General features: G+C 32.4%; 4 protein-coding genes across 20 annotated transcripts; 3 read left to right on the forward strand and 1 right to left on the reverse strand.

Moving 5' to 3' along the window:
* The first annotated feature begins 2,617 nt into the window (after positions 1-2,617).
* LOC117915786 (DNA repair protein RAD51 homolog 2-like) lies at positions 2,618-14,480 on the forward strand. Of its 14 annotated transcripts, none has more exons than XR_004651443.1 (14): positions 2,619-2,780; positions 2,857-2,970; positions 3,060-3,212; positions 3,783-3,886; positions 3,986-4,049; positions 4,146-4,201; positions 4,721-4,801; positions 6,259-6,318; positions 6,416-6,507; positions 6,666-6,785; positions 8,037-8,180; positions 8,509-8,588; positions 10,519-10,566; positions 14,393-14,480. XR_004651443.1 is itself a non-coding variant. In XM_034831468.1 (13 exons), the coding sequence occupies exons 1-12, from the start codon at positions 2,697-2,699 to the stop codon at positions 8,550-8,552; spliced, it is 1,116 nt and encodes a 371-aa protein (XP_034687359.1). In that variant the 5' UTR covers positions 2,619-2,696; the 3' UTR covers positions 8,553-8,588; positions 10,519-11,373. The 14 variants fall into 14 exon arrangements, 6 of the variants coding, with proteins under 6 accessions (XP_034687362.1, XP_034687359.1, XP_034687361.1 ...); XR_004651445.1 differs by lacking the exon at positions 14,393-14,480 and adding an exon at positions 11,119-11,373 and having other exon boundaries at positions 8,509-8,611; XR_004651446.1 differs by lacking the exon at positions 14,393-14,480 and adding an exon at positions 9,689-9,758 and having other exon boundaries at positions 10,519-11,373.
* Positions 14,481-20,924: 6,444 nt separating this feature from the next.
* Positions 20,925-23,239, forward strand: LOC117916360 (ethylene-responsive transcription factor RAP2-7). 2 transcript variants are annotated; one of them, XM_034832315.1, is made up of 7 exons: positions 20,925-21,990; positions 22,141-22,166; positions 22,273-22,303; positions 22,413-22,500; positions 22,583-22,728; positions 22,969-23,033; positions 23,148-23,239. In XM_034832315.1, exons 1-6 carry the CDS (start codon positions 21,458-21,460, stop codon positions 23,021-23,023), a joined length of 879 nt encoding a protein of 292 aa, XP_034688206.1. In that variant the 5' UTR covers positions 20,925-21,457; the 3' UTR covers positions 23,024-23,033; positions 23,148-23,239. The 2 variants fall into 2 exon arrangements, with proteins under 2 accessions (XP_034688206.1, XP_034688207.1); XM_034832316.1 differs by lacking the exons at positions 22,969-23,033; positions 23,148-23,239 and having other exon boundaries at positions 22,583-22,732.
* Positions 23,004-25,224, forward strand: LOC117916361 (APETALA2-like protein 1). The gene is made up of 4 exons (XM_034832317.1): positions 23,004-23,251; positions 23,396-23,529; positions 23,830-23,946; positions 24,687-25,224. The coding sequence occupies exons 1-4, from the start codon at positions 23,101-23,103 to the stop codon at positions 24,963-24,965; spliced, it is 681 nt and encodes a 226-aa protein (XP_034688208.1). The 5' UTR covers positions 23,004-23,100; the 3' UTR covers positions 24,966-25,224.
* Positions 25,225-39,349: 14,125 nt separating this feature from the next.
* Positions 39,350-48,619, reverse strand: LOC117915955 (general negative regulator of transcription subunit 4-like). 3 transcript variants are annotated; one of them, XM_034831727.1, is made up of 15 exons: positions 48,486-48,619; positions 47,345-47,444; positions 46,162-46,289; positions 45,922-46,075; positions 45,731-45,840; positions 45,261-45,344; positions 45,087-45,135; positions 44,878-44,969; positions 43,865-44,003; positions 43,496-43,575; positions 42,554-43,422; positions 41,957-42,448; positions 40,769-40,879; positions 39,929-40,675; positions 39,350-39,702 (listed from the first exon to the last, which is right to left on the reverse strand). In XM_034831727.1, the coding sequence occupies exons 2-14, from the start codon at positions 47,435-47,437 to the stop codon at positions 40,107-40,109; spliced, it is 2,970 nt and encodes a 989-aa protein (XP_034687618.1). In that variant the 5' UTR covers positions 47,438-47,444; positions 48,486-48,619; the 3' UTR covers positions 39,350-39,702; positions 39,929-40,106. The 3 variants fall into 3 exon arrangements, with proteins under 3 accessions (XP_034687618.1, XP_034687617.1, XP_034687616.1); XM_034831726.1 differs by having other exon boundaries at positions 41,957-43,422; positions 43,865-43,997; positions 48,486-48,618; XM_034831725.1 differs by having other exon boundaries at positions 41,957-43,422; positions 48,486-48,618.
* Between the last annotated feature and the right edge of the window lie 10,323 nt (positions 48,620-58,942).

Below are 58,942 nucleotides of genomic sequence, written 5' to 3' on the forward strand. Positions count from 1 at the left end.
TTCCAATTTTCCTTCAGTTTCTCTAGCATCGATCAAATCTAATGATCAAATCTAATGAGACTTGTACTAAGATTGTGAACACTCGACATAGTAGACTTAGTCATCCTCATGCACTCAAGTGTTAAATAAAGTACTTAGGAATTAATTTTATCTCTAAGAATTGAGTACCTTCAATTTTGTGATGCTTGTCAATATGGAAAAGCTTGTCAAACAAATTTTTCGAACTCATTGAATGAAACTTCTACTCCTTTAGAAATAGTATATTTTGATATTTGGGGACCTTTACTATTTTGTCTACAGAAGGCTATCGATATTACATTCACCTTGTGGATGATTTTACGCACTAGACGTGGATGTTTCCAATGAAGTTAAAATATAAAACCAAAGGTATTTTTCTGCAATTTCAAAGTTTGGTAGAAAGACAATTCAGAAATACAAGACACGACTTGTTGCTAAGGGTTTTCAGCAAACAACAAGGCTTGATTACTTTGATACTTTTAGTCTTGTTATCAAGTCATCAACCATTCGTGAGTACTTTTGTTGTTACAAAAAGTTGGGATATTCAATAGATTGATATCAACAATGTATTTTTAAATGGAGACCTACAAGAAATCATGCACATGGCTCAACCAATTGGTTTTATTGATCAACATATTCCACACAATGTTTACAAGCTACACAAAGCTCTACATGGTTTAAAGCAAGCGTTAAAGGCTTGGTTTGATAAGCTTAAAACTGCACTACTAAATTGGGGTTTTGAAAAATTCAAAATCTGACACTAGTCTTTTCATACATAAATCTGTAAGCAAATTAGTACTCTTGTTGGTCTATGTAGAAGACAATTTGACAACCGGTGATGATATTGATTTGGTTGAACAGGTAATTAAGGATTTAAATGAAAAGTTTGCATTAAAGACTTTAGGTTCCATAAATTATTTTCTTGGACATACAAAAATCAATTTGGTCTTTACGTAACCCAAACAAAGTATACTTTGGATATTTTGGAAAAGGCTAAGATGGCAGAGCTAATCCAAGTTCAACACCCCTTTCAGTTGGGGTTAAGTTACACCCAAATGACAACAAATTATTTGAACAACCCTTCTTGTATCAAAGTATCATTGGGAGTCTTCAATATTTGACTATGACTCAACTTGATATATCTCTTGTTGTAAACAAATTCAATCAATTTCTTCATGCATCTACAGTTCAACATTGGCAAGCCTGTAAAAAAGTATTGAGATATCTAAGAGGCATTATTGGATCTGCCTTGAAGTTTCAACTAGTAAAAGCTTTGTTCCTTAAAGGATTCACCAATGCAAATTGGGCTAATAACACTGACGACAAGAGGTCTACTAGTGGTTATTGTATTTTTCTTGGAAGAAATTTGATTCAATGGAGTTCTCGAAAGCAAAATGTTGTAGCAAGATCAAGTACTAAGAGTGAATATCGAGCTTTAGCTCAAGATGCTACTGAAATAGTTTGGCTACAAAGCTTGTTTTCTGAACTTGGACTCAAAACTATGTGTAGTCCTATATTATGGTGTGACAACATTGAAGCAGGATCCTTAGCTTCAAATCCCATGTTTCATGCAACTGGAAAAACAACTTACAAATCTATTGACTAAGCCCTTAACTACTACTCGGTTTGGACTACTTCATGACAAACTCATCTTTGCCAAGGCATAGCATTGCTCGAGGGGGCAAGTTGAATAAGTTGTTAACTAGTTTTAGTAAACTTTGTAATTAGTTAGTAAAGAAAACAACTTTCTAATACAAAAAGTCCCCCATGCTTCCAAAATCTCTCTACTTATATCTACATTTATGTATAACACTCAAAGTAGATCAAATTCAATACTACTGTTGAAACTCATAGAGAGAAAACTCAATAATTGTTTTTCTTGGTTCATCAATCAAACATTTAATACAAAAGATAAAAGTATAAGTAATTTAAAAAGAGAAACAATTATTAAACTTCCACAATATTTTCCATCACTTTTTATTTTCAATCCTTTTTCATTCTTTTATTCATTTTTATCAAACTTTCCAAGGTGTAGCCTATAAAAATAAGGCATCCCTTACATTGTATTTAGGTGTCAAAATTTCAAAATTTGTAAGCTCTTTAATCATATTTTCAGGAATAGTATCATTAAAAAACAATTCTTAAAAATAATTTAGAGGAATAAAATTTTACTTCACAACTCAAATATAAAAAATAATTTTGTCAACTTATTTTCCATAAAGATAGTACACACTTATGTTTCGGTACAATGTTTTTAAAGCATTTTTCATATTTTCAATTATTAATCAAAATAATTTTTGAAATTTTATTTTGGATTGAAATTTTTTTAAAAATAATAAAAAATTATTTTCAAGAACCGATCTTATTTTCATTATTACTTTCCTACATTTAATGCAACGGGAAAACTAATGGGTAAATGATGTGTTCTTCTCTGTTCCTATCCTTTATTTTCATTGAATTTTAAATTACACCTCCACAACTCATAACAGCTGCATGTCATAAATATTCACAGTGGTATATGGATTTTTTTTTTTGGTACCTTGGAAAAGCTAAACAAATAATTTCTTAATTGCAAAAAAAAAAAAAAAATCGCTCTGTATGCCCACATTTTTCCCTCAAAAAATGGAATTTAAGTGTAGAAACGCTCCGGAGAAGGGAGGGCAAAGGAAGAAGGAACGATGGCGAACAAGTTGATCAGTGAGATGGGTCTCCCCACATCAATAGCCAACATCTTCGCTGCTCGCAACATCACTACTGCCAAGGTAACCTCCCCACTAACCCTTTAATCTTTCGTAGAAAATTGGAATCATATTTTCCATAGGTATTGTGTGGTTTCAGGAAGCATTATCTCTAACCGAATTCGAATTGATGGAGTTATTGGATGTGGGTATGGCGCGAGTAACATCTGCAGTGGCACACATCAGCGAAATCGTCTCGCCACCGACGCAAACTGTAAGAATCATCGCTACTTGCAAAACCCATCATTCCATTTTCACAGAAACAGAATTGGAAATGTGGGTTACAGTCGTTGTGTTTTGTAGGCCCTGTCACTGATGGAGCAGAGGGTTCAGAATGAGTATATGGCTGGCCATCTTCCCACACGCCTCAAAGGGTTGGACGAGGCTTTAGGGGGTGGAATCCCATTTGGTGTTCTTACTGAGTTGGTTGGTCCTCCCGGAATTGGCAAAACCCAAGTATGTTTTTTGGTTTTGAGATTTTATTTTTCCCTAATTGTTGTGTTCCAATATTTATCAAGATATTTGATGGTTGGGATTACCAATTTGTTGCTGGAACTAACATACAAACATGAGAAATAAGAAGGAAACTTTCAGAATCGATATCACAAAAATTTGAAGAAAATGATATAGGTATTGGGTTTTGATTATGAGCTTTGCTACTATGGGCATTTCTTGTTTTTGTTTTTTTGTTTTTTTTTTTTGGTCAATTTGCTTTTCTTCTTAGTGTGTCTAGCTTCATAAAAAGTTTCACTCCCTTTATCAAAGATAACAATAATTCTCCATTGTTTGGTCCACTGGGAAAACAGGGAATGTGGGATTTGCAAGATACAAGACTACATTTTTTGGTGCCTATTTTGAAAAGATATACATATGAGAAGAGCTATTGCATGACTAATACTGAGAAGCAGGCATTTTATTTAATGAGTTCATATTGCAATCAAATATGACCTTGGAGTATGTGCATTCTTTTATGGGAAATATCTGCCTGAGACAGGTTGAATTGTTGTCTATTTGATGGAATTGCAGTTTTGCCTTAAACTCTCATTATTGGCTTCTCTGCCTGCAAGTTATGGAGGCTTAGATGGCCGTGTAATATATATTGATGCCGAATCCAAGTTTAGTTCAAGAAGGTATTTGCTTCTAGTAATTCAGGTTTGTGACATAATTTTCATTGCTATGTTTTAACAAGACATGACAACTGTTCATAATTTGAACATTTCTTTCTGCAGGATGATAGAAATTGGATCAAAGAGTTTCCCAGAAATATTCCATGTGGAAGGAATGGCAAAGGAGGCATGCCCACTGTTTATCCGGTTTTTATTGTTTTCATTTGTTAATTTTATAGCAGAGTTGAGGATCTCAAAAGGGCATTTTTAATTTATTTTGCAGATGGCCGGGAGGATCCTAGTTTTGAGGCCAACATCACTGTCTGAATTTACTGAGAGGTGTTTCCTAAAATATAACTTGAGTCCAATAGATGTTATTTTGTTGGTAAATCTGACTTATTTTCCATCAGTAGAGAATTTATGCAAATCTATCTGCTGATTGGAATATAACCCGAGTCTAATGAATATTATCTTGTTGATAAATTTGATTTTTGTCCCTAATGCATGAGTTAGCATAGCCAAGCATCTCCTTAGTCCACCTGTGGTTTCTGAAGTTCAGTATCAATCATGTTAAACCCACAATTTTTTTAATTATGCTCCAATGTTCCACCATGCTATCCATTTTTCAATCACATGTTTAATTTAGTTCATTTATTAAAAAATCCAAAATTGTCTATCTTTTGGATTAAGCTAAATGAAAGGTGCATCATGTTTCTAATGAATAATTAAAAGTACATGCGCTGCTGAGAAATTCCTTGAAGCTTTTCTTCCCTTTGTCTTTCTTACTTCTGTATATGAACAAGTCAAGAGGCTACTTAATTCCCTTTTTTGAGTTTTAATTGTGTAATTTATTTCCAGCTTACAGCACATTAAGATTTCACTTCTCCAAAATCATGTGAAGTTGCTTGTGATTGATAGCATGGCTGCTCTTGTTACAGGGTGAGTTTTAATATTGAAATGATATGTGTCTAGACCTTTTTATTTGGACTCAGATCAAGCTGCCACACTTCCACATCAGCTACTCTTGTTGCATGAAATAGTATAACTACCCTTACTTGAGATTGAGCGATATTTTATCTGCAGCTATTTGCTTTAGATCTCTAGTATAAATGTCTATTATATTCTATTATGTATTATAAAATATATATATTGTTATTGGGAACTAAAATTCTGGTTTTTTCTGAAAAGGATAACCTCAAATATCTGATCTGTGTAGAACCAGCCTTCAATACAATCGTTTACTTTTCCTCTCAAAGGTGAATTTATTATTGTATTGAGTTCTCTCATGCAATGGAATTCGTAATCTTGGTTCTGTTCACATTATACTTTGTCAGTCATTGGCTTGGGTATTTCCTTATCTTAAGAGGGAATGGTGAAAGAAATGTTGTAAATCTAAGAAATAAAATCTGCCAAATTGTTTTGAATCTAACACTGAGAGGAGAGGGAGGGATGTTTGAATGCTTTTATTTCTGCCAATTTTCACCCTATTTCTTTTTTCTTACTTGAGTATCAGAAACTTCAGCCTAGATGGCAGTGTCTGACACTGAATGTATTGAATTCAACTCAATTCAGCCTTAATCTGATTGATTGGGGTCAGCTACAAAAATCCTATTTGGCAATTTAACTTTATTTAAGTGTCATGTCCTCTATTAATTCCTCGCTAATCATATATTTCACCACCTTGACCAATGTTCCATTTGACCTTTGTCTTTTCATTTCACTGACTGCGACTTTAATCAAGTCATTCTTTTTTGCTTGTGCATTCATTAGTTTTTGTATATCGCCCAGCCATTTTAAATGACTTTCATTTCTTCCTTGTGTTGCCCATGATTGAAGCAATCTCTAACTTCTCATGAATGCATTCATTTTGCCCTCTAGCATTTGTATTGTAACTCTGCTTGGTGTGCTGATTTCAGCCTCATCCGTTTTCTGGGCATTTTTCATTAACTGCCTAACATTGTGTATCATAATGCCATCTGAATCTGTAGACTCTCTAGACAATATTTCAAACTTGTGTATCATAATGGCTGCATTGTGCATCCTTATTAAGTAATTTTTACCCTGTAATAGAAAATTGTAGTTCTAATGTTACCTACATTTATGTGTGGAACTTCTTGGAATTTTCAACTGTTGCTTGATGGAAACTTGTTTGGTCAATTTAATTCCTCAAAGTTAATCCCCCTTTCTTGTATTCTTCAGGTTTTCTGACACCATTGTTGCATGTTCTATCTCCATATGCTCTACGGCATGAATTGTAGTTTCCTTTTTTCTGGGCATAAATTTGGTCTGACCTTAGGAGTCCATACAAAATCCAAGCATAGATACTAGCTGGATGATGCACCTTGCCTTCTGGCTTTTGTGATATTTAGGCATTGTCCACCATTTTTGTTTTTCAGGGAATATGACCAGGGGCCTACCAGACAACATTCATTGGGTTGGCATATTTCTTTTATTAAGTGAGGATCATATCCCTTTAACTTTTGGTTTCTTGGAACTTCTTGGCTACATATTATTTTTTCTGGTCAAGTGATATTACATTTTTGACATCTCTAGGTCAGTTGCAGAATTTTCACGAATTCCTATTGTAGTGACAAACCAGGTGAGGTCTCAAAGCCATGACGGAACCTCGCAATATTCCTTCCAAGGTGCAGTGGCAAAATTAGATTGTGAAACCTTCTGCCCAAAATTATTAACACTATAATCTATTCTTTGCAGTGAATAACAGGGTGATTCTCAACATTAGATAATTTAGATTGTGAAAGCTTCTGGCCTGATTATTAATCCTATAATTTATCCCTTGCAGTGGAGAGCAGGGGTGAAACTGTAGATGACCACACGAGATTTGATTCTCATCTTGTTGCTGCTTTGGGGATTCATTGGGCTCATGCTGTAACCATTCGTCTTGTGCTTGAGGCTAAAGCAGGTTATTATAAGACTTACATTAACTTTAAATGATCCTAGGCTGTCATGATAGGTGAACCTGACAGCATCTATAATATCCATTTTTCTTTCAGTATGCCAAAAGGAAAAAAAAAAATCAAGTAGTTAATGTTCCCAGTAAGCATAAACCGCTGTTTTAGTTGGCCCTATCACAATACGACTGTTATTTGATTTATCCATTCAGTTTTTGGAGGAAAGTTTGTTTTTATGCTTGTGCTGTTATGGAATATCTGATGCACAAACACAACAAAACCTTTTTTTCTGAGCAAATTCTTGCTTTTCTTTTACCCTCTGCTCTGGGTCAATTCGTACCTCATTATGAAACCTAAATTTCATCACTACTTCTGCATGATTTGGACCCAAGGATGTGTTATTTTTCTGCAAAATACTTGTCTGAGGCCATTTTGACCCATTAGAATTTTTCTAGACCCATCATGTCTGGGTGTCATGGGCAGTAATTATAGTACTTGGGTTTCAGACACATCTGAGTTGGCAGTCTTCTCCATGATGTGATCTCCTTGCAATTGATGGTCTGGAAGATCTGTAAAAGATTCTATCCTCTGCCACTACTTTAGAGGCTTGGAACCTGGTACAACATCCAAACTTTTAATGTGCAAACCCAGGAAAAAAAATTCTTGAGTCGATACATGCCTTTAAAAGCTGTATCCCAAGAAGGCCATCATCTTCTCAAGGCCACAGTGCAGTTTTGAAGTCAAAACACAGCAGAATATTATGACTTTGAGAGCCAAGCCAACTCAAACTCCAACATGTTAAGGTAATCATAAGTGCTATCTCTGGATGGCTGAGTTGTGTGACCCATTACCAGCAAAGTTTGAACTTTATATCTTCATGTGGACTTAGATTGACAATAGATCAACCTTTTACAACCACAAGGATTTGTCTGAAAGTAAGCAAAGCTTATTAGGGATCTCATATTTTTCTTCAGAGGTAACAACTTTTTCCAAATTAGGGATTCTTTTGCCATCCTTTTTATATTTACAGTGCTTTAAATTTGAAATATTGAAACAATTTTTTTTTCTCTTCAAGTGTTTGAAAAAAGCCATAATCAATGGGCATATATTTTAAACAGGAATACTTTTATACAATGAATAAATTTCTTCGTGTCTAAGCCAACATTAATCATTATTTTAAATGAGAGGATTCATTTCTATTAACATCTGAAAATCTATAACATTTTTTATTAGTATGAAATATGCTTTTTCTTCTTTTGCAGGTCAGAGGTTTCTGAAAGTGGCAAAATCTCCAATATCTCCACCTCTGGCATTCCCTTTCAACATAACTCCATCAGGGATCTCCTTGCTAAATGATGAGGGAATAGAAATGAAAGGACCACAGATAAGCACAATTCACTATCAAGGTTTGTTATCAGAACTTCTGTAGGGTGAAATTTGCAGAACAAGTAATAGTGCAAACTGAAGAACCTACCAATGGCATTGTCCTACAGGGGAGCACATGTGAGGGTGGCACCCTTCATCTATTGATTTTTGCTTGCATGATTTTGATGAAAACAAATCCCCCAACAAATGATATCAGTACCATTACCTTGCCAAGATATTAGGGGGTCCACCTCTATGCCCATATGCATGAAAATGCTTTGAATGCCAGCTGTATTGTAGACTAAGCAAAACTTGCTTGAAGTATACAATTTGGGAAGCCTCATATTTTGCTTTAATGCTGAAATGCAGGCCACGAGGACATCATCAACTTTGACAGTGAAAGGTTGCAGTGATCAATCAGGACGCAAGCTGCATCAATCAATATGTAGGCATGTTGCAATTCTTATACCATGTACTGCTGACTCATTTGAACCGTGCTCCTATGTTACCTTTTACTTTTGAGGAAAATCCAATGAAGAACACATTCTTTATTCATTCACACATTTTTTTAAAAATGGTATCTTTTGTAGGTGAATGAACTTGGATAGAAACAGTGTAATTCCACTTTGCCGTATAAGATAGTTTAAACAGCTGTCATGAATTTGTCATGTGATAGATAAATTGGATTCCTCTTTGTAATAGACAGAACTGACTAGCATTATAACGAGATAAATTCTCAACTACCTGGGGTCGGCACTGAGTAGCTGGAATCCTGCTCTACCATTCTAAGCCTATTTAAAGCTGTGTGTCCTACTTCGGAATAGGTTTAAGTGTGTTAATATAGTTATCAACAAAATGTGGTGATGTGTACTTGCTTCAACTTGAGACAACCGTGTCAATTTACTTATTTTTAATTTCTATCAATGAAATTGTAATACATGCTTCAATTTGAATCATAATTAGTATTTTGAGATATCAAATTCTATTTTGTCTAATCTAATTATTCAAAAAATGAAAAAACCCTTGAGGATTCTTAAGGGTATATCAGCAGTGAACCCTTTTGATATGTGGAAAAGGTGGGTAGTGGAGAAGTTGGGAGTTTAGTTTGAGGGTAATGTTTTAGGGTTTGTGTTCATATGGAGGTAAATGTTGAGTTTTAGTGTTTATGGTCATGTGATATGTACAAGATCTTGCATCACATAGACCTGGAGTTGGTTTGACAAGTATAGATGGAGAAGAATTAGGCTGCTTATAAGTCCTGTTGATCCTGGCCAAACCTGTCATTTAAGTGTTAGATTGGCTAGAAGCCAGGGAAAAGTAAAAAAATAAGAGGGCATCCTTCAGTTATTTTTGCCTATGTCTTGGCATTCCTGAATAGAACAAAATGGTAGAAGTGGGTTGTCCATCTTATGGTAATGGTCTGAAGGGCGAAGCTACAAACAAAAATATCCCTGTGTTAGCTAGTGTTTTTTAATATATTTGCTCAGGTTCTCATTACATTCAGAGAGGAAGGACTTTCTTTTATGTTGTTTTGTCTTTTTTGGTGAAGTGGACAGAGGGGGAACATGATGATTAAGAATTAAGAAGTGATCAAGCAAATTGAGAAGCACACAAACCGGGTGATTGTGATATTTCTTTTTCATTATAGAATTCAAAATTTTAAGTGTATTGATGATTATGTTGAAGGAAACAAATACTCATTGATCTAATCCATTTTTCTTTCTTTTATATTGGAAGGGGAGGTCAGGATCAGCCAATGACAGTTTACTCATAATATAAAAAGGAATCGCCGCAACTTTTTGAGTCTCCGATGAAGGGTGGAAAGTAGAGAGCTATTGCTTGCTGCATGTGAGGGTGAAATTTGAACTGAATTGCTGAGAGAGTGAGAGAGTGAGAGAGTAAGAGAGAGAGGAAAAGAAGAATAGGAGTAGAGATGTTAAAGGAAAAATGTTCACAAGATGAAGACATTCTCAGTTTAGGCATAAGATTTGGTAAAAGGATTCAAAAAGGATACTGCCAGAGAGTTGGGGATTTTTATATTAGGAAGACTGTTCTTTATTGAGCTTGAACTTGAGTTTAGCATGCAGATTGTGACTGCCTTTGAGTATTTGTTTCTTTCTTTTTGGTTTCCTTCATTTCTTTTCTAACATAATTTAGATTTTGTCTGAGCATCTTTGGCACTTTTCCCATTGAACACACCCTCTTAACTCTGGTAATGCTATAGATCTTACTCTGCTAATAAACTTTCATTTAGCCAGCTGGTTAGAATTATTATTATAGTTTCTTTACTCTCTGAAGCTCCAGAAATCAGAGTTTAGACATTATACAAGGTTGTAAGCATTGTTTTTTCTTGCACTAACCAACCACTATTTGTTTCAGATGCAATGGATTCATGCAGACCAGCAGACAAGGAACACATAATTTAAGGTAATGACTTACACCTAAAAGATATAATCATACCTGCTATTTGTTCTATTATCATGAATCTCCAGTAAGGAGTAGAGAAGTGGCAACATTGAGTTTCCATAAATAGTCAGCATTCGGCTGTAGCCTGTCAAGGTGTCTAGCCGGTTAAGGCAAATGCTAGGATATCTGTGGTAGAGGTGTATGATCCTAGGTTTGATTTCTGTTGTTTGTTGAACCAGTGCTGGTTGTGACAGGCACTATCAGTACCCAGAGATTTTGGGTCCCTATGGAGCGTCCAAGGGGCTCGGCCATAGGAAGTTTCTTGGTTATTTAAAAAGAAAAAAGGCTGCAATATCCCCATGAAAGTCCAAAGGGCTTGGTCATGGGAGGTTCATCGACGAAAAAAAAAAAAATTAGGCGGCAAAGATCATGATGGCATGATGAGGGTGATACCATGTGATCATGTACCAAAGCAAAATCTTATTAGTTTATGAGTCAGATCTTTGGAACAAGAATACCTTAGCATGCACTCCATCAAGATTCAAAAGATTTATTCTTGTTTATTATTTGTAGGAACCGAGGAAAAAGAGCTTTTAAACTATACAAGGAACTGGGTTGGGTTGTTTGTTTGTTTGCTCTCGCCTAAAGAAGACATAAAAGTACTCCACAGTCCACACCCTTCAAGAATGGTTTCTCAAGACAAAAGGAAAAATATTATATGCACCCAAAGCACACAAAGATTGACTGGTTTTTAAGGTTTCTTTCCTTTCTTCTCTTAGGCTTTTCCATTTTATATCATTTCTCTCCACACACCAGGATTGCTTTGAATCTTCTTTTCCTTAGGTCTCTCAGTTGTGTTATGTGAATCATCCACTTAGCCACCATTCTCACTTTGGGTATCAATGGTTTCCAAACCCCTGTTGATTTTAAGTTCCGCTTCCTCTCCGATTTTAAAGGATAATATCGGTATTATAAAAATTTTATCAAACACGGAAATATTTATTAATAAATGCTCAAAAAGAGCTTTTAATTCGTCAAAAATCGATCCAAACAAGGTCTAAGCTCAAAAGCAAATCTTCATTAAATTAAACGAATCTCGGATTATGTGAATTGGCATGCCTTTTTTTTTTATTGTATGTTTTGGCATCTTAATCTCCTCGAAATTTTTTTATGCTTAGTATATGGTATACTACATAATAAAAGATCATATATTAATTAGTGGCATGGTGCATATTATATTAATTAGTGGCATTGTATTTGTTGGCCATGATGGACCACCTTGATGTATAATCTTCTTTCTTTCTTAATTCTGATTTGTTTAATGTGCATTGCCTCTTGTGGCAACTGGCCTTAACCCCCTCAAAAAAAAAAAAAGGGAAAAAATAATCTCTTTCCTTAAAATAGTCGATGGTCGATGGAGATAGAATGATACCGAAAATTGTCGCGTTTAAATGTGGCCCTTGTGGAAAAGCCCAAAGGTTGAATCAACTTTTTGCAATAGTGCTTTTAAAGCCATCAGGTCCTATCATTTTCCTTAAAAAAAATAAAAAGAAAATACTCGTTTAGGCCTCCTTTTCTTTTTTCCCTTTTTTTTTTTTCTTTTTTGTCGGTTTAATCACTGTAGATTTAATGGCTTTGATGGTACGTGTTCGGTGTGATATTCGTGAGTTTTTAATTATATAATAATAATATAAAAAAATGGTTAGCATCGTTTTCACACCTCATTTTCTTTGCTACCAAACAAAAGAAAAAAAAGGTATTTTGGTATGCTTTTAAGTCAATTAATTAATAGGTAAGTGACAGAATCAATCATCTTGCAAAGTAAATAGTATATTCAGTTTAAGAAATATTATTTTTATCAAAATAATATTTAAAATCTAATAATTTATAATTATTAAAAAAAAGTGATGTTTGGTAAAATTTAATAGTAATTATTTAAGTTGATTTTAAATTAAATTATATTTATTGTTGACTTAAAATTTATTATTTAATTTTTACTTTTAAGTATTAAGATTATTTGATAAAATTAATTTAAAATTTATTCTAAATTATCAAATTAACATATTTATCCTCATAAATTATAATTAAAGAAAATTGGTTAACAATGGAGGTCTTAATGTAAAGGTAATTAGAGTAATTATGGATAAAAAAAATAAAATAAAGATTTAAAACTTAAGAATAAGTTAATTATTTTTATTTATTAGTTAAAGTTATTTTTTATTTTAAATCGTATCATTAAGTTATTTTATTAAATATAAATAATTTATTTAAGGACTTAAATTAAATTATTAAGTCACTTTAAGTTATTAAACAATCATCTACTAAAATTCAAAATATAAAAAAATATTAATAGAGATTTAATTATGAATTAAAAAAGTTTTATAATTGTAATATTTAAAAAGAAAAATACATATGGATCTAATTTTAGTCCAAAAGGGCATTGAGTTAGAGTGAACAAAATCAAACTATAGACCTATAGGTTGTCCATAAAATAAAGATTGAATCAAAGTACGAACTAATGGTGTTGAGACCTTGAAGATTGAGTGTGTCTCACGTTGTGAGGAGTGATTATTGAATATAAAATAATTATTTGTACTTATTTTATTTTTTTACCTCTTATATTTAATAATCATATGTGACATGTGAAGGAAAAAGAAATTATATAAAGTCTCATAGGATTGACCGGTTTGATTCGGTGGATAATACACCCCGGTTATCAGCTATAATTGAGTTGTATGTCTGCCTTGGCGTTGTGATGAATGATGATGAGCATGGGAAAGGGAAACAACTTAGGATTCAACAGTTCGGGGAGCCTTTTGATGGTCCTGATTTGTCAGAAAAGTTTGGGAGATCTCCTTTTGTCACGTTGAATGCGTGATGTCGACCGCACAGGAGCCGGTCTCTTCACGCCAATTATAAATAAATAAATAAATAAATATGGGGTTGGATAAGGGCATTTAGGTGATTACACATATGAAAAAGTAGTGGTACGATACCAGCATTTTTCTTTTTCTTTTTCTTTATTTTATTTTATATTTTTTTTCGTTTCCCATTGATTCAGACTTGGCAATAATGGCGGGTTGAGGAGAGAGAATAGAATAAAATATTTTAAAATTTTAAATTTTAAAAAAAGAAAAGGAAAAATATAAGAGTTTGACTAAGGATAATGATAGAAAAGGTAATTTCCATGAATGGAGAGGAAGCGTCCACGTCCCCCTAGGCACAAACCTCGTACACAACCTTGCCGACAATATACCCACCAAAAAAGGAAACCCCATTTCTACTTTCCCATTTTACACTTTTTTTTTTTTTTTTTCTTTAATATTATACATGCCCATACCTTCTTTTATATATATATATATTATCTCATTGCATTGATACCCTCGAAAATTGTCATATCTACAAGACTTCCACACAAAGCAAAAGGTCGTTTGGCCACGAAGCTATGTGTATTTTTTAAATGCAATTGACTTGCTTTTCCTAGGTTTAATATTTTAAATTAAGGTTGAATAATAAAATAAATCAATATCATTAATTAATCACTGCTTTTTTTTCTTTTTTCTTTTTTTTTTTTGAAGTTTTTATAGCCGAAAAAAAAAGGATTTGGAATAAGTATAGTGGTAGAACACAGCATATCGGCAGCCGTTTTTTTTTAATTATTAATTTTTACTATTATAGTATTTTATATTTTCATCTTGAGCCATACAAGACTTCTACGTAAAAAAATATTATCAGTATTTGAAAAAAAAGGATTTTTATAATGATGGTGGACCTTTGGCTTTTAATTTTTAAGTACTTTTGTTTTTATAAATTATTAATTTATTGTTATTATTAAATTATTTTTTAGGGAAAAAATCTTCTCCGTCCATGAACCATTTGGAAACTTATAAGCAAGAGGGCGGGTTGGGCAAAGTCTAGAATCAAGTACGTGGAGGAGGGTGATTGGTCGAGGGAGGGACCCAAGATAGCGTTGTTGATACGAATACGATTGTGGGGATGAGGTGACTTGTGGAACCGGATATTGCCGGTGGAAGAGTCATAATCAAGGTGGTGGGGATGGTTGGTTGAAGTTACTAGAATTAGCAAAGAAGCTTAGTAAAAGGTTTTAAGGTAGGAGGATTACCCTAAGAGGAAGGTACTAATTGTTCGTGACTATGAAAAAAAATATCGTATATGCCTGTCCCTTTCTCTCTCCCACAATTCTGCCTTTCCACTGCCACGTGTCGGTTGAGAAAAAGACGCTCGCATATAATTAGTTTGTCTTGCCATTATTTTGTTCACGACTTTGAAGCCCCACTCGGGACCCCAATTTTTATGCTTAATTTTCTCTTTAATCTTTTTCTCCCCCAAAATTAATAAATTTATGGAACTTAATATATAAATATTTTTTATTGCAATTTTGAATCCAAAATTGAGCGAGTTCAACCATCTAATCCTTTGTTCCGTTTGACTAATGACATGGACAAAATTTGAACGGCTAGGATAAGTTTGAATTATAAAAATATTAAAATATATATCTTTTATTAAAATATAAAAACATAAAAATTATAAAAAAATATTTAACTTACGTTTTAATTATATTTTATATAAATATAAAATAATTTACACAAAAGTCCTTGAGATTCTTATGTAATTCAATTAACTAATTATGTGTACCTCTGTAAATTAAAGAGTTTATTATATCATTGAGAATATTGTTTTTGATATAAAATTTGAGTTTGTGGATAATAAATTATATTAAATAATAACTAATAATGTTAAATATATTGGACGCAATATCAACCATGGCATCAAGTAATGGAGGAAAAATGAAAATGGTGAGATTGGTGTTGATGTGACGAGTGGGATAAAGAGTCAACCCACCAAATAGTGACCCCTCATTCTCATCCATCATTCATAAATAGAAAAATTGGGCAAACCCATTTCAATTGGTTGACTATTTAAAGATATTTTCAAATTCAAACCAATTCAAATTGACTTTTGAATCATAAACCTTACAAAGAGATGTGTTAATGTTAGTGTTAGAATCAAGCAAAGCTTGAAGCACTCTTCGCCTTTAAAAAGATGCAAGCAAAGTGAACTCCAATTGATTGCATTGCCCTTTCTAAAGCCATTATAAATATTATACGTATTTATTCAAAAATGGGACTAGTGAAAAAAAAAAAAAAAAAACATGTACTATATATGTCATTTGCACCAAAAATACATTTTTCTAAAAAGTAATAACTAAAATTTTTTTCCCATATATAGTGCCGAGAATGATACATGCCCATGATATCTTAAGGTGGTCATAGATTACGAGAGGTTTTGAGGTCAATGACTTAAAGCTGAAAAGTTGAGTTAGGGTTTTTTTTTCTCTACTTTTGGAATTGTAAAATGGGGATTTGATCGATTTTGTGTCATAAGGTGTAATCGGTTTAAAGTAAATGATAAATTTTCTTTGAGAACATTTTTACTTGATATGTTTTTAATAATAGTGTTTTTTCTATAAGTGTTTTTAAAATAATCATTAATCAAGTATTTATTTAGAAAACATTATAAATGGTTTTTCAATATTATAAATGATTTTTTAGATTTTTAAAAATATTTTTTAAATTTTACCAAACATTTAAGAGTTCGTTTGGGAGTGATTTTAAAAAGCATTTCTAATATTTTTAATACTTGAATGATAAAAAATTTCAAGTATTAAAAATATTGAAAGCGTTTTCTAGAATCACTGTCAAATAGGTTCTAATTTTTCTCAAAAGCATTTTTAGGCTAAAAACACTTTTTTAAATTACTACCAAATGAACTCTTAGAATACGTTTGGCAATGATGTCTTTCTAATACTTTAAAATTTTATTTTTCAAGTATTAGAAATGATAGAAATACTTCTCAAAATCAATAACAAACGCATTCTTAAATTGTCTCATCTAACATTATTTTTTAAGCATTTAATGTTGGGATTGAGCCACATGGACCCATCATGGTTGGCGCTTAGCACTTCCGAAAGGAAGGTCAAAGGCCTAATACCGTTCCCCTTCAAATCTACCAATTGTTTATTTGTTCCTTGAGGAGGCATCCCCGGGAGAATTGGAGATTAGGACTAAACCTTATGTCCAACCAACTCCTGGTAACTTACCCAAATGGTACCAGGAGTTGGTTGGACATAAGGTTTAGTCCTAGTCTGATGCTTCCTTAAAGGACAAATAAACAATTGGTAGATGGCGTATACCTAGATGGTACAAGGAGTTGGTTGGACATAAAGTTAAGTCATAGTCTCGATTTCTCCTAACGGTCCTAGGCCTCTAACCTTTTCTTTTCAAATGCTAAGCGTTAGTCATGGTAAGTTCATGTGGCTCAATTCCAACATTTAAATTTTCACATTTTATTTTTTTAATGTTTTAAAAATTCATTTAATTTAAATAAAAGTTTAAATATATGCTTATCTAATTTTATGTAATATATATATATATATATATATATATATATATATATATATATATATATACATTTCTTAAAATTTGATAAGAGAATTAAGAATTAAAAAAGAAACACCTATTTTAAAATATTTTGAAAAATAATTCTTAAAAAACTATATTTTAAAAAATAGTTCTATTTTAGTTTAAAAACTTGGAATAATTTCAACTATATATATATATATATATTAAAATAATTATAATCTACAATATTTTCAATCATTTTTATATTTACATAATAATTTTTTAAAAACAATCTTTAAATAATAAATGAAAAATAATTAAAATATGAACTTTAAAAGTAAAAATAATCTTGAAAACTTATTTTGCAAACAATTGTTCTTGAAAATAATTACCAATTGGCTTACCTCATGAAGGTGTGATGTCCATTCGATATAAAATTCGAGCAAAATCCATAATTACCCTTAAAGACGTAAATACGATCATCATACATTATTTCAGACAAACAGCCATTGCATAGTGTGTAAATAACTAATTATTTATAATGACTAAATAATTGGTTGTTATACGCTAATAATGCACATTAAAAATGTGAGATATACCAAACAAAAAGGTACAAACAAGATTACAAGACTTTTCACTACAAAAAAACACATGGTGTACTCTAATTTCATACTAAAAATCATCTAAGCTAACTTAGCTATTGGAGTGACGTGTCCGGAACAATCATCTTTCGAACTTAGGTGATTTTTATTTAGGTTTAGATTTTCAAATAAAGGGCAACATGAGGGTGGTATTTACTATTTTCTTTATTTTATGTAAACTGAAAATCATAATATAGATTTGAGTAAAAGCCTTGGGTCTGCGTGTGGTCTTGTCGATGAGAAAAAAGAAAACCAAAACAAGAAAAAGGAAATATCACAATCACCCCCGTCCCACTTTATAGAAAACATTTTGAATCTTGAAAAAGGTGAAAAAGAGAGAAAAGCAGAAGCATAGTCATGGTTATGGTAGCCAACTAAGTTATCCAAAAAGCTTTAGGCAGTGTCGAACTGGTCTTGATTTTGATGATATTTCCTTGAGCCAGGAGATGAACCCATGTTTCATTCGTCCTTCCTTATACTGTGTGGGTCAAAAGCAAATCATCACAGTCAAAACTTGCGACTCCTCATTTTCAACTACTTTTCCAATGCACCCTTCTCTCTCCTCCCTACTCCCTCCTAAGGCCTACCTACGACCTTACCCAATCAATTTCCTTCTAATTAGCCACTTTTTAGTCTCAATTTTAACACTTCTAATTATTGTAACATTTAAAATTTTTTATTATTTAAATATTAAAATATTTTAAAAAATTATTATTAAATATACTCTAATTAGTTTCATTATTTACAATATGTTTATGATATTAAGAGCGGGTATGATGGTGTTTTAAATTTCGAAGTATTTTTAATAAAAATATTTTTAAAATAATTATTTATTAAGTATTTTTTTTTAGAAAATATTATAAATTTTTTAAAAGTAGTAATATTTTCGTGATTTTTATATTAATTTTTTATTGGGAATGAAAAATATATTAATAGAATGTTTTCACGAAAAAATTCAAAATGATAGAATCCAAGGGTAATTTTGGAAGTAAAGTGAGAGAGGGCAAATGGAAGCGTAACTAACATGCTAACAGGCGAGAAACGAGGGGGGAGGAACCGTAACGAACAACAACCACCAGAGCAGAAGGAAGTAGAAAGCACGTGTTACTCATTGCAGGGCAGACAGGGACACCTTGGTAATTTCTGAGCCCAAAAAAGGCAGACGCCGTATAAAATCCCTTCCGTCTGCTCCAACACTCCCGTCTTTTCGTCTCTTCTTCCGTCTCTTTCTTATTCTCCTCAAAATTATATAAATTAAACTAATATCTTAAAAAAAAAAAAAAAACCAAAAAACAAACAGAAGCGAAAAATGGAAAAAGCATAAATCAACGTGATAATATTGTTAGTTATTGGGAGGGGCAGGTTCGGGCGGTTAAAAGTGGTTCACAGCTGTCCGAGTTCGGGCAGCTAACGACGTGTACGGTTCTTGCCCGCTCGAAATCACTATATTATTCCTTTAAGGCCGCGTTTGGACATTGAATGTTTTGTAAAAATACTTGAGCTACGCCATTAAAATATTCATAAATTGCTTTCTATCCACTCAATAAAATATCCTCCAAATGACGTTACTCTAAATGTACATTATTAGTTAATGCGAATGGTTTTTATTTTAAAGGCATTGCCCAAACAGACCATAAAGGAGCTGGTTTGGAGGAAAATCTAGGACAGAGTAAGAACAGCGACGATGTAGAGATTGGGTGGGGTTTTAATGATTTTGGTGAAATAACCCCAGCCGCTGGATGAGGGGAACACAGTATTAAGTAGAGAGCGTATCGGACGGTCACGAGCAGAATGATTTATTAAAGAAGAAAGCCAGCAGCCAGCAGGATTTGATTGACATAGAGAACTAAGATTTCTCCTATCTTGAAATGACACTTTTGACCCAATTAGTCACTCCTATTTCCCAGGTTCGCACCAACATATATTTCTGGGAATCATATAATTTTATTTGTATTTGTCCATGGCTTTTACGTAATTATATTTAAGAGATAGATATCTCATAAACAAATATTTCAAAATATTAAATAATTTTTTTGAAATTTTTTTGAATTTTTATTATTATTATTAGTAGTATTAAGTGGGTGGTTGTGATCTTTATTGACTATGGTTATGATTGATTCTATATGATTTAAGACTCCAACAACCTCAGCTGCAAATTCTGAACAAATAAGGAAAATAACCCCTCACATCCCAGTGGACTAATAATAATTCTAATTAAATTAATTCAAAATTTGGTAGATTTAACAATGTGGTCAACCCATGGGTGTGATATTTCATAATTAAGATTTCTTTTATTTTATAATATAAATTATCTGTATTTACTTATTAAAAATAAATAAATATTTTTATTTTTGACGCATTTAAAACAAATAATTTAGTTTAAAAATATAGCTTGTTTCCCGAGTTAAAAGGAAATTTTGAACTATAATGATGAAGCCAGCTATTTATTAAAAAAAAAAAAAAAAAAGGAAAATTAATAATTAACTCCAATTCAAGTTTTGAGACTTAGTGTGTACTGATAGCTTAGGTATCCTTTAATGGCAGCATGAATGCATCACCAAAGAATAAGTGAGCAGTCAATGTTGTATTTTAAAGGCATCTCACAAGCTATAAATGATAACCATATGGCTAACTACCTAAAGATAGCTGGCATTTTCTCCACTAGGCACTCACACATGGCCTATTGGGGAAATGGAAAAATGTTGAGAAAAAGCATTTTCACATATTTAAATTTATTATAAAAAAAAATTAAAAGAAGATAAAATATAATTAAAATGAGTTAAAATTTTATATATATTTAAATTGTTTAATTTTTATACAAAAATAAATAAAATAAGTAAAAAAAAAGTATAAATAAAATTTATAAAATTTAAATATATTTTTTAGTTTATTAATATTTTAAAAAATAATTTATGACATGTAAAAATATAATCATATTTAGGCTAGAGAATTTGGTGATCTTGGCAACCCACAACTTAAAAGAAAACTCGTTGATGATCGAATTTTTTTTCTCAATAATGTGGAAGCATATTTATTACGAACTTGAAAATAAAACTGGACTAATAATGATTGACATTGACCCTTCCAAATGTATAAATATAAAAAGACTAAATAGTATGCATAAGAGTATGATATAAGTGTTATACACAGTTGTTCCCGTCTATATGAGTAGAGGAGAGCAACAACAAAATGAAAATCCCTTGACAATATCAAGAAACGGGATACCGGTAAAACCTGTTTCCACTAAAAAATTGTTCACTCTTAAAATGGGGCTGAAATGTTCCCTCACACGTCCCATCTGCTTCTTTGCCTCTCTCTCTCTCTCTCTCTCTCTCTCTCTCTCTCTCTCTCCCCCTCTCTTCCATGGAATCCGACAGTCGGCGATGTTTTCTCTCCGACTCCGACAGTCCTCGCCGACTCAACCGGAAATGCAACTTCAGAAACTTTTGAACCTGCTTCTGTAAACGACGTCGTACCGGCTAGCTTCTCCTTCTTTGTTCGTTCACTAGCTAGTTTTTTTTTTTTTGGTTCTGTGGTGGTTGTAGAGAGAGAGAGAGGAGCTCGTAATTCACGCTTTTTGGTGTGTTTTGATCACTGAATGTTCAGTTATCGAGTTGTTTTTCTCTCGAAGCTCTTCGAATTTTGAGCTCCGATCGTCGTTTGTTATCTTTTTGTGGTTGATCGTTGAATTTTCCGATCGGATCGATTTGTCTTAGCGGTCGGATTCATCGGTGGCAGTAGAATCGTGGTCTCAGCCGTTGGTTGAAGCTCAAATGGTTGGTGGAGGTGATTCTGTGAAGCTGAGCCTGTGAGAGAGGGAGGCGAATCGGAGTTGAAGAGGAGGGAGTCATGTTGGATCTCAATCTCAATGTTGGCTCGAGCGATTCGACTCAGCACGGAGACTCGGTGGTAGGGTCGGAGAAGTTTCCGGAAGGTTCTGGAACTCAAATGGACGAGTCGGGGACCTCCAACTCGTCAATCGTGAATGCAGAAGCGTCGAGCAATGGCGGCGGCGACGATGACTCTTGCTCCACACGCGCCGGCGATGCCTTCTCGTTGAATTTCGATATCTTGAAGGTCGGTGATTGCGGTAGTCCGAACGATGTCGTTACGAGGCAGCTGTTCCCGATGAGTGCCGGTGGAGGAGTTGGTGGAGATTCTGTGTTTTTTCAGGGGCAGTCGTCGAGCAATTGGATCGACCTGTCATTCAATCAGAGTGGTACTGTTGGTGGGCAAGAGGTGAGAGTGGCTCAACAGCATCCACAGCCACAGCAACAGCAACAGCCGGTGAAGAAGAGCAGGAGGGGACCCAGGTCCCGAAGCTCTCAGTACAGAGGAGTTACGTTCTACAGGAGGACTGGAAGATGGGAATCGCATATCTGGTTTGTTGTTTTCGTTAAATTTCAATAGGATTTCATAGAATTTGATGTGCTTATCTGCTTAGATGAATTACGATTTCGACTGATATCTCTTTGTATGTGTGTTTTATGAGAGTTGAATAGTTTTTATCTTAGTTTTCTTTTTTGCTGCAGGGATTGTGGGAAACAAGTGTATTTGGGTATGGATATGAACTTGCTTGTTTGATGAATTTACTGTGTACTAAATATGTTACCATTTTCTGTTTTTGGTGTATTTGTTGAATTTCTATGTTGGGGTTTTGCTAGGTGGATTTGACACTGCTCATGCTGCAGCTAGGTATGTATATTTCGTTCATGGAGAAATTTTTTTCGTACTTTATAGCTTGAATATTAAGCTGCTTTGAACTTTCTATGGGTTTTCTTTAATTCGGGTTTATGGGTTCCAGAGCCTATGATCGGGCGGCTATTAAGTTTCGGGGAGTTGATGCTGACATTAATTTTAATCTTAGTGATTATGATGAGGATCTGAAACAGGTTGGGCAATGCACCTGGAACTATATTTATAGTCTTAAGATTGATTTTAATTCGGTTTTAACTTGTTTTGATTAATGTGCAGATGAAGAATCTGACAAAGGAAGAATTTGTGCACATACTCCGTCGCCAGAGTACTGGTTTCTCCAGGGGGAGCTCAAAATACCGAGGGGTGACACTGCACAAATGTGGCCGGTGGGAAGCTCGAATGGGTCAATTTCTTGGAAAAAAGTGAGGAACATGACCTTGGAATTTATATTTTAGATTGTTTTGTTCTTAGGAGCAATAGTTATTAATTTTATAATAAAACCATATTTATTAATGATTTAAATTCATTTGGCACTTGGCTGAATTGAGAATCGTTTTTGGATTGTTATGAATGGTATGTATTTTCTATTTCCATTTCTGCTAAACAATATAAGATGCCTATTTCAAAAAAGAATGATTGGGGACCTTATTTTCATCGTGGAGGTTACGATGCTTGCTTGCAGGTATATATATCTTGGGCTCTTCGACAGTGAAGTAGAAGCTGCAAGGTCCTAATGATCATGAATTACACTCTACCTGATACTGAATTTATTACCCTGAATTCTCAACCTCAATATGGTTCTACCAACACTCTATCTCCATTTTGATTTTCTGGAAATCAGGGCTTATGATAAGGCGGCTATCAAATGTAATGGAAGAGAGGCAGTCACCAACTTTGAGCCTAGTACTTATGAAGGGGAGATGATCCCTGAGGCCAGCAATGAAGGTATTGCTTAATCCCAATTGTTATTTTTGTTTGATTCAATTTAATCAGCCAAGGAACTTATTTTCATATGCAAACCTGGAACATATTGTGTTTGCTTTTTGGTGAATGGTGTGCACGTGAGTATTGTCTCAATGCCTAATGCAGGTAGTGATCACAATCTTGATCTGAACTTGGGGATTTCTCCTCCTTTAAGCAATGGCCCAAAGGAAATTGACGGCTTGGGGCATCTCCAATTTCACTCTGGCTCTCATGATGCTCACAATGGAAGGAGATCAATGGTAAGTTTTTGAATTTAAATATTTGAATTTTTTCTGGGCGTTAAGTCTTTGTCGTTTCTAAACTCAAATTGTAATTATGTTCTTCTAACTTTTAAGTGATTTTGAACATTAATGGATCTAGTAGCATAGTTGATGGACTCTGACACTGGGAGATGGAATCTTCTTGGTGTTCATCTATTCAAAGTTAGCTAGCTGTTGAGAACACATGGCTTGTTATAGTCCATCTTCTCGCGTTGGATTATCAGAGCATTAAATGGTAAATCTATTGATAATTGTCTCCTTTTTGTCCTACTTTTGCAGATGGAGAACCCTAATATAGAAACAGCGGGTGACCCGTCTTTCAAAGGGCTAGCAATGACATCGGAGCACCCTCCTCTGTGGACTGGTGTATATCCCAGTTTCTTTCCTGGCTATGAGGTATAAAATTTAAATCTCATTACTTCAAGTTGGAATATTTTTATCTTCTTTAATTTTTCTAGATTTTTTTGTTTTCCCTTCTGTGTGTATATATGTGTGTGCATATCTGCATCACAATTGATGCAAACTAGGTAGATGAGGAGACACAGGAATTATGTTCTTGCATATATGCTGTTTTGTTTTGTGGGAGTTTGAGAACAATGAACATAAGATACTTTATAGAATTGTTACAAAAGTTGATCTATATACTTATATTTTACAGACTCAGTTTGATACTAAAATAAAATATCTTGCTTTATAAGCATGTTTCTAAACAATGAGGAAACTGCCTGCAATTGTTGTGTAGTGTAGTGTGGTGTTTTATGCTTATAAAATGTCATATAACCATTCCTGCAATAAAATTACAAAAATATTTCATCCATGAATGTCCAATAATGGTATCAAAATTTTTGGGCCTTGGATTGTGGGGTGGTGTTGTAGACCTATATAGTATGGTATAATCATCTGTTATGAAACTAGAGATCATTTTCTTACTTGAATGCTCTTCCCAGTTCTGTCAATATTTTCAGTCCTTAGGTGGGAAAGGATGCTCGATTAGTTGTGTTCTAGAATGATTGAAACTCAATAGAAGGGTGAAAATTGTCTGTGTTATTTGAATTGTTTGACTGATAAAAAAGAATCATATGGAAAACCACCATGTTTGATTCATCGGAATTAAAATTGTGTTGTTTGTTTGGCAGGAAAGGGCAACAGAGAGAAGAATTGAAGCAAGTTCTTCACAAGGACTCCCAAACTGGGGGTGGCAAATGCATGGTCAGGTCACTGCTACTCCAATGCCATTGTTCTCTACTGCAGCATCATCAGGATTCTCATCTTCGGCTACCACTGCTCCCTCCGCTGCCATTCTTTCATCTAAACCGCCCAACACAACATCCCACTCTATCTGTTTTGCTTCATCCGCCTCAGCCGTCACCCACCCCTCTCAATACTATTTCCAGATGAAGCCCCCACCACCTTAATCCACCCATCACACCTCCACCTCCTCCTTTATCAAAGGCGGATAGGCAACCACAACAAAAACAGAGTGGTCTTCAAATTCATTTGTATGTTTCAAATAGTCGATTGATATGCGCCATGTCTAGGCGCCCAACTAGTTTGGTAAACCATTACTCTACAGGATTTATTAGTATCAAGAAAATGCTAATCCCTTTTGCCTTTGTTATGTAGCACTGCGTTGTTGAAATTCTATTAAACTTCCTTATTAGTTGTTGTGTCTGATGGGTTTCTACTTTCTACTTTCTACTACCTCTTTTGTCCAATCCATTATTAAGATTACTACAGTGATCTTCAAACTCACTGTAAGTTGGTAATTGATCTACATCATCACCTTGAGTACCACTTTTCTGCGATACCATTACTATAACTTGTAGACATGTTACATGCAATTTTTTTTCCCCTGACACGTTTCTTTGCAAAATAGGCATTTGTATGCTTGGCTGATTGCTTGAAAAATGTTGGTTTCTGGATTATAAAATGCTGATTCCATATCCCTTTCTGTTTAACTTTTTATGGCCTGGCTGTATCACACAACCAATGGAAAATAGTAATGATTCGATTTATTAGCATTTATCAATTATCACAATAGTGAAGGTAGTGGTAGGGGTTGAGGGAAGTGGAAAGTACGTAGAGAGCAGGAAGAAGCACAAGGCCCCCCCCACCCACAACACACAATACTCCATTGGAGGTACTGGTACCTAATTCTGATTGTACTTTTCAAACAATAAGGTCCTAGTCTACACCCAAAATTATCAAGCGTGTACCATACCTCGTAACACTAGCTCACTCATGTGCCCAAGCATTCCCACCCTCCAAAAACTGCGAAATTGGGGTACTCCCATATCTCTTTGGATTTTCAGACAGGGTACATTCTGCTTTGCAGCAATACAGCAAGTGGGAGAGAAACCTAAGTGAATTTAAATACAAGTACCTTCTTACCAGTTACCATTACCCATCTCATGAAAAATATTAAAAAAAAAAAACCCTGTGACATTTGGATGCTTTTCCAGGACATTAAATGGGATCTTCTCTCTCTTATAATTTGTTTTTTTTGGGACAAAAAGATCCTCTTTTTTTCTAATGAAAATGGTACCCGAGGGAAAAAAAAAACTCTCAAAGAGTAAATAAGGTTCGTCTCCTGATTGCCTGTGATGGGGAACAGAAAAACCTCACTAGAATGACTTTAAATCAGCCATCCATCTTGCCAAAATTGGGTTTTTTTTTTTCTTTTTTAACCCATCACCCTCCTTTCACTTCCACTTTCCTTTATTTATTTATTTGCTTTCAACTTTTTAGGCTTTGGTACCATGCAATTGTACTGTGGCAAAAGGAGAAACATTTATTTCCCGGACTCCTCGGTCCAGTTGGCTGTGTCCACTGAGTTCAAAGAGTTTGTTTGAAGCATCTTCATCTTGATTAAAATTCTTTATTTCTTTCTTTAAAAAAATAAAAAAAAATTAATATATCGCTTTAAGGTTACTTTAAATATTATTAATTATTGATGGCAGAAGATACAGTAAAAAGCGGGTATCTTGTTTAATCTTTGGTCACAATGGTTGGAGCACCCTTGGTGAAGGTAGGTAGGTGACGGGTGCAATCTCATTGGACAAAAATAAAAAGATATCTTTTCAGTTTGAAAACTGATTGGTGGGGGAAATCCACGTGTCACAGCGGGTGAGCAAAGCGGTTCTCCATTATGGGATGGAGGAAAAAAAAGCACATGAATCCGATGTTAACTGTTCATGGGTTAAATGCATCACTGTGTGGTCAAATCAATCACTTCCTTTTCCTCCTTCTATCTATCTCTGAGGTTTCTGCAACCACCACGTGGCGGTCACCTTTTCTCCCCCAACCCAACCACCCAAATACTTGTTGCATGGTGTGGGGCACGCCCTCATTAGGATTTTTTACTTTAGGCCCGTTTCATGGCTTTTCTTTCCTAGTCTTTTCAAAATCCATTTCCTAAAATAGGGTTACCTTTTCTTAATGTCTTCTTATCCTCTCCTCTTACTTTAATTTTTTTTCTTCCTAAGGCATATCATTGATTAATAACACTAATAAGGTGGTGTTGTTTTTTTACCTAATAAAAAAAATTAAAATATTTGATTTTTTCTTGACATGTATAATTAAAGTGAACTTATTATCAATAGGTTTACTTTAATTATGTTGGAGTTACTTTTAGCTGAATAGAAAAAGTTAAATATTTTGATTTTTTTCTATTCGGTCAAAAAACAAACAATACCTAAGCTTGATCAAACTTTATTACAATAAAAATAAAATTAAGCTAAATATCATGTAATCGTACTTTATCATTAATTTATATGATTTTTTCATCGAAATGATATGATTCCAATAATAAATATAATGTAAGTGTTTTTTTTGGATATATTTTTTATTTTTTTTAAAAATAAAAAATAATAATAGATTTTATATAAAATATAGTATTTAATGTAATAAAAAGTATATGATATCTTTAAAATTTGTTTATAAAATTTCTAGTAAAAAAATTTAGTATCTTAATTTTTTAAATAAATTTTAGAAATTTGTTCATTTTTTAAAGAAAGTGTAAAAAAAATGGTATATTTTATATAGAAGGTGTTATCAATTTTTATTTTTAAAATTAGAAAGTAATAAATGGATCCAAACTATATTTTTTAAAAATTTATCTCTTCTAATAATTAAAATTGTCTTTTCATAGTTTTTAAATCCAAATAAATTTCTCTTTTATTTATTTTTAAGCTTTTAAGATAACACAATACAAATAAATGAGACATTAAGTTCGCGCAACAAAAGTATTGAATATCATGAAATACTCCATGATAGCTCCAAAGCAAAAATAATAATAAGGGGAACACACAACCTTTATCATCAAACTTGTTAAAAAGTTAATGATAATTTGGTCGGCAAAGAAATAAGATTAGCAATGTTTTTACTCAAACTATTTTTAATAAAAATGTTTTTTTTATGACTGTTTTTAAAAGCATCACTTATTATTTTTTTTTTAAAAAAAACACTATAAATAATTTTTTAGATTTTTTAAAAGTATTTTATACATTTTATCAAATATTTAATTTTTTTAAAAAATATATTTTTAAAATTAAAAGTATTTTCTAAAATCATTATTAAACAAATTTTAAAATACAAAAAAAATATATTTATTTTATAAATTCAAATCTGTTATATTTCGTTAGTTGCATACGGAAATCATAAATAATCACACAAACATTAATCTAAAATAAATAAATAAAACTAGTTGCTATTGAAGGCATGTGAAAACAAATAAATAATAAGTTTAAATGATATAGTGTTAGGTTTTGAAAGTGAAGGATAAAATGCAATACACAATGAAAGATTGAGGGGTAAAATATAATTAACCATCATAATGATGATGATGGTGATGGAAGAGAGAAAGGAAAGGTATGAATGCAAAACTTGACGAAGAAGGATAAGAATTGTGAATAATTGTTAGATGGGGGAATCCTTAAATTTAGGGACAGCAAGTGAGGCATGAAAATAATGGAAGTGGAGGCCCTTTATAGTTGGTGGGGGCTTTGAAGTTGATTTATGCCTCAACACTTCTCTCCCTTTCAGCCATTTGAGAAAAAGCTTCCTTTTATTTTATTTTTATTTTTATATGATATAAGCTTGTGACTTCTTTATTTCTCTACTTTAATGGACTCTAAAGTGATGGCTTTATTTTTTATTTATTTTATTTTATTTTTGTATTGTCACTTCCATACCATAAAAGACATCAATTCACAAGTAAATGTTTTTCTTCTTTAATATTCTCCCCCATCCCTTCTTCCCAACTTGTAAAATGACAAAGCTAGCTCTCCCATCCCCATACTTCTTGTTTTCTTCTATTCTTGTATTTTTTTTGTCCAATCCTTTTTTTTTTTTGGTTTTAAACTCCTGAATAACAATTTTTTTTTTATAAAAAAATAGAGGTATAATTTTCCTTTTATTTTTATCTTATTCAAAAAATTATTTATATTTAGTTAAACTTTCATTGTATTCTAATAGGCTTAATTTCACTTACCTCCCTTTGAAATTTGATTAAATACACTTATTTGAAATTTTATTTAATATTTTATTTTTGATTACGAAGAAAAATAATCCAAAATAATAGAAAAAATATTTGATGAAATTTTATACTAATAGAATAAACGTATTCAATCAATACGTTAGAAAAGATGGTAAAAAATAACATTATACTAATATTACCTTATAACATTATGATTTCGTTGTTCATGCTCATAGATAAAACAAAAATAAATAAATAAATGAAGCGTCCTAAATATGCAAAATGTATTATCAAGTATAGCTTGATTATTAGTGAAACACCCCTTTGGGATCTTTTACTCCTTTTGATAGGTAATGTTTCAAACATCAGTTGTTGATCAAAGAGAGAAAGTGTCTTTAGGACCTTACTTGTAATGATAGGTGAAGTTTTGATCACTGAAATAGTGAAATGAGCTAAATATAGAAGAATTCAATCCTATCAAAACACCTTATTCACTAATTTCTCAAGTGGGAAAATGAAGCACAACAACTTATATGTTGTGAGGGGTAAAGAGGAGAAATAAATGAAGAGATGACATGAATTAATTTCTGTATGAGGACAGTGTACTTTGGTTTGGAAGCCTCTCCTCCACTAGAGAAAGATAAGTGGGCCCTCTATCATACACACAATGAGCCAATTGGGAATTCACCCCCAACCCCCATTGTCTCTTTCTTTGTTTTTTCTCTAGAAATTAAATTTACCAAAAGTACAAATCCTTCATTTTCTATTATATAGTACATTTTAAAAGCATATCCTTCTATCTTTTAATTTATACCACTTTGGTTTTTTTAACACTCCCATGAAAAATAATCTCTCTCTCTCTCTCTCTCATGATTGAATGGGGGGAGTGAAGTATGAAGAGGAGAGCATCCATGGATTTCACTAGGTTTTTGCAACACATGGTGGGCCCAAACCTAGTTGGAATTTTCTTTTATGGGTTTTCTTTAATGGGCCCCAAATAAATTTGGTTGGTAATGGGTAGGTTTGGTGCTAAGGTTAGGGCTTTTTTGGTTGGTGGGGTTCATTTAGATGATTAGATCTGAGATCTTTTGGGTATTCCTATTTAAAAAACATTAAATATGTGGCACTGAATCAGACACCCTATGGGTGGGGAAATGTCGATGTTTTTGTGGGCTTAGGGTTCCACCAATTGTCTCCAACTTTGTCTTTGGTGACATGGTGTGGTGAAGTAAGGTCAGTTTTCGGTTTTCAATGTCCCCAACCCCAACCCCGTTGCTTTAGGCTTTTGGCTGCCTATTTCATGATATCATATAAGATTGTGATTTTAAGGAGACCAACAAGTCCTTTCCATGCCCATTGGATTAACTTATGTTATCTTATCATCCACTTTCTCCACTTTTATTTATTAGAGAAGCTTATTCAATTTTTAAAATTAAATATGGAATTTATTTCCTTTTGGGTTGTCTATTAAAGCAATACCCTTGTACTTTTAAAATGGTGGAAAAAAGAAAGAAAATTATGATTATATTGAGAGTAATAAAGGTAGGTGGTGAGCTTGGTGTATGAATATTGCTGCCACCAAAAATGGGAAAGAAGAAGTTGGGGTCTTAAAGTCTGCAAAGAAATTATATAAATAAAAAAAATTAAAAAAAGAAAAATAAAAAAGGTGGGTGGGTACTATTTTGTATTTACAACTCAAAACAAGTAGGCAACAGTGGCAGATGTTCCTGTTTTGACAGGAGAATCCACCACATCTTACAGCTTCCTCCACAAATACATAGAGAAGAGCCTGCAAATTCGGTGTGCCCCTCCTCGCCCAATATCTGAGCTGGTTTGGGTTGGGTCACTGGATCTACAGGCCCTAGAATGGACTTGTGCTTGCCCTGGGCTTCAGTTGCTAAGCCCAATCAAAAGGTCCATTCCGAAGCCCTTCTTTACTGTATCAGGGTTTTGAAGTTTTTCTCTTCCCATGGGTTGGGCCAGAAGCCCTAATACTCCCCCCAGAATAAATTGAGAAGGAATAGGATTTTAGAAATTCTACCAAATTCGGTAATGAAAGCGTTAAGTTGTATTAATTCTTGTCAAAACTTGGACCAAAAAGTATACAGGGAAATATCCTAAAGTTAAGCATTCCTCTTCTCTGTTGTGTATTTGTCTGGTCTACAAGGATGTATATATCCACATTATATACTACGACTACAAGTAAATACAAATCATGTTGATATGTACGTATATATCAAATGATTCCTTTACGTCTTCCTTTACCACCAGCTGATGCCACTACAACCATTACTTGACCTACCCTTTGTTTCTTCCAGTTCATTAATTTACTAATTTTATATATATCATAAAATTGTAAATTAGGGGAGAAATACGAAGAATTAGAAATTAGGGAAATATACCAAATGAGGAAACAAACATACAAATCATAGAGAAGTGGTTTAGATTACGACATCTCACCAAACCCACAACTTCTACATCTATGTCACTATTGTGCTAAGTTACAGCTCAGTTACAACTCTAGAAAAGAAAACTTAAGATGGTCATTAAGACCGGTTTTACTTCTAACACATAAAAATTATTCTTAAATAAACAAAATAAATTTTTATTTTTAAAATTTATAATTTAGAATTTTTAAAAGAAGCCTCTCTAAGCCACTTTGGAATACTTAACTGAAAGATATTAAGAGAAGTAATTGTTGAATTATATTCTTTTTATTAAACACATTGAATGAGATTTATATAACATAAACATCCCAAACGGTTACAGAAAATATCCCACAAAACGTGGTCAAGTCAATTACAATGAAAACAAACATTTGAATACATTTGAATATATCAGAAGTAATCTGTTACAACAAAAAACTAACAGCTAAAGAATAGCTCCTATGATTGGGCTTCAATACGCCCCCGCAAAATGGCAATTCCATCTGAAATGTCAATCTTGGAGCGAAGAAAAAGGAACCGACCTTTGGAGAGAGGTTTAGTAAGGACATCAACCAATTGAGAGTGAGTGTTAATATGAGAAACTTTAAGAGAACCATCAGCAACTTTTTCCCGAACAAAATGGTAATCCAACGCGATGTGCTTCATTCGACTGTGGAATAGCGGATTTACACACAAATAGGTGGCACTTAAATTATCACAATAAATAGTAGGAGATTATTGAAGAGTGATACCAAGCTCAGAAAGGAGATGAGAAACCCAAGTGACTTCAGCAGCGGTAGAAGCGATAGCCCGATACTCGGCCTCTGTTGAAGAACGAGCTATTGTCTTCTGTTTCTTTGAACACCAAGAGATTGGATTGCCACAAAGAAAAAGAACAAAACAGTGGTAGACTTGTAAGAATCTTGGTCGCCAGCCCAATAGGCATCGGAATAAGCTCGAAGATCAAGAGATGGAGTGACATCTGAATAAGCTTGAAGATGGAGAGGTTGTGGTCGTCGGAAAGTGAGACCAAAATGTATTGTATGTTTGAGGTAACGAAGCAACCGCTTAGCTGCAGTCCAATGAGTTTGAGTGGGGCCATGCATGAATTGGGCAAGTTTGTTGATGGCGAAAGCAATATTAGGACGAGTGAGTTGGAGATATTGAAGTCCACCAACCAAGCTTCGAAATTGAGTAGCATTAGCTGGAGGAGAACCATCATTGAGAGTTAGATGGCTAGTTGAAGACATTAGGGTGGAAGAATTCTTTATGCCTTCCAAATGAAACTTTGCCAACAAGTCACGAACATATTTATGTTGAGATAGAAACATGCCATCAAAAGTGGAAATGGCCTCAACTCCCAAGAAGTAGCTCAAAAGACCAAGATCCTTTAGAGAAAAACGATGAGCAAGAGCATCAATGAACTTCCGAATGGACTGAGAACAATTTCTTGTTACAAGTAAATCATCCACATATACCAGAAAATAAATTGTGACTGACTGACATTGATAGATGAATAATGAAGTATAAGATTTAGAATTGATAAACCCAAAGTTGAGGAGAAATGTCTTTAACTTTGTGTACCAAGCTCGAGGGGCTTGTTTCAAACCATAAAGAGCCTTTTGCAAGCGGCAAACATGAGTAGGATTATCCTTATCAACATACCCAGGTGGTTGAGCCATGTAAACATCCTCAGTTAAATTTCCATGAAGAAAAGCATTATTAACATCAAGCTGTGAAATAGATCAATCGTTACTCAAGGCAATGGATGGAACAACTCGAATGGTGGTTGGCTTAACAACCGGGCTAAAAGTATCATGATAATCGACCCCAGGGCGTTGATGGAATCTTTTGGCAACCAAACGGGCTGTGTATTGAGAAATAGAACCATCTGGATTTCGTTTGATACGAAACACCCATTTACACCCCACAATGTTATGGTTGGAATGAGGAGGTACAATAACCCATGTACGGTTGCGAGCAAGAGCAGCAAGCTCATCATCCATGGCAGCACACCAGTTGGGATCTTGAAGAGCTTAAGAGGCAGTAGTAGGCTCAAGGGACGCAGGAAGCGGATGTTTGGTGACATGAAAACTTGTCTTAAAGCCAGGAAACTGTTTGGGACAATGGATATTATTTTGAGAACGGGTTACAATTCGATGAGATGGCTTAAGTGGAGGATTAGACCCTTGGGTTTGGGTAGGTGGTGACAAGGACAAAGATGGAGAGGAAATATTAGAGGAGTCAAAAGACAAAGGGAGAGGGGAATAGGAAAGATCATACCTTGGAGTAGCATCACACACCGAGAGAGGAGCTGAAGTCATAGTAGATGGACTAGAACTAGCAGGAGAACGTGATGAGAGCAACTCCTGATTAGGCCATGTGGTAGTGGAAGAAGATCCTTGGTGCAGGAAGGATTCAAAGGGAGTGGGAACCACAAAAAAAGAAGGTTGGATAGTAGCAAGAGCTGGGGAACACGAAGACCAAGTGGAGACAACTTGGTCAAGATATGTAGGCAAAGTATTTGAGGCAAGAGGAAATTGATGTTCAATGAATTGGACATGACGAGAGATGTACACACGGTTGGAAGACAAGTCTAAACACTTATAAGCATTGTGAGTGTTGGAATATCCTATAAAGACACATGGCTTGGAGCGTTTATCAAGTTTATGATCAGAATAAGGACGCAACCAAGGAAAACATAAGCACCCAAAAGCTCGTAACTTATCATAGTTTGGCAATTGTTGAAAGAGAGACTTAAAAGGTGTTTGATGTTTAAGAACTGGAATGGGCAAACGATTGATTAAGTATGCAGCAGCAAGGAAAGCATGAGACCAATATTTTAAAGGTAGAGAAGCTTTGTGGAGCATGGCCAAACCTGTTTCAACAACGTGACGATGTTTCCTTTCAGCAGAGCCTACATGTTCGCGTGTGTAAGAGGAAGACACTTGATGTTGAATACCTTATGATACAAAGTAGGATTTAAGACTTTTATATTCAATGCCACCATCTGTGTAAAGAGTTACCAATGATGATTTAAAGTATTTTTCGACCATAGACTTGAATTTGGGAAAAACCGTGTAAACATCAGACTTGTAAGCCATAGGAAATAACCAAACATATTTTGTAAAATAATCGATGAAAATAAGATAGTACCGAAAGCCATCAATTGATTCAATTGGGGAAGGCCCCCATACATCCGAATAAACTAAATCAAGAGGACCACGACTTTGAAGTGAAAAAACTCCAAAAGGCAACTTGTGGCTCTTATTACATAAACATGACTCACAAAAGAAACTGTGGAATGACTCAGTGGGATAAATTGGAAGATTATGTTTGCGAATTAAAAACTAAAAAATACGAGATGATGGATGTCCTAAACGATGATGCCAATTGGCAAGTGATGTCTTGACACTAACACAAGCTTGTTTAGGAGAGATACCCATTGCGTTTCCCTTGTTAGGCCAATGCCACTCATACACATCATCCTTGCTCCGCTCTTGAGTGAGACGCGCCCCCGTTTTGAGATCCTTGACAACAAAAGAAGAAGGAAAAAACTCAATAGAAGCATTGTTAGTTTTACAAAACTTAGAGACAAAAATTAAGTTTTGCTTTATGGAGGGAACACATAACACATTAGACAAACAAAAAGACTTAGAAGGAGCAGGAAGTTTAGAAGAACCAGTGTGAGTAATTTCGAGGCTTGAACCATCACCCAAGAGAATGTCATCAGGACCTTCATAAGGCTGGTGATGGGAAAGATTAGTTAAATCGCCAGTAACATGATGGGAGGCACCAGAGTCCACAATCCAATTTGAAGACGATGAGTTCCCAAAAGAGGTGTGATGAACCTCTGGGTGTTGTTGCGGGAGCCTCTTGGCTGAATTGCATTGTCTAGCAGTATGCCCTTTTTTCTGACAAAATTGACATACAACATTGGAGTGAAACTGATTGTTATGGTTACCATTGTTGTTGAACTTCCTTCCTTGGTGATTGTGGTTATTAAAGAACCTTTTCCCATTATAACTTTGTTCATTGCCATATCGAGGTTGGGTGTTGCCAAGACTTGTACGAGTATTATTCACAGTGACATTTGAACCACCACGTGACTCTTCTCTTTTCAAGAAAGATTCATGTTCTACCAGCTTGTCATGAAGTTCTTCAAATGAAACAAGAGTGTCTCGGGCTCTTATTGCAGAAGAAATCTCCTTAAAGCCACTGCCAAGGCCATTAAGAGCAAAAATAGTCAGATCATCATCACTTAAATGAGTGTCAATGAGAGCTAGCTCATCAGCAATTCATTTGATGGTTTGAAGATACTCAGAACGAGTATTGCAAGTGATGTTGGTAAGCTTCTCCTTGAGATTCATTGCTTGTGATCTGGATTTGTTAGCATAAAGCTTGTGAAGCTTTACCCAAGCATCACGAGAAGAAGTAGCAACAGCAATCAAAGGCACAACTCCTTCTGAAAGAGATGCAAAGATTGCATGAAGGAGCAATTTGTCTTGCCTAGTCCAAATAGCAAAATTTGGATTTGAAACAATTGTTCCATCTTCAACAATAATTTCCTTGGATGGGCATGTCTTAGTCCCATCAAGAAATCCCATGAGGTCATAACCATATAGTAGGGCGTCAAATTATGCTTTCCAATAGGGAAAGTTGTTGTTGTTCAATTTGATGGGTAGTTGGGCAGTTGCATTAATGGAAATAATTCCATCAAAGCAAGAAATAGAAGAAATGAGTGATACATTGGTTTTGCTGGTTGTGTTTTCGGCCATGGTGTAGGATATTTGCAAAGAGAGGTTTTGGATCAAGAAAAAAAAACTCGTTAGAGTCTTTACTGCTCTGAACCATGAAAGATATTAAGAGGAGTAATTGCTTAATTATATTCTTTTTATTAAACACATTGAATGGGGTTTATATAACATAAACATCCCAAATGGTTACAGAAAATATCCCACAAAACATGGTCAAGTCAATTACAATGAAAACAAACATTTGAATACATTTGAATATATCAGAAGTAATCTGTTACAACAAAAAACTAACAGCTAAAGAATAGCTCCTATGATTGGGCTTCAATATTAACATACTCTCTAAAAAAATTATAAACGAAACATATACAATGTGCAATAAGCGTGCAAACCACTTACAACGTGAAAAATGTCCCATTATAGGCTCACATAACTTAATAAATAGTGTTTTCAGAATATTTAAAAGTTATCTAAGATATAAATATAATGTTATCATTAAATTGAGTAGTTAGTTGTAAATAAATAAATATTTTATTAAACCTAAAAATCTAAATATTTAAAAATTAGTCTAATAAAAATAATCGAGCAATAAAAAAAAATATTTGATAAAATATCAAATACTTAAATGAAATTAAATTTTATCCACCATTAAATAGTATATAATTTAAATATTTGTGTAATTATTCATAAATTAGTGATTGGTTAAACCTAAAACTCCAAACATTTAAAAAATCTCAAACCTAAATTAAAGATAACCCACCATTAAAAAATATTTAATAAAAAATCATTTTATTAGAATTAATTAATTAATTATATTTGAATAAATTTAATTTTATAAGCATTAACTGAAATTAAATATAAAAATAATAAATATTTTTCATTTTATTAAAATTTTAAAACTTGCATTTTTACTATTTTTTTTTTACTTTCTAAAATTCTTAAATAAATAAAATAAAATTTTTAGGCCCTGGGAATATCTAATGTATTCTATGAAAAATCTCCTAAAACAGATATGCAATAGATGTGCAATCAACAATATGTTTGCAAAAGTTTGAAATGCGATTGTGTGCTCCACACAAATCAAAAGTGTGTCGAGAATGTCATAATATCAATAGAACATAATAAGATCATTAAAATAGTCGTATAAATAAAGTCGTTCATTAATAGTTTCAAAAATCAAAATTTTCTTGAAGTCACGACACTCTAAGATTAGATCAATCACGAAAAAAGTTCAAACAAATATTTATTTATTGGTACAACCAATATTAAGGAGTGAAAATAATAATAACAATTCTTATATGTGCCTCATGAAGGGAAAAAGAGGACTTAGTTGGACACGAGCCATGTATCCTAAACTTTTGTTTTACAAAAAGTACTGGGTCAGGTGACGCATCTTTACAAATCACCCTATTAAAAGTAGAGGAAGAATTGGGAGGTATTGGGCCAAGTGAGAGCCAATGATCTGGCCAAATGAAACAATAGACAAGATGATGTGATCAAATGAACAACAGCCAATGGTAGGGTGGTGATAGAGTAGAAGAATTAAGTATATATTAGCTCTTCATACAAAGGGATTATATAGGAATGAGGATATCAACCTCTTTTTTATTATTCTTATTTAATATTTTTAAAAATAATTAAAACTATTTTTATTCTTATTTCTCCTAAAGCTATTTTTAAAATTGTTGAATCATGGCCAATATCTTATAAATACCAAGTTTAATAATCTTGATGATTTAAATAGAATAAAAACGAAAATTTGTCAAATAAATTTTTTAGACTTTGCTGAATTTTCAAATAAAATATCTTATAAAAAATCTCATTTAAAAAGTTTTAAATAATTTAAATTTTCTTCAAATGTAATAAAAATGTTTCAATCAAATTAATAATTTTATTGATATATTTTAACATTTTATATAATAAATGGATTGAAAAAAAAAAAGCGCAAAGATAATTTTATGACAAAATCACATTAATTAAAATTGATTAATGAAAAATTGAGTAATTTGAATTAATTTAAAGTTCTTTGTTTTACTTTTTTTTTTTTTAAATATAGTGTAATATGTTTTCAAATAATGCAATTTAATGAAATTTATTTATTTATTTCCATTACTCACCTTTTAAACTTCAATCATCAAATGTTTTATAAAAAATACATCATTTACTTAAAAAATATCTTCAATATTAATTGGTTTTATCATTTGATTTTTTTTTGTTAATATTTCCATGAATTTTGATCATTTTTATTTTCAAATTTTCATATATTTCTTCTAAGCCTGAAAATTTCCAATATATTCAATATTGATCATATTCAAACATATAATAGATCGTAAAAAGGTGAATGTGCATAAAAACAAAATTCCATAAAAGAAGATACAGCATCAATATACCCTGATCCCATTCTCAACATTATCAGCAATGTTTATTTTTAGTTTTCAGAAAAGGAATGAAAAATTGATTTTGGGTAATGGCTTTCCTAAAAGATGTGACACCCATGCATGTTTTGATTCCAAAATCTCCAAGAACTTTGACAACCCAACTTGTAAATACAGCCGATTCCTGTACACTTCTGTAACTTAAGAAATAATCAAGTGATTTCTAAAGAGAAATGTTATATGCATCCACATTTTCTCTTTTGACAGCCATCTCATTCTGTTTTTCCAAATAAGGTGGATGTAAAAAGAGAGAAGATGGATGTATTTAACATCTCTCATCTCTTAAATATAACCCGGAACAGTCATCCTCATCCTTGACAATCAAATCAACATTTCCACATGTTGAGAATCCCAAAACATATACATTCTACCAATTAAAAGTAGCAACCGAAAAACAATAGCATCAGGTTTTTGTTTACCGACTAGGACCAGGGAAGAACCTGTACAATCATCCAAGCCACACACCATCGACCTAATCTACAAGATGCCTGCTGCTTTTGTTAATCACTTAGATTACATTATAGCCTGCATCCCTTTTTATCTAGCAATTTGTCACTATGTTACACAAAGTATAGAATGAGCCATATAACTAGGGCTCTTACTACTCCGATTATCAGCACCGGAGAGAAGAAGGAATCTTGCTTCAGCCACAACCCAAACTCTGTTTCATTCCCTAAAATCCAGGCCCATTAAGAAATACAAAGGGCATAAAAACTTCATCTATTCTGAAAATTTTCAATCAACTATTTAAATATATTCATCAACCTAGTGCTTTATAACAAACCCAATTGATCTGCTTTTCAATCTACCTTTTGAATCCATGTAATTATAGACAGAAGAAAATATTAAAAAGAAGAAAAAGTAACAAGAAAATCAAAAAGAAAAAGTTGTTTCAGAATCTCATCTCTTTAGTTGAGCGAGTAGAATCCAATTATACTCTTTTTTCTAAAACTGAGCAAACACTCAAAAACAAAGGGGAGGATCAACCTGTTAGTATTCGATCAGGTACAGCACGCTTTACAACCTTCACATCAAATATAGATCTTGGTTTTACACTTCACCTGAAAACAAAATAAATTAAAGAATTATGCTCATAATATAATAATGGTGATCTGAAACTCCATTCCGTGATAAAGGAATGTGAAACTTGTGAACACCAGGTGTAGGAAAGACCAGCCACCTTGTAGAAATCCATCCCTTTCCTCACTAATATATGGTACCCTGGGGATCACACCTTCAGCCAAAAATTGCTTCCATTATAAATATAGACAAAAGGTTTATCCTTACCCGCAAGTTTCCAAAAACCCATATTTCAGGGAGTTTGATCCTTCATCAAGCTGCCCGATGATGAGACCAGTTAAGAGTCAAATCCATCCTATCTTCCACTGCTGTTGAAGATCCAGTCATTTTTGGTTCCCTGTTTACATCCATTGACAAGCAAGCGTAAGAAACACTTCCATACGAATTATATCCCAAATGTTCTGTTATACAGATCGCCAGAAGTGGGCATCCTGAACTTTGAATCCTCATAACCAGTATAGAACTTGTTATATCCCAGCCTTTCATTTCTGAGAAGCTCCGCCATATTCAGGTCATTTCCACTCTGGATTTCATTCCATCCATCCCAGTGGCCATTTGACATTATTGCATTTCTAGACTGCTGAAGCGACAGCTGAGCGAATGGGGATATATTGCTGGCTTGTGATTGCTCCATAAGCCTTGAAGGTATGCCATAAGCATCACCAAGAGGAGAGAAACCTTCCCCAATGTCAGCAAATCTTAGATTTTGGTGTGGAGAGAGAGATCTTTGCATCAATAATTGAAGTCTTGCCTCATTTTCAAAAGCACTTAGTTGTGGATGGAAATTAGATCTCATATCTAAGGCTGGATTGTTAAGTCCACCCGGAAGCCTCCCTTTGCCAACAGCCAAAATGGCAGGATCTATAAATTCAATATCTCCTGCACTAGCAATATTTCCACTTGGAGTCTGATATGGGTTTCTCAACAAGGAGGATGTGTCAAGTAAATGGTTCCCTAGAAAATGACATAACAAAAGCAAGATAAAGTCAAAGCAAGATAATCCAAAGACCTTGTTAAAAATATATATATATTTAAACAATAACCAACCAGATATTGCATCAAAGGCCTGCTCTGTCCTTTCATGAGAAGAAAAACCTGGGGGTGGTGCTCTGCTGGGGACAGTGAATCCAGGTGGCGCTGAAATTTGAGCTCTGGAAGCTGTTTAAAAACATTGGAAAGGAAGTCAGAATAATGAATATGCACCAAAAACTCAGAAACAGGGTTTAATTATATCTGAAAACCAGATCAAATACCATGTTGTCTATGTGTGTAAAGGAGGAGAGAAGAAGTGAAATCAGAAACATTTCAACTTAATGATAATCTCATACTTTCGAAAATACCACCAAAGGAGAGGGAGAGGTGACATCATAAGGGCTGTGAGTTGCATTCTATCTTGAGACTAGTCCCCTTCCTAAATATCTCTCTATCTCCCTTGAGAGCATCCCCTATAACATTTGTAACTACCAAAGAACCTAAAAACAGTAGATATGCCACACAACTTGAAGTACAATACAAACATGCAAAAATTTTGTAAATTGCCACATGTTGAAACATTTTGACTAAAAACCAGTCTTCAACATAGGGCACTCAACCACATCACTGGTTTTAATAAATCAAATTTTTATGGAAACTAATATATGATTTAGAGTTCATGCAGTAAAAAAAGTGTTTTATTGTTATCACCCATGACCAACTACCTGACCAACCTAATTTCAGTTTAAACACATAGAGATACATATTTGTTATAACCAGCAACTGCTAGCATATAGAGATATACATGGTAGGGACATCTCATAAAACAGAATCCAGGTGCAAAGCAGTCCACACTAAAAGGATCCAAACATACAGTGGAGCTGTGTAAGAATTCTCAAATGACTACGAATGTGTCACTAAAAGGCATAGACAACACAAAAATCAAATATAAAAGATCAGCAACTCCATAATTAACTAAAATCACAAACAAAGGAGGCATTTTCCAGCATCCACTCCACTCCACTAAACGCAAGATAACACTCCATCAATATCCAATGTACCAAATCAGAAATGAAGATGAACTGCACACACATCTAATAGCGGACATCAACAAAATATATTAAGAACAAAGAAAGCCATATAAAATAAAACAGATTATTAGGAACCTAAAGTGTCAGCCAATAATCATTTAAAAAATATCCAGGAAAAGAGAACGAACAAAAGAGAGAATTTTCAGTTCCGAAAAATGCAATTAAGGCTCACCAGATATTTTATTGGATGAGATAACAGAATGGCCAGGAGCAAAATTGTCAGATTCCCCAAAAATATTGGAAGAGAAAAGACTACCATTCCCAAGTTTATCCAAAAATGGATCCCTGCTTTCAACAAAATTCTGGTTGAAAGAACAATTCCTTGGCACTTGCCCCATGTTACTGAAAGATGGTTCGATATCAAATACTTGATTTTTAGATTCCTCCTGTCTTGCAAAAGAGAACCTGGATTGATTGCTGTTTTGTACTTTCCAGGAGCCTGATGTTTTGAGAGAACTATGCTGTTTATCATTTTCACCCAACAATTGAGCCAAATTCTGAGGTGAAGTTATTGAGTCATCCCATGCATCAAAGTCCAATGATAATATATTTGAGATTATGTTGTTCTCTCCCACATCCATGGTAGTACTTGCATTGGCCCTATCCAAACCAGCAGAATTGCCCACTCTCTTCTCAGGGAATCCATTAGATATCACTGAAGCACCTGGTGCATGGGTAAGCGAACCTTCACTAAATTTCCTGCCTACAAATATAGGGTCTGCATTAAAACTGACACCATTGTGGATATCATTATGTTGAGAAGATTTACCCCTTAAATCATTTGAATGATGAAGCAGATGTGATGAATTAGGCAAATAAGTTGCCCCACTAACAACTTCTGAATCCTTCAGCCTTTGATTATCAAAGGACAGTAAATCATCTTCCATTTCAGAACACATATTTGGCACAACTTGAGTCTGTGAGTCTGATCTCCAATCATTTTGTTCATCTGGAACACACACACCATTAATGGTCGTTGAAACTTTCCTGGATACAGGTGAAGTTAAAGATTCTTTAAATTGCTCAGCATTATATTGCTGTAGACCTTGACTTCCAGGGGTTTGAGTCAAGCCGTTATCGGAGAGTGAACAATTAGATCTGAGAACACCAGGATGCTCACTCTTGAGTTGTCTATCAATGCTCATTGATGACATATCAGACAATAAATTATGCAAATTTCCATTGGTAGGAACATTGCCTTCTCTTTCTGAACCAGAGCAATTAGGCTGTCTAGTGAAGTCAGAAGAATTTGTGACTTTGGGAGATAGACTAATGCCTCGGTCATTATCCTTAGATGTTGGTGGACAAGATAACTGGCCACCCAAAGGCAAAGAGGCAGGAGCTTCATCTGGTGTAATCAGTCCCTCTGATGTATCCATGCTAATATGCTGTTTCATTGATTCCAGGGACTCTAATTTACCTTTAGGATTTATTAAGCGATTTTCTTCATTCAATGTTGGCTTCTTCCCTACTTCGCTGTGCAATGCAACAGCCTGGGTTGTAAGAGGCAGTGTTGTGCTAGTAACTGCTGATGAGAAAGCCACAGAACCACTAAATGAATCAGGTTTCTGCTTGAAAGGTCCATTTCCACATGACAGACTTGAAGCCATTGTCTGGGAATTTGAAGAGCGCATGCCCCTGGAACATACATTCAAAATTTTATGACTGGAACTAATATAAGAAAATGAGATGATAAATGCAGATAATATACCAAGAGGCCGCAGCAGGAAGAGCATTAGATCTGCCAGAACTACTATTTGGAGGAGAACCTTTAGCAATGCTCACTGAATTCTGCAGACGGATCCAACCAAATTACAATTAGAACGAATGCCAAAAAACTGCATCCCAATAAATATCCCACCACTCAAACTCTAGTCGCAAGCCATATATCGCATTAATATGCTCTTAAAAGGCTTGGGAACCAGGGGAAGAGTACTTGTACACCAGAAGTTTACGTTCAATGGATTTTAATCTAGAATAACAAAATATAGCATTTAAAAACAGACAAAGCATAAAAATACAAATGGAAGAGATAATACTCAGTAGGGAAAAAGTGGAAACTTGAAACCAAAAGCCTTACATTTGAAGCATTTTTGGTAATAGGTTTCCCCATAGAAGCAGAGCTGTTGTTGCAATACTCATCTGCTGGGGGTGGCAACATATTCCCTGAACGCCGTTGCAGGTTATTTGTAGCACCAGTAATTTGTTGAACCCTATTTCTTTAGGACCATAAATTAGTTAATCGATCATCCAATCAAGCTGCCATGCAACATTCAGGCAGAAAAATGGACAAGAAAGCATGCCAAAACTAACTCAAAATTTGAAATTTAATAATTCAGCTGCACTTGAAGCAGTTCTTTAGTAAAAAGTTCTAATTGAAAAGTATTATTCTTAATAAACATCTTAATTTGCTTATGTTTAAAAATTAGCATTTTAATTCAGCTATAGCAATTATCATAATCACAAACTAAGGTTTGAAGCCAAGGGAGAAAAAAACGAGGTTTAGATTTCAAGTGATCATAATCACTAACTTGTCTCTGTGGCAGTTAGAAACCCATGCTAACCACTCACCATCATACTAGTGCTATTTTTCATTCCCATATAGATCTGGTGTTTTTATTATGTTAATAAGCATTGGGGACAAGGCCTTCATAGAGCAGTAGGGAGTGCAGCTAATATTTTCAATTACCTCATCATTAATCTCATATGTCCACATAACCGTATCAACTTCAATATCTTCTATTCTATATTTAACCCAATAAAAAAAGGCACCTCACAAAATTTCAAGATATTACTGCACTTAACTCTCAAAGAAAAACCATTAAGATATACAAGGACCATGATCAATCCCCTATCTGAAAGAAGAAATCAGTGTTTTTGTAACATATGATAAGCATTTCATGAACTCTTGTGCACATCACATAAGCTGTACAAGAAACAGTTCAACACTACGCATTTAAGAGTCATTCCTCAAAATGCTGAAAATATGCAATTATAAGAGGATATGAAATTTTATATTTATTTCGCACCAAAAACAAAAGAAAGCAACAACAGACATCCATAATCATTACAAGACAAATAAGGTGGACACACCTGGTATACGACGAAATTATTTCATCTTTAGTGAAACTATCCTCTTGTGAACCAATCTCATGCAAATACAGACAATCTGGATTGTTGCAAGGCTAGACCAAAAGAAGTGCAAAATCAATTACAATAAAATAAATTCGTTTGAAGCAACCACACAAGAGTGATTCATAAAAAGGCAATAAACCAAGTAATGAGATATTCACAGTTCTTACCACATTTCTTAGCCATTGATGACAATACTTTGTAGTTCCAAAGCATGCCCTGCAAAATCCATAAAATATATCAAAATAATTTACATAAGCAATAGAATTTAATAAGATGATACTAATGATGCAGATATTCATGCAATCATTGAATAAGTTTCATGAATGAAAATGTGTGTTTACCTCAAAGGTCTACCATCCAAAACAAATCCATGTACAGTTTGAATACATCGAACTGCTTCCTCCTCTTTTGAGTAAGTAATATATCTAAATGCAACGAAATAAATTGAAAACACCATATTCTTAATTGATAAACAAATGCAGAACTTAAAGCAAGCCAATAGATTAGCCACATGATTAAAATCCAACTCCAATAAAGCATGTGTGAAAGGTTATTAGATAACATCAAAAGGAATTGATATAACATTAAACAAATAAAACAATTAATTTATTCCTTAAGCACCAGAAATAAGGTAGGAAATTTAACTTCACAAACAAAAAGTAGTAGCTAAGGAAATTTAACTCAACCAAAATATTTGAGTGAAGGATTTGTAAAACAATCAACACCCTAAGAATATCAGTTTTAAAAAAATGCATTATATTTTACATTATCCAATGAAGAGATAAAGCCATTTTGATAAATCTGAACTTACACACTACAAGTATTGTTAGGAAACTGTTGAATGACACCAGCTGCTGTCCGAGACATGGACACCTTTAGAACCTTCCCATACAAGCCAAAATATTCTTTGCGCTGGAGAAGCTACTTATAGAAATAAAACCATGATTAGATACCACATACATTGAGAGAGAGAGAGAGAGAGAAAGAAGGAAAACTACATACATCTTCATCTGCCAGATTAAGTGGCAATCCAACAATGTAGACAAGGTTGCGTTGAATCACTCGCACACTGCCAAGTTGCTTCCTTCCTTCAGATAATTTAGTTTTTGCCTTCTGTGATTTCATTTTTCTCTCCAAATTGATTTCTGCCACCAACCTGTGGTGTAAAAGTAAATGACAACTACAGCCATCAAACAAGTGGCCTTCATGGCAGATAAAATGTAAGAACCACACAATGCCAACCTCTTGCAGTCTGCTGCCATCCCTACAATCTTTTCTTTGTTATAAGGGACACGGCATGCAGGGCACCGACCCTCTGTTTCATCCTTCTCAGCCATGTTCATTATGTGATGCCAGCACCAAACACATATCTGTAAAGACACACGAGCAGAATTACAAATGGAGTAGAAACAATTTTAAGGCTTTCCAGTTGATGAATAAGGGATGAAATCAGATACAAATGGTTCAATATGGTGTGTAGCTGAAGGAAGGGAATGCTAGGCATAAGACCAAATCAATCCAAATGAACATAGCTTTGAAGCAATACAATGTGATTAAGAAAAAGTCGAAAACATCTGGTAGGGGAGCATCATTTTGATTCACTCCTCCAAGGTTCCACAGGTACTAAATTATACAGAACTTGTGGCAATCTTGACAAAAGGCATTTTATGACTTGAAAATCTCCTATATATATAAATGCCAAAGAGCTAAAGTAGACTAACACCTCAATCCAATCAACTCAAACCCAGAATAATATTAACCATTTCCATTTAACAAAACTGCTTCGTGGAAAGGATTAGTAATCAGCATGCATCACGAAGGGAAGGTGTCTACCAACAAAATTTGAAGAACCTAGCAGGAAAGGAAACTATGGGATCTAACAAGTCGTATATACAAATTATTTACCAAAGTTGTATTCTTTTCACAACCAAAAAGAACCTGATTCTATTAACATTTATCATCAAAATGGTCTTTATGAACCTCTCTTGAACAAAAAATGACAATCTCTAGGCGGTTTTCTTTGTCATATCCTCATTAAGCATCATAAAAATTGTCCAATAAGCTCATAAATGATGAAGAATGGATTACATATTAGGATTCAGTATCCTTCTCAATTCTTTCCCTGTATCTATCATCATTCACTAAAAAGAAGGGAAATGAAGGGGAAACAACAACAAAAGGAAATGAGAACTGAAGCAGCAGCAGCAATGGGTAGGTTTGATGATAAAAACATGGGAAAGATGAGTGTTACATCCTGCTATTGCACCTTCCTTCTAATTGTTCTTCTGCATCTTCTTCCTAAACTAAACAAATGCTATGGGAGCTTTAGACCCATAGCCAAAAAGAACCATTTACACTCAAAGAAAGTAACAAAGAACCATTTCCACATAAAGCAAAAGTGTAAATAAAGACAAGTGTTTCAAACCTCATAACCACATTTGCACGGCTTCAATTGCTGGTCAGTCAAATCCATCTCTTCAGCACAGAGAGGGCAAGTCTTTTCTCCTTCATCACTCATGGTTGTCCTGATCAATGGACAAGAGAACACAAAATAAAATATTAACAAGGAATTAAAGTATACGCCCATCACAAAAGAAACAAACCATTATCCAGTACCAGCATTAGTTTAACCAATACACCCACCACCAAGAGGAGTAAAACATACAGATTCTCAATTCCACTAGACCCAGATGTTCGGTTTGGATACCAAAATGACTAAAAGAGCTAAAAAGACAACAGTAAATCTTTAGGGTTTAACTTTCTTTGTCAACCAAGAAATGAAAAGCGCACCTATATCATATGCCAAGCAATAAAGGTCATATTACCTACAGCTAAAGGGTGGGTTTCATTTTATAGAGCCCCAAATGGTTAAAACCCTAACATCTTAAAAGTCCAACCCGTTTCTTTTCCCATCTTTCTAGGTAATCAAACAGCCAAAAGAGAAGCGGCGTTTAATTTACTTGACATGCAACGGAAATTTCATAGTAATTCCATTTTCCACTTTGCATCTTCCTCATTCCCATTCCTAAATATCGCTAAATTAAAATTGTGCCAAGAATTAAGGAGATTATAAGTAAATAAACAAATTGCCAAAAAAAATGACAAAAAACCCTATCAAGGTGTTCCACTGACACAACTTGACCTCGTTTTACAAATCACAAATCCAACCCTAAAAGCCCTTATCCTCTATCGGCATCACCATTCCGCATCACACAGATCATAAAAACGAAAAAAATGCAAAATTCAGAAGCAGATCGAGGAACTATCCTCGCAAAAACATCGCAGATCAAATCAAATCAAACCAAACCAAATCGCACAAAGAAGAGCAAAAAGTCTAGAACCAAAAATCATCAAATCATTCCAATAAATAAACACACAAAATCAGAACCAGACTGCGAATCGAAATCAAACAACACATGCACGGATTACCAAAAAAAATCAGAAAAAATAAAGTGAGAAATAAAATAAGAAATAAACAAATAAAAATTGGGGATCTTGGAGAAGCGGGAAGGATCGAGAGATGCGGAGAAGAAATTAGGGTTTGAATAGCGAGGTTGGGGACTTACAGTGGTGGATCGAGAAGCGGATGATGAATCTGTGAGGATGAGATTGTAGAGGAAAAAAGGTAAGAGAGATAGAGAGAGAAAGCCACAAGCGCAAGGGTGGGGGGCCTTTAAGAGGACGCTCTTGTTTGGATGGCTCTTTTGGCTGCTGCCTCTCTGCGTCGCTGTCATTTTAATATTGGGTTTTTTAACTTTGTTTGCATGATGCCCTTGGATTGTTTTCTAATTACAAAATTGGCGCTTCCCTCTCCCTTTCACTGCTCTCATGGACATTTTTTATTTTGTGCAGTGTGAGGCAGGATTCAATTGGAATTAAGTGAAAAGTTCAGAGCCCCACAAAAAAGTGGGACACACATTTGACGTGGCAGACGCTGATTGATTATATTATTGTCATACGTTTATTGTATCGCTAAATTGTTAAACTCAGCGTAAATTCTACTATTAAGAGCAGGTCCATTTTTTTGGACACATACAATTTTGATTTTTTTTTTTTTGTCTTAAAATTGAATAAAAATATCTAATAAAATTTAGTTAATAAATGAATACATTCAATTATATTGAAAATGTGATAATCATATGTTAAATAAAAAATATAGCATTTTAAATTAAGCTTTATTATTTTTTTATTCGTGTTTTATTGAATAAATTATAAACAAGGAAATGGAAATAAAAATTAGAAACCACCGCTATTCTATTTTCCATCTGTGAATTTGATAAAATTTTCTTGATGGGGGTGATAGTGTATGGAATATTATGAAAAGGTAAAGTTTTTAATATAAAGAGATCTGGCCAAATAAGAACGAAAAAACAATTTCACAGCTCACTGGAGCGTTTTACGGTGTTTGGATGGCCAGATCTCTGATTCGGATCAACCAAACAGGCCCCAAGTGTAGTGGCAGCGAAAGGCAGCTGCATGAAGAAATTGGCCTTTGGGGCTTGGACGTGGCGATTCAACTGCGGTTCATGCAGCTCTTGTGGGATGCGATTCTGTGGGTTGCATTTCCATGAGTGGGAATGTGGTGTCCAGATCGGCCAGCCTCGATCACATGTGGTGGCCCCCCTTCACATGTTCGTGTGGAATTCAGGACGATGGAGATTTGTGGCGCCATCACCCAATTACAACCCACGTTGCTGAGGTAGTTGACGATGGCAGGATTTCTTCCACGTGGCACACTTAAAACTACATCACCGACCACTTAGTATTTGAATTTAACCATTTTTTATTTATTTTTTAAAGTAGTATAAGAATAAGAACAACTGCTGTGATGGATAGTAACTTGAAGTAGAGAGCGAATACGAAGTTCTCGAATCGTTGACCCTATGGAGTTGGCTGAGTGTGTGTAGGCAATCATGAGGCTGAGTGTGATCCAATATTTATTATTTTAAACAATGGGTTCAATGTCATTCATTCTTAGGAAGGCAATGGGTGGAAATCTCCGATTATTTAAATCAATTCTTATTATTATTTCAGTGAGAATTTTAAATATAACAAGATGACGCAAAATAATACTTGATTCCATTTTTCAAAGTCACCCCCCACTATGTTTGCTTTTAGGAAAATTCCAGAAAAAATGCAAAAGAAAAAATAATAATAATTTTAAAATTAATGAATTATTTTTATATATTTTTTCTTCTATTATATAAAGATTAAATAATTTAAATATATATAAATTTTAATTATATTTTTTATTATAAAATCGAAATCATTTTTTATTTTTTTAATACTTTCCAAAACCAATGGATCCAGTACCATGAGAAACCCGTCCTCATCTTTGTGCATTTTTTTATATTTTTAATAATTATTTTCATGAATAAAATTTATTTCTCCATGGCCTTAATTTAATTTGAAATAATATTTTAACTAAAATTTAATTTGTTTTGTCCCTGCAGTTTCGGAGGCAAATTCAAATGAATACACATGCATGTATAGAGTTAATACTATTTATAGATAATAATTTACCTTTAAAACCCATACAACGAAATACTCAAATAAATTTAAAATTTATGGTGAATGAATTTTAACTGGCATTTATTGGTGTAACCGAATACAGCTTCTAATAATATACGTATTCGGTGAGCAGCGATGCATGAATTGCGTCTTCCTTGTCACTAAATATTTAGAAAATTCTGCGGTACCCATTGCTAATGTCAACTTTTGATACATGTACTTAACTTAAAAAGTTGAATAAAAATATAAATAAATAAATATAAATATATATATTTTATATTATATGTGTATAGTCATTTTTATTTTTTATTTTTTAAATAATAAATTTATTGTATAAAAACTTAAATTTATATATACATTTGCTTCTTATAATAATTTCAACTTTTATCTAATTATTATTTCAACTAGATTATTTAAATCAAAGTGTATATTGGTAACTCTAGATATTGGATTAATTAATATTTAAAAATTAATTTTAATTATTATTTATAATAAAGAGTAATGATTATAATATATTTTTGAAATTGTGTTATTTTTAATGGATTGATTGTTTTAATACAATTTTTAAAAGAACAAAATTTTTATATGGAGGGTAAAAAAAATTAGCACTTCAAAAGGTATTTAATAATTACGAATATTTGATTTTATTATTTTAATGTACAAAACTTTTATGAATTAGTTTTTACCATATTTAATTAAATAATTTAAATTATATTGAGAAGTTTTCTATATATGTTCATTATTAACAAAAGTATTTTGAGATAAATTATTTTCTTTAAACAATTTGTAAATAATAAATAAAATGACATAATATACTAATAATTCAAGAATATGATATTAATTTTTATGATAGATATATAAAAATTTTGGTTATATTTTTATAAAAATCTCTTCGGCAAAATGGTTTTACATTCTTATATTTTCATTTAAAATATAGAAAATTTATTAAATAAATGTCTGCAATATACATATATACATAATATTTTCGTCAAATAAATAAATAAGTAAATATATATATATGGGTTATTGAAAAAGTTTTTAGTATAAAATCATATTTTAAAACCAGAGTTTTTAGAGTAGGTTTAACAGTGATTTTCATAAGTGTTTCTAACATTTCTAATAGTTGAAAAATAAAAAATTCCAAGTGTTAAAAATACCAAAACATTTTCTAGAATCATTGTCAAACGCACTCTAAATCTTAACCCTTGATCTATAACTCGTTTTACCATAAATTTGGCGTGTTAGGGAAACTTTGTCTGGTTAAAAGGGGGATTTTACCTTGATACGAAATGATGTTTTAAAATTTTGAGCTTATTCAAAAAAAAAAATTTGAGATATCCAATTTTCAAAAAATCATCTTTACTATGCAATAAATACTTTCACATGGTATATATTCCTGTGTTGAAAATGTTTGCTTTAAATAAATTATATAATAAATGTGTTCACACTAACTTTGGTTTTACACTTTGATTTTCAACTTGAATTTCCAAAGCTTTGCTTTGACTCTGTAAAAGTTTGGTATAAGAGCTATTATATATATTGTTAGTAAATTAATCAAGACAAGTAACTCTTGATTCAAATTAATTTTTTAGAGTACCGAACTTTATCTTACCTCATTAAAAGTCTGATTATATTCACTTGATCTTTTTATTTAGTCAAAATTATGATAAATTGTATACTTTAAGGACTACCGTAAAATATTTAACTAAATATATTAAAAACCTGACCTCTCTTAAATATTTATGTGAATACGAAGTAGTTATAAAATAATCATTTGACGAACTTTTTGCTACATAAACCTTAATTAAAAAAATATGTATATATAAAATAATATATTGATAATTTATATATTAGTTCATCTGATTATAAAATATTGAAAATTCACGAACCCTCATCTGCAAACACAAGAGGTAAAATAGTTAAAATATTTGGTAGAACCGCAATTAAAAATAACAAACATAGTCTTACAATAACATAAAAACAAACTCATGAAGAAAAATATAGATAATATAAACTATTTAGGAGAAATCTAGAGAAAACAACGGAAATCCTTAGAAAAATTAAATACAGTCTTATGGATTAGAAAAGAAACTGGAAGACTTTAAGAACCATAATTTGTTAATAAATAACCTATATTACATTAAAGAACAAAGAGCTAACGAGTTTATCTTTTGAAGCTTGAATAAGATATATAATGAGTTTTACTTTAATATACCAAAATTGAAGTTATATTGAATTTATAACGGGCACATAATTGTGAATAAGAATATTTAAAAGAGTTTTTAAATTTTTTGAAATCAAATTTATCGATTTATAAGAACATACACAAATATCATTACAATTTTTTTTATCATCTAATTCATCTTCATCCCGACTTGACTCTTCACAAGATATTTCTTGTGTTATTAATATTTGATTTTTTTTTATTCGTAATATTCACTTGAATCTTCATTTTATTTACTAATCATTAGTCCTATCATTAAATTTTTTAGTTTATCACTTATTTTTAATGAATTGATCTTATTTTATAATTGACAATCTTTTTTAGTATGACTTATTTTTCTACACTTATAACATGTTGGTGTTTTCCTTTTTAAAGTTGATTTATTTGAGGATCTTGATATATTGGGATTAAACCTTCATTATTAAAAAAAGTAATTAGTTCTCTACATGTTAATGACTCATAATAAATTATTTCATTATGGATATTTCTTATTATTTGTCTAACATTTTCACTAAATAAAGTTGGTAAACCATATATAAAATTTTTTTTTTCAATAATAACTTCCATAATCAGATCTTGACATAACTTTAACTAAAAACATATCCATATACCACTTAAAATCTGGAAGTTTAAGACATCTAAGATTATCAAGGATTTCAAAAGTTATTTCTTGAAAATAGACTAGATTTCCTATCAATGTTTTGTTATTACAAATATTAAAGTATTGACAACATTTTCTTCATAAGTTTAGACATATGTTCATTTTTTTATTATTGTCTTTTTTTTGCATTTAATATGTATTCTCTACCATTTTGACTCAAATAATGATCCCACTAGCCTTTAAGCAAGCCAGTAAATCATATGACTAAAGCACCGGCAGCATGAAAATCACAATTACTAGTCTTGATTCTATAAGCATTAGTAATCATCATCATTTCATGAAGTAAATTAATTGTTTGATATTCACTCATTCCATCTATATTTCATTCATAAAAACTACTACCATCATAACTAGCAGTTAATAGATAATTTCTTTATTCTAATTAAACGTTATGAATAATAACTTTTTCTACTTACAAATTTATTAGAAATTGCATTAATTGTTGAGAGGGTTTCACTATCGGATCTAGAGACATTTTGATTTGTTCTTCTATTTTATTGACTTCTGATTTTCTTTTTGTTAAAGTTTGAATTTGATTCTTATTTTGATTAATGTCATTAATAATGAGTTTATTTAATCTAAGTTGTATTTCTTTTAACATTGTTTATATTGGTGTAACTAGTTGTATATTTGATTTTGCAGCATTTATATGAATAATAAAAGGTTGATTTAGAGACTTAGCAGAATATGATGATGATGATGATAAAGTTGAAGAAAAAATTGATTTTGATGTTTCTCCTATCTTCCCTCTCAGGGCAGAAGAAAACAAAAATTGAGAAATTTTTGTTATTTGTTGAGTTAAATGTTGAAGATAATGATTTGTGTAGTTTAATTGTTATAGGAATAGGAATTTTTGGAGTAAAATCGACACTATTTAAATTTGTATTTGAAATAGAAGATCTTGCAAAAATAAAATATTAATTAAATGAATATTTTGAAATTGGACTAAATTTTATTTGAATATTACCATCTATGTGTTGTATAATTTTTGAAGAGGTTGTTAAAGGTTTTATTGATTTTGAATCTGTTAAATCTTTTAATTTCCATTGATCTCCTTGAGTAATTTCATTTCATTTTAGTCTTTTAGGAACAAAGGCTCAAGTATTGTTAGGATTATATTATAATAATAATATTTCATCTTTGACGGATTGACACACAACTCTAGGATTTAATCGAGTGGTCATGACTTTATAATATATCATATAAATTATTGCTATAGTTTTGGCTTCTTCTACAAAATTCATATTTTTGGTTTTAATGTTTAAAGTTAAACTTGAGAAAATACTTGGATCATTTATGTTCATGGAAAAGTTTGGAAAACAATTAAAATAAACGAGACTATTTGTAAGGTTTAAATCAATAATGTTGAGGACAGAATCAATAAATTTTGTTGACCTAACGTCACTTAGACAGACAAAAACAGGAATATCTAAACCTAAGCGAAATAAGGGTTTTATTGCAACTTGAACTAATCTTATATGAATATAATTAAAATTTTTTCTATGTTGATTAATAGTGTTTTGGCTTAATAATTGAATGATTTCTAAATTTTGATTAAGAAAAATAGTTTTTCTTCAGTTTTAATTGAATAATTTTGACTAAATTTGAAATTTTCTTGTTGATATATTGTATTAATTTTCGTGTGTGGAATCAACCAATTATGTAATTGATTTTCTATTTGTGCAATATTTACTTTTTTGACTATTAATAACATTTTGTGTAAGTAAAGTGTGTGTAGAATTATTAGATGAAGATGCAAAATTATCATTAGACTTAAGAGATTTTGAATAACTAGATCTACTTAATTTCCTTATAATATTACTAATTGTCACATAAAGTAATCACAATCTTGTCATTAATCAATTCAAATAATTTACTAAACAGGGATCACCACAAGTGGATCAACACGGGACTTATGCTCTTTCTACTCTTAAACACCGCTATCTAGGCTTACCAAGCCGTTCATAGGAAATTCAATTCAAACTAAGTTATGACTAAATTAGTGATTAAAGATTGTTCTAACTTGCAATACTACTCGCTTCTTAAGCAGAATGTGACTCTAATACCATTTCACACCCAGGACATACAACAGTTCATGCACAACAAAGATTAATTTTGTCTAAGAACTCCAAGCATAAAAACATAAAAAATTATCGTATATAAATTTTTATTGACTATCAAATTAATCATAAAATATGTAAAATTGCTTTTAAAATAAAAAAATTAAGCATAGTTTGGTTACACTCTTATTTTTTTATTTTAAAAAATAGAAAATGATAATATATATATATATATATATATATATATATATATATATATATATATATATATATATATATATATATATATATATATATCTGGACCTTACCTTTAAGCAAAATAATGGTTTTTAAAAAAGGTTTAAAAAAAATTAAAGTATTAAAAGAATTTATTATTTCAAAGAATAAAGTGAACAAGAGATAAAAAGAATGAAAAAATGACAAAAATAAATTGAAAATGAATAGAAGATGAAAGGAATGAGTGGGGAGTGCTAGGCTTAATTTCATATTCCTTTTACATTTAAAAATAAAATAAAAATGAATATTACAAAACCTTAAAGCTCTGTTTAGCTCCAATAAGTATTAAGAAAAAAATATTAAAAAAATGATTTTTTTTGTATTTGACTTTAATATGAAAATGTCAAGAAAAAAAATTAAAATTAGTTAAAATTTTATATATATTTAAATTATTTAATAGTTACATTAATGGGAAAGTAAAAATATGGGAAATGAATTTTAAAGTAACATATAAAAATAATTTATTTGTGTCTTTCCTCTGTTTTATTTATTTTGTTTTAAATTTTTTGAGAACCAAACATAGTGTAAATGATGTCCAAATAGTATAAAAATAAAATAAAATATAAAATAATAATAATAGAAATAAGAGAGAAAAAAGGAAAAAAAATAAAATCTATAGAGGTGACTTCTTACCTTTTGACTCAAGTCTCTGCTTTGGGGCATGTAAGAGGGAGACTTGCCAAGAACAATTGACACGAGGGAACATCTATACCATTAAGCTTTCTAAAATAATTGGTATTTATAAATTCCTTATGAAGACAAGTATAAAATGCAATTGCCAAATTCTCAATGATGCATGTGATATAATTTCTTAATGCATACTTATTTGATAGGCATATTGTTTATTAATTACTTGTAAAATGTTATAGAATTGGTATGATAATCTCAACCTATCATTATTTTTAAATATGAAAAAACACACCAAAATACTAAAGATTCATTCTTTTTTGCTATTTATAAACATAAGGAAAAGTGAGTTTTGATACATACTTCAAAAATAAAAAATAAAAAAGAGAAATTATAAAATCTAAATTTAATAAAATTAAAATAATAAATAAATATTTAATAAATAAATAAATAAATGTGATATATATTTATATATCTTGCATGATGGATAAATATAATGGCTAAAACACTTTTTATTTTTCACCCATAAAAGATAAAATTTAGAAAAAAAAATTTGAAATTAATTTCTCATTTTTGACATAAAACAATTTTATTTGTAAATTTTATTTTTTAATATATTAATTTTTTGTTCAAAGATAATAATATTTGTATACAAATAAGAATCAATAATGTTATAAAATTTGACTTGAAAATTTTAATTTTTTTTCTCATTCTTTTATTATTTCATTGGTATTACTAAAAAATGATGGTGGATTCAAGTAAAATACAGTAAACGCTTTGAAGATTGATTGGTTTATAGACGAGATAACAAAAGGAAATGCTTACAAAAGAAAAGTTGTGAGTTCAAATCACAATAAATACAAGTTAAGATTAGGGCTTAAAATGTCTTGATAGGTATAAGGGGTATAAAACATTCTAAAATAAATTATATTTAAAAAATATTTTATAACAAAATTGGATTTGTCATTAAAGATACATTTTTCATAGTGAAAACTTTTTTCATAAAAAAAAATATGTATTTGGTGACGAAATTGTATTATTTTTGTCAAAAAAGTTGTAACATTGGATTTGTCACTAAAGATACATTTTTTGTGATGAAAACATTTTTCATGAAAAATATATATTTGATGACAAACTTGTATTATTTTTGTTATAAACAAATATTCCTTTTAGTGACAAAATGGTGCGATCTATCAACAAAATTTTGTTATTTTTGTGACAAATTTTTTATCATAAAATATGATTATTCATAGACAATTTTAATTCCGTTGCAAACACTTAAATTTTTGTAACCATATAGGAGATTAGTAGATAACTTTTAGTGGTGGGCTTTTGCCTATAAACCTCATGCCAAAAAAATTTTGTCACAAGACTCACAACACAATAATAGTGATGAATCATTGTTTATTTATGAAGAATGCTTTTATGGCAAAAACCGATATTTGTTATAGTGAATGTAACTAAAATTAATAGCAATGTTTCATTGGTGCATGATTAAAATGAATGACAAATTGGTTGCTCAATGACTCCTACACGAGACAATGAGGCAAGATGTTTGACAGATGAGGCGAGATGTTTGAGAAATGGGGAAATATGAGTACATATAAATAATAGGAGACAATAACACTTGTTACAACCACCAAAAATTATGAAGTGTAACAATGATACTTACATAAAACATCATTATTCATTTATACAATCGTTGTTCATTGAATTATTTGACACTTTTTAGAAGCGCAAAAGAATCAAACGTCATTATTTACAATTTTTGTAGCAGCGACACTATTATAACTCATTTTTTTTAAAATACAACAAGATTCGACCAAAACTTCCAAATTTCATACTTGAGGACTAGGCCTTTTGAAGGGGAAGGGAATGTTATAATTGTAGTGTGGGATTATCTAGCATCTTTAATTTATTTTCCTAGCATTTTCAGTTTAGAATTATTAGATTGTCTATTTTCTACAAGGCAAATAGTCTATATTAAAAAGGGGGATTGTAAAGGAGAAAATCATATAAAATTTTCAACAGTACTAATACACGTGGCTATCCACGTGGGTGGGGTAGAAACATTACCGGATAATTGTTTTGCAATGCACCTTATCCCTACAATATTTTTTTTTTTGTACCAAAATTCCACCAAACTCATAATTCTATAAAGTCTAGAAAGCTGTGACAGCGGGCCTCAAAGGTTCCTCAAAGCTGTGACAAGGTCTTACTTGAAGCCAAAAAATTACCGAGTTTGGGGTACAAATCACTATCCATCTCTACTTGATTCAGTGATAGTTTTCTAAGAAGTGTCCACCTTTACTCATGGAAGTTTTCCCTTTTTTTATTTTTTTTATTCCCTTTTAAATATACTCAATTAAATTGATTGAGGGATACATCCATTTAAGATTTTTTTTTTTTTTTCCTTTGGACTTTTGTCTAGTTTTGCAATTTATAATTGACGGTGTGATGGAATATTTGAGGGGATTATTATTAATGTTAGCTTTAAATGATAAAAACATAAAATTTTAAGTCATAATTGTTGAATGATGAATTTTTCTTAGGTTATGTTTACTTTTATAAAATTTGGAAAAGTAAGAGAAAGAAAAAGTAAAATAAAATAAAAAATAAATTCAAAGTTAATAAATTATTTTTATATATTGTTTTAAACTTATT

The sequence above is a fragment of the Vitis riparia genome, chromosome 6, assembly GCF_004353265.1.
Source record: "Vitis riparia cultivar Riparia Gloire de Montpellier isolate 1030 chromosome 6, EGFV_Vit.rip_1.0, whole genome shotgun sequence".
NCBI lineage: Eukaryota > Viridiplantae > Streptophyta > Magnoliopsida > Vitales > Vitaceae > Vitis > Vitis riparia.

What these genes read in the sequence shown, in the direction of transcription:
- LOC117915786 (XM_034831468.1), top strand. Translation starts at nt 2,697, where the DNA reads ATGGCGAACAAGTTGATCAGTGAGATGGGTCTCCCCACATCAATAGCC. An exon ending in TCTCGCCACCGACGCAAACT is followed by an intron (nt 2,971 to 3,059) that starts GTAAGAATCATC and finishes TGTGTTTTGTAG; the next exon opens with GCCCTGTCACTGATGGAGCA. An exon ending in CTCGCAATATTCCTTCCAAG is followed by an intron (nt 6,508 to 6,665) that starts GTGCAGTGGCAA and finishes TATCCCTTGCAG; the next exon opens with TGGAGAGCAGGGGTGAAACT.
- LOC117916360 (XM_034832315.1), top strand. Translation starts at nt 21,458, where the DNA reads ATGTTGGATCTCAATCTCAATGTTGGCTCGAGCGATTCGACTCAGCAC. An exon ending in AGATGGGAATCGCATATCTG is followed by an intron (nt 21,991 to 22,140) that starts GTTTGTTGTTTT and finishes TTTTTGCTGCAG; the next exon opens with GGATTGTGGGAAACAAGTGT. An exon ending in TGGGAAACAAGTGTATTTGG is followed by an intron (nt 22,167 to 22,272) that starts GTATGGATATGA and finishes GGGTTTTGCTAG; the next exon opens with GTGGATTTGACACTGCTCAT.
- LOC117916361 (XM_034832317.1), top strand. Translation starts at nt 23,101, where the DNA reads ATGGTTCTACCAACACTCTATCTCCATTTTGATTTTCTGGAAATCAGG. An exon ending in CCCTGAGGCCAGCAATGAAG is followed by an intron (nt 23,252 to 23,395) that starts GTATTGCTTAAT and finishes TGCCTAATGCAG; the next exon opens with GTAGTGATCACAATCTTGAT. An exon ending in ACAATGGAAGGAGATCAATG is followed by an intron (nt 23,530 to 23,829) that starts GTAAGTTTTTGA and finishes CTACTTTTGCAG; the next exon opens with ATGGAGAACCCTAATATAGA.
- LOC117915955 (XM_034831725.1), bottom strand. Translation starts at nt 47,437, where the DNA reads ATGAGTGATGAAGGAGAAAAGACTTGCCCTCTCTGTGCTGAAGAGATG. An exon ending in TTAATCTGGCAGATGAAGAT is followed by an intron (nt 45,841 to 45,921) that starts GTATGTAGTTTT and finishes TTCTATAAGTAG; the next exon opens with CTTCTCCAGCGCAAAGAATA. An exon ending in CTTCCTGCTGCGGCCTCTTG is followed by an intron (nt 43,423 to 43,495) that starts GTATATTATCTG and finishes TGTATGTTCCAG; the next exon opens with GGGCATGCGCTCTTCAAATT.